The sequence below is a fragment of the Centruroides sculpturatus genome, unplaced genomic scaffold (genome assembly GCF_000671375.1).
Source record: "Centruroides sculpturatus isolate CEXI.00-Female unplaced genomic scaffold, Cexi_2.0 scaffold1273, whole genome shotgun sequence".
NCBI classification, from domain to species: domain Eukaryota; kingdom Metazoa; phylum Arthropoda; class Arachnida; order Scorpiones; family Buthidae; genus Centruroides; species Centruroides sculpturatus.
Window position 1 is genome coordinate 46,515 of NW_019385646.1, and position 72,089 is coordinate 118,603.

Below are 72,089 nucleotides of genomic sequence, written 5' to 3' on the forward strand. Positions count from 1 at the left end.
GTACGCCTCGAATAACGGACGCTGCGAATAACGGACTTTCCGTTCGGCAGTTACGTGAGGCGAACAACGGACTTTCTGCGAACAAGTGCGAATGATGTTTCCATTCTTTTGCCGTTGCCAATAACAATCTGCTATTTTTATAATATATTAATACAATATTATTAGAATATATTATTAGTAGGTATCTGAAATACAGAGCTCCCGTTGGGATTCGGCTTGCTCCCTTGTTTATTACGTACAGTAGATTACCTCAGTGCAGAGTATTTACATTTATTCAAATGTGCAAATCACGGCTTCTTAAAAAACAGAAAAGTGATTTCAATTGATACAAAACAAGAAATCATCAGAAGGAATGAAAGTTGACAAAAACTTCCTTGTCAAATGGGGAGAGGTTCAGGAGTTTACCAACACTCATTATCCAGAGCTGAAGCCAACAGGATCAATGATCACTACAATGGCACCCTTGCCCGTCATTTCCGACAGGTGTTGAAGAAGAGAGAAAAACAGACCACCTTGGACATGTTTTTCAAGAAGCCAGCTGCCGAAAAAACAAAGGATGGAACAAGAGGAGATGACCCTGCAAGCTCTGGTAGCCTCTCGTGAATCTAACTCCGATTAAAAAACAATAAAACAAGACCTGCTGCAATGTGTAAAAAGTCTGTATCTGTATAAATGTGTAAAGGAAGTGTTCCTTCACTTCCTCCTCACAACATATGACTACCCGGCATAATTGGTGATTGCTCCATTTTCATTTTTTTTAATAGTACAGTACGGTTATTTTATGCTGCGGAACGAATTATATGTTTTAACATGTATTTCTATGGAAAAATGCGTTTCGCATAACGGACTTTTCACTTAACGAACGTGCACCTGGAACGGATTAAGTACGTTATACGAGGCACCACTGTAATTTGATTAATTACGCGTATAACGTACAAAACAGTGACAAACAGTACAGTTTGCTACGAAACTTCAGAAGTAAAAATTAGTGTTGCAACGAATAATATATTCGGCCTCAGGCCGAATACCGAACATTCGGCCAGGAGCGTGGCCGAATATTCGGCTATTCGGCCAAACTATTCGGCTTGATTAACTCACGTACGAAAATTGGCGCGCTAACCGCATTATGGCAAGGACCCTGCTTTCTATTGGCCCAATGTCACTACGCTTCGCCAATCGCGTTAATTCTTGACAGTTCAGACAAGAGCGTCATGGCAGTATGTGATAAGTGATGATATCAAATCTGGATAACAATGAAATGACCTACACGTGCAAATAACGGAAGAAAAACAGAGAAGGACCGCAAAGTGAAAATGTGAAAATAAATATGAAATTGAGTTGATAACATAATCGAACAATTCAATTATGTTATCAACTCAATAAGCTGCCTCGAACAAGTCGAGGCAGCTTATTGGCGCGAAATTCGCGGCCGCGCATGCCAAACAATTCTTGTCATAGACTTCGAAAAGCTAAATGCTTGTAATGAAAGTCACTTAGCGTGCACGGGCGAAAGCCTGGGACCGTTCGGGCTACCAAGCTGTTTCGAATCTGTGAAATCATAACTGTGATTTATACCGACGTCCTATCTGTCTCTTTTATCCAATATCACCAGGCTATGAGTCACGTAATTGTAAAATGGGAAATCTACGACGGAAAAGTGACGAATCGAAAGTATCGTCAGGGTGTATTATGATGTATGCATAGGCATACATGGATTAGAGCGATAGAGGTAAGAGAAAGGGAAGAGCAAAGACGAGCGCTTAAAAAGAAGGATAGGCAGGGTCAGACCCTCAGATGTGCGACGATTCTCGAACGAATAGGCGTGTACGTGTGCTGATCTTTGTAATTATAAATTGTGAATACAAGTGACTAATATTATGTTCTTTTTTATTTTGTGCATGTTATAAGTTATAAATAAATATAAACAAACAACACTAATCCGATAACATTAAATCTAAATACCAAAATGATTAATTTACTGTGTTTTTGTTATATCTTACTCCTGTTTTTAGGTATTCGGTATTCGGCCAATAGCGAAAAATAGGCCGAATACCGAATAGTAACCGAATATTCGTTACATTACTAGTAAAAATGAATAATTCTGTCAAAGGTTAAGACTGTAGCATTAGGTACCCACGTTTTCGTAAAATCTCCCATTCCTTCGCATCGTAACGATTATCCGCTTACCCACCCGCTCATAACTGCGTTACTTAATTTATGAACAACCCCTTAATAAAATTTAACTACGTAAATGAATGTAAATTTAATTGAATGTCATTTATTACAGATTCATAATCCAAATACATAAAATTTTAACTGAAAAAATTCTTTTTACAATAAGGAAATAAATTTTTAAATAAATTCAAGAAACTTATTATTATAACGGTAACGGAGTTTTAGTAACTATCCAGTTACTAAAAATCTGTTATAAAATTTTTTAAATGATTATAAAAGCCATTACATAAATACTTTATTTGTCTGGTTAATTCAAACAGATCTTTGATATTTAACAAATTTTTTCTTAATGGCTCATAACGAAGTTAAGTGGAAAATATTTCAATTTAAAAATCCCGCAACCAGTTGCATAATTTTTCCGGTGAAAAATATTTTGTTTAAGAAACATTAAGATACATTAACACAAAGTTAAAATTTTGTATGGCGCCATCTTTTAGAAAATAACTTTTATTTTATTATTATATGAAAAAAGGCTTAATTTTGAGGCCATAGTTTAAAAAAAAAATCAATGCCAATAATGAGTAAAATTTTCATTAATTAAGTCCGACCACACTCGAGATATAACACAAGTTCCTCTTCATACACTCGACATTTAACAACGAGAATTTAATAGCATTAATGCTCCTTATATACAAGTTACCATGCCAAATTTTATTCCTTAATCTTTATATCATCCTGAGATATTAAACGAAATAGACGCCGAGATATAGACACACGGATTTCACCCTTTTTTCCTTTTACTCTTTTGGTTCAAATTTCAAAATGTGGAGATTTGCAAAAAGCCCGGAAGGTCAAATTTGACACTATTATAATACTTTCCCGTGTTATATACATAGCAGCAGAGAAAGTAATATCCGTCCTAGTTTTTTCAAAAGGATTACATAGAAATATTCTAATTTTTCATTTATGTAGAAATTTATGTATTATTCATTAAATGATAAATAAATAAGTTATATGTACAGATGTACGGGTAACTCATTAGTTCAATACACCTATAGTTTGTTTAACAGATAAAGAGAAGAGAAAATATATAAGTTTACTATTAAGCCTACAATATTTCTACAGAATAAAATTAATCTCAGTGATAACTAATATAAAAGAATTACTATTACTTATATCACAATAACGTTTCTCATGTTTGTGATTGTTTAAAAACAAATTAATAAATAATTTATAAAAATAATTTTATCAGACATTTTGACTAAAAATATTACCAACAATTAGATAAATAAATAATTATTATTTATTTCTTATTGTTTTATTAAATAAGAAAGTCATTTAAATAAAAAAGCGATAAATGAATAAAAATTTGAAAGATTAATTACTTATATTTCTGTCTCTAATATTGATAAAAATAATTGAAATGTTAAAAACTTCATAATACCAACAAAAATATAAAGTTTAAGTACAAATTATCATAAAAATCATTTAAGTAAATGTTGTAACCAATTCTCCTCTCCTCTGCTACAGAAATTATACTGTTAGACATTAGAAACAACGATGATGATTGTAAATGTCATCTTCAAGATAAAATATATCGAACATTTATTCAAAAATATATTTCAATTTAATTTAATTTCAAGTTAATTAACTCTTTAAGTGAGTACATAAATAAAAACACGGAAGACCTTGCAAACTTTCATTCCAAAAGCTACTACAGAAAGTTGGAAGCCGTTAAACAGGACTTTTCAATTGTAAAAATCAATCAAAAACAGTTTATATTGGAAATTTATCTTTCAATCCTCATTACTACTTTAAAAATATATATATATTAATGAGGGCTGAAAGATAAATTTCCAATATAAAATGCTTCTGATTGGTTAATAATAATGATGATGATGACGATGTCTACAATTGTATTTTAAACAAGTATGATCATTAAAATTCAAACGTTTTTAATTTTTTTTAACTTTTTAATTGTCAAAAACACCGACGAATTTTACGTGTTTTATTCAAATAATTCATTTTAAAAACTAATAGTTATAAGTTATTTAAATATATAAATTTGTCCTCCAACACTTAAAAAGATTAATTTAATTAGTTTCGTAAAACAGTAATAATAATTATAACGACGAAACTTTCTCTCATTATTATTTATTTATTAATACTGTATAATAATAAAAATATTCAAAATGTTTACAGTCGATTTTATATTTTCAGTCTGGTGATGGCGAATGGATTGAACGAATTCGATCGAAAGAACGGTTTGTATGATTTTTTTTTCTTGGTATAAAATCAATAATCCTAACTATAATTTTAGTTGAAATAATTGCTATCGAAAAGAACTATTACGAAAATCTTTAAAAATAATAAAACCTATTTGCATTTAAGTAGATAAATTGAAATTCTAGTTGAAACGAGGTAGCTGATTTAACAATTCGTCCATTCAAATTGGTTTTCAATAATTCGAGAAAAATTCTATCAATCAACAATTATTTTAAGACTTACAGCGAAAATAAAATCATTGTAAGTACTTTTAAACAAGAACAAAAGCAAATTATTAAATTTTAAAATTGAAAGAAATAAATTATACTAATCTTTATAAAATACTAGCGTATTTTTTTTAATAAATAGAAGTGGATATTTTCCTTAATATGAAATCAGTTTTTCGTAGGATAAAATTAAACTTTTCGAAATTCAATTTACTGATGTTTTTCTATTAACAGAAATTGTCAATAGTAATAATAATAATAATAAAACGTATCCTACAATTATAAATATCAAAGGCTTTCGATGTTTTTCAGATTAAAGATAAGCTTTTCAAAATTTTAATTTGCTGAAAAGCAAAATGCCAACTTTGATTTCAAATCAAGAAAAATTATTGTTATTATTTGTATAATTTATTAAAATAAAAATAATAAAGCTTTAATCTTCATAAGAAACAAAATGAAGTAAGGCAACACAACACAAAGGTGAGCCCTCCTGGGAAAATTTTCTATGAGAAACTGGCTTCTATTCAGGTGTTAGACACGTGAAGAAAACCCGGAAAACTCCACGTGGGAAGCCCACTGGTCAGGCATGCAACTATTAGTGTTCAGTGGTTTTATTTATTCGGTCACTTGTGGGCCAAACCACATCTTCATTTAAGAATTGCAATAATGAAATAATGGAACCCAATCAAATAATTTAATTAAATAAAAAAAAACTTCATGATTAGAAAGTAATAAAATCTATAATCTAGTAAGGAAATGAATCTTGAAAGCACAATACATGCCCACAGTATTTTAAATTTGATTCAAAATGAAAAATTGTCGAATAATATATATTAAAAAGTTATAAACTTTTATTATTAGCTAAAAACATAAAATAAAGATAAGAAATTTAAGACAGGAAATAATTAAAATAATTTTCTTCGATTACAATTTAAAATATTTTATACTCAATGATGGTAAGTTTTTAAAAGAATGTAGCTTAAAATTACAATTACAGAACAGAAATGCTGTGGCATTTGATAGAAATTTAAACAAAATCATCGGTCAGACCGCAGATACTAAGATTACACAGATTAGAACTCATGAACAAGAATTAAATTTTAATTTTTCATTACAAGAATATATTATGTGGAAATTGCTTATTTTATTTATTTTGTATTTTAAAAAAAGATATGTTTTAAACTGAAAAACTGAATTAATGCTGAATAATTTTAAATTATTACTAAAAATTATTTTAATTTTTTAAGTTATAAAGATTATTTTCTAAAATATTAATTGAATCCAGGTATATAATTGGCTAGATAACAAGGCTTTTTAAAAATATATTTAAAACTGCCTACGATTCTGCTATTTTCGATTACAATCTGCTAAATTGGAGATTTCTTTTAGAGGATTTTCGATCGAAATCGATGTACATTTCAATAATGTTGAAAGAATTTAATGCTTGAAACAAAATCTTAAATATTTTTATAAGCATTATTTCTTTCAACACTAAATTTCTGTAGAGTATTTTAAAGCAAGTCTTAAAAATATTTACGAATAATAAAATTAAAAATTAATTTTTATTGCTTGCTAATTATTTTCGAAATTTAGATTAGATTCTAAATTTCGAATTTAAAACCCCTAAAAAATTTAAAAACCCTATGTTAGGGTTTATAAAACGTAATCAGAAATTTAAATGTAAAAAATAATAATAATAAAGTTTAATTATCTTACACTAATCCATTATTTTACACTTTATTTTTCTTTTTTGATATTTTAATTTACGCTTACATATTTGTTATATAGGTTAGATTGAGTCAGATGGCGGAGGAAGTTATGGCCAAGGTCGGATCTACATAGGGACTAATAAAGCTTAAGCCCTGGGCCCCCCAAAATTGAATTATCATCATAAATTTTTTATATTTTTTCATTAACAATGAGCGCTTATCGTATACTAAAAATTGTTAATATTAATAATTTAATAATAATGATAATGTATTATTTGTTTTATTGTAATCAATGTAACGTAATTGGTCAGTAATTAATCAATGTAAATATTTCTTTATTTCTTATGTTTTCTTTTATATCAGATATAAAGTTTGTCATTCAACACCATTTCATAAATAAATATATTTCAACTCTGATTTTGATGTTATTAAAAATGAATTTTAAACCCCAATTTAAAGGTTCTTAATCTAACAAAAAATGGGGCCCCATTAGACTTCAATATGCCCTATGCCCCGTAAAACATAGATCTGTCCCTGGTTATGGCGTCAGCTTATCGCTCCAGGAATCCGGACTCTACTCTGGGCAAATTGAAAAACTCTAGAATTTTTCGGGGGTCTGTCCTGGATATGTCAGACCATGTCCTTCACCACCCGGTAGCCCCACTGTGGGCTTGCTGAACCAGTGTTGTAGAGTCGGATGGTTTTTGGGTGGAGTAGGTGAAATTCTTTCGACTCTGGCCTCAAAGTTTACCATTAGTAAAATATGAAGTAAGAAAAATACTTTTTAATTAATCTAAAGAAGTCCTTTGGAAAACGGACACGTCGATAAATTTAAATATCAAAATAATATTAACCCATAAAGACCATTTCATAGCAAAATGTTATGCGTATCTCACGCGCCATGTTTTATACTTTCAGAAAATAGCTTTCATTAGTTTGACGCACTCCAGGCCGGGTGGATAAAATCACTGAACATTTGTGGGATCGCACCTAGAGAGGCTTATGGTATCGATTCAAAGCGCCAAGCTTATCTTTACAAAAGCTCCCAAGAAAAAATTTGACTTTCATTTCGGGTGCCATAATTTTTACTTAGCATAATGTTTTTTACATCTCAGATATTTTTCTTTGAATATCAATTGTTTTTTTTTTACTAATTTGACTAATTAATTTTTTCATCGCCCTTCTATTGGTTTCTTTCTTCTTCTTCGATGGTGTTTATATAGAGATTTTAGCTCAATGTAGGCTCTTTCTCCGAGTAGATTTGTGTATGATCGCTAGGCGACCGATTAGCCGGCTGTATCGAACAGCCATACGTACGCGCGGGAAATAAATGCCTTCCGGGAGGACTTTTATGGGGAACTGGCCTCCTATCGAACAGCCATACGTACGCGCGGGAAATAAATGCCTTCCGGGAGGACTTTTATGGGGAACTGGCCTCCTATTCAGTCGTTATAGGCAAGGAGAAAACCCGGAAAACTCCAAGCAGCCAGCCTGTCCGACCGTGGCGCGAACCCACGACGAACCTCCCAGTCTTTAGGGTCTGGTCACCACTACGATGAGCGGCAACGGAGACCACTCGCCCACTGGTGGGGGCNGCATTTATTGTATTTGATTTTTTTCTTGAAAATAATTAAATATAAATCGACTTTTCATAACTAATAAAGGTGAAATTCTTTTGACTATTAAGATGTAGTGCGTTTCTTTATGTACTCGAAAGTTTTTCCAATGTAAATCAACTGTTAGCCCTTAAATCAAGCCCCTTAAGGGCACTGAGTCAAAAAATTTTGAGAATGTTTTAGGTCTATCGTGGGTTCAACACAGTGTGATGAAGTCGGTAAGCAAAAAGTCCAACTCCAGCAAATTTGCAATGTGCGACTCCGACTCCGATCTTAATTTTCTTAAACTGTCACGATTCCTTTTATAAGAAAGACGCCACTGGGTACTCGAATATTTTTTATCTAAAATTTCTCTATAAAAAGGCGATAATCAATAAATGGATATATCGTTATATCCATTTATTGATTTTCGCCTTTTTATAGAGAAATTTTAGATAAAAAATATTCGAGTACCCAGTGGCGTCTTTCTTATAAAAGGAATCGTGACAGTTTAAGAAAATTAAGATCGGAGTCGGAGTCGCACATTGCAAATTTGCTGGAGTTGGACTTTTTGCTTACCGACTTCATCACACTGTGTTGAACCCACGATAGACCTAAAACATTCCCAAAATTTTTTGACTCAGTGCCCTTAAGGGGAGAGAATCAAAAGTAAAATATGTTACATTTGCATTACATTGAACATAAACTAAATTAATATTTTGGCTTAAAAATTTCATGCATTTATTTTTAACACAGATTAAACCATCTTTTTTTAGAATCTAACTGAAATATCATTTTCGTTAAATTGTTAATATATAAGATGTATCAAATTTTACTTAAAGTATCATTTTCGGATGAATTAATTTAAAATATTGATTTATTTAATTGTTGTAATTTAATTTATTTTTACAGTAGAATCTCATTGTAAAATTTCTGCTATGACTTCCGATAATTATTTAGTTTTTAGGAAATGCGTCGAAATTTCTTAATTTTACAAAGTTTGTTTCATAAAAATAAGAAAAACTCAAACAAAACCTAATGTTTAACATATTTAATTATCCCTATTTCATAAAATTATTTACTTATATATTATTTCGAAAAATTAAACAAAATTTAGTTCGAATTTCTGTTATCATCAATAATTGTTCTTCATTTTTATACAGTGGCTTAAAAAGAAATGTGAAAAGTGTGATTAGCATGTTAGGCAAGAAAAAGTATTTCCTATATTTCATATTTTGAGGGAAGCTGGTAACTGTTTTGAACTTCATATAAAGACATTAATTCTTATTTATCCAGCTGCATATAGTTCTACTAAAATAAAATACTTTTTGGATAGGATACTTTAAATAAAGTACAAATACATTTCTGGCACAGGCATATTTTTATTCAATCCTCACCTCTTTAGTGTATAAAAACATTTAGTCATCATTTATTACGGGATAACTCTTCTTCCACTATAATCGTTTAGTATTTCTTCCTTTTTTTATATCACATAAAAATTTATATATACAGTAGACCTATATAATAAAATCCATCTTAAACTCTCCCTTTCATCCCGCCCTAAAGCATTTTCAATGATCACATAACAGTATAAGATTCCTATGCCCAAAATGCATTTGTACAGTACATTACATGAAGTGTCCAGGAATAAAGTGGTTCTATATGTACTACTTGGATAAATAAAAATTATGTGTTTATATTAATTTCAGAATTATTTCCATCAATCAGCCTAGACAAAATAGGGTTGCAGATGAAAAATTCCGGATTAAATGCTTACTATAATGGATCAAAGTCGAAAGCCTCTTTAAATTTTAATTAAGGTACATTAAATTGTTGTAAATCTTAATTAATACATGATAATAACTCAAAAATACTATCATTAATAATGAAAAAGCTAATTAACTCAAAATTATAAACATTCCATAAAAAAACTTCAAATTTCTTTTTGTTTTTAGTTTTTCACATCTACTTAAACCAAAGAGAAAAATAATTTAGAAATAAAAGACAAATAAATAAATTTATCATCATCCATTCATTAAAAATATCGTAAAAGAATTATTAAATTAAATAATTTATATAACTGATTGATTGATTAACCAACACAAAGTTATTATATAATATGGGCTATTATTAGCCACACAATTATGCCTATAATAGTCAAAGTCAACAGTAACACTCAAAAAGTAATTTATTTTAATCTCACTTCAAACTGTGAAAACATTGTTTTTTATAAAGATAACAGGATACTAACATAAAATCTGGCATTTGAAACAGTAGTATTGTAAAAAAACAAAAATTTCAATTAAATCAGATTTATTGTTGTAAATTTTATTACTAATAGTTGTAAAACATCTTCATATAATTTCTTTTAATTTTTCTTTTATACTATTACAAATATTTTGCATCTCTTATCTAACTATGCAAATAGAATGAAAAAGATAATGAAGCCCAAAATGTTTTGAAAATAGCAAAAAAAAATAATCAAATTGTCATTGTCAAAAAATCATTAAAATATTTTTACTAAATTCTTGACAACCACATAATTAAATTACAAAAGAATAAACATTTATTTATAATATCTGAAAAACGGATATTAATTATATACTGTTTCTAAATGCATTGGAATAGATCAGTGTTTTTCAACCTGTGGGTCGCGACCCCCAAGGGGGTCGCGAAGCCTTACACGGGGGGTCGCGGGTAAAAGAAAAAGACAAGTGTTTGTAGGTCCTACACTACATTAAAAAATTCAGCGAGAATTACGGCCCACCCCAGAAAATGATAGCGGAAAAAGTGTTGAGCTGATCTGCAAAAAGAAATAAAAAGTAGAAACGTAGAAGCTGAAAATTCTGATCCTAAACAAAAAAAAAGGTCAACATCTTCCTGTACCGAATGTTATAATTAAAGGAAGTTTCATACTTTATGTGTGTTAAGTTATTGTCGATTCTTCTGAAATTTTCACTTTAATCAACAATAATTTGTCTCAACAGAGAGAAAATTAAATACATAGATTTTAAAATCACTGATATAGTTTTAATATGGCCCTAGGGGGGTCGCCAGAATTTTTTAACTTGTAAAGGGGTCGCGTATTCAAGAAGGTTGAAAAACACTGGAATAGATAAATAGAAAAGTTAAAGAAACAATAAACAAAAGGTAACAATAATAATTTATAAGAACATTTTCTTCCAATTTTATGATATAAAAATACAGTAAGGCTCTGCTTAACGCTGCTTCGATTAATGTGGTATGCTTGAAGCCTAAAAAACATTCAAAATTTACACTGATTCAAATTATCATGGCATTTCATTAAATATTCCCAAACACGAACCAATGAGGTTACAGCTGAAGGTATCCAAGAATTCTCAACAAGAAGAGCCTAATCAATACAGCAAGACTAGAAGATGTAGACGAGCAGGACATTAAGAAGTTACCGCAGGTTTTTGGTGAAAGACTTACCAATGACAACCTTCAAGAACTGGCAGAATAAGGAATTCATGTAAAACTGGAAAATAGTGATTATGAAAACGAAGAACCCAATGAACTTGCTAAAGATTTCCTTAGTAAAAGTTTGGTAACGATAATCAAAATTGTTGATCAAATTGTAACGAATGATCCAGATTTTGAAAGGAGGGCAAAAGCAAAACGAGGCATTTTGGATGCCATTTCCTGCTGGTACATTTGCTTCAGGAAAGAAAAAAAAGCTACAAATGAAACTATGCGACTTATGGTAAAAAACAAAAATTTCAGAAGAGCCAGGACCTTCATCACAAAAAATGAACTTTTACATTTCTGTGTGCATATGTTTGTGTTATTTAACATATATTATTATGCAAATTAATATAAAAGTAACTTAAAATTCAAGTAAAATCTGATTATTTATGGTTGCGTGTTCCCCTTTCCCTATTCATACTGTTAAAATGACCTCATTTATTGCTGTTTTGTTTAGCGCTTTGTTGTCTAGGAACGCATCCTCTGCATTAAGCAGGGTCTTACTATATTTTCAATATTTGTTGATTTTAAATAATAGTCAATTTAATATATATTACTTTATATATATATTACTTATTACTTTAATTTGTTAATGTGTTAATTACTTACTCATCTAACTACTGAAAATATTCATATGTCAGTTTAAGCTAATAAATTTAAATTCTTGTAAAAAAATCAATCTAAATATACAGTTAATATAAAAAAACCTCAATGTTTATACTTCAAAAAGTTTATTAGTTTTCAAAAAATAAAAGATTATGACTGGATTAAACAGTCATATTTATAAGCTTAAACTTGTGTAATGAGAATAGATTATTAGTAGGCAAATTTTCTTGATAATTTTTTAAAAAATACTTCCTATTATTATTTATATTACAGAGAAATAAAATCATATCTTAACAATACAAATAGCGAAGGAAAAAATTTTTATTTTCTTAAAAGTATCACCTAGCAAATTTAATTAATAAATTAGTTTTTAATATAATTTTACATGTACAATTATTTACAAATACATAGAAATATATCAATACAAAAGATTTATTACAAAACAATGAATTGAATATAACATTAAAGCTGAAATTCAGAAAGTGCTATGATTTCTTAAGTTTTCAATGATTAACTTCAGCTAAAAAATAAAATATGTGCTTAATTTCAAGTTATTTATTCTTAATTTTACATGTATTTTAAATAAATGTTTTATTAAAAATAGAGAAAAATTAATCTCACCTTCTTACTTTTAATTTTTACAGGGCTTTCATCTTTGGAATTAGCAGAAGTTTCCAATTTATCCATAAATACTTTGTTNCTGATTTAAACAAAACAAAATATAATGTTATTAGAATATTAAATTAACTAATCAAAATTTTTTACAGTTTAAAGAACCTATTAATTTCAACATCTGAGTTAATTTAAAATTTTAATTTGAGTGAAATAAGTGATGTCCAGATAATATTGAGTAAGAAACTCAAACAGAAGTTAATTTAATTTTGGAAAACAGCAAAGTATTTTTTAACAGTTTTGCATTTATCAAAGTCTTAGGTGTTATAACAGATTTATTTCATATAAATTATTTTTTAAAAACTATTCATTTTTAATTTAAAACTATATATGTTATCACTATATTTAAAAGTCAAACATTTGAATGATTTTTGCAAATTTTTCACAGATATCATTAAATATCTCTTTATAGAATATTGAAAACCCATAAAGTTGAATGTATTAGCATCAAAAATGATTATTTTTATGAGAATAAAAATATGTTTCATTAATGTATAAAAAAATAATTCAATTCTTCAAACAAAACATTAAGTATTTTTTGTTATTTTAAGATGATTTAGAAAAAAAATGAATTTACATGTGAAATGAAAATAAGTAAAGTAATAAGTTGATTCTGTTTTCTAGTTCAGGTCTTGCCCATGTTTAAAACGCTCACCATAAACATCTTGTGTTGATGCTGAGCATTTTAAACAAACATGGTATTTTAGGAAATTGCAATGAGTAAATGTTTCTATTGCTTTCTTCCAGTCTGTGAAACTTTTCTTCTCCATAATACCTGTGAATTGACACCAGCTCTGCTTCCAGCAAATAATATGCAACATTTGCAATAGACACTATTTCTTTTGCTGAATATACTATCCAGGAAAAATACTTCAGCCAATGATGTTGAAAATGAAGCATGGAAGTTTTTTCTTTTCACTACTTTGGGCATCCTGTATGTACTCTGTATCAGGAAATATAAAATCTTCAGATAAATCCTTATATTATCTAGAATTTCCCATATTTCAGCATTAATTCTCTGAGACCAGTTTTGATTTACAACAAGTTATCATTAAGTTTCGATTTGTCGTCGGCAATTGTAAAGCTACTGGTATTAAAGAATTTATGGACTCTGCAGACTTTTCAAAAGCACTAGCAATTTGTTCTTCAACGTTTGGTTTATTTTTGCATTTTTTTTTTTAATAAAAAAATCAACATTATAGTTGTCATTGGTCTCTCAGCCATTTTCTGATTGAACACAGTTTTAAATACCAATTAATCATAATTCATTATTTGTGTACACTTTGATTTTACTTGTTGCTTGTGTTTATTGATCAGATCGCTATCTACTTTATGAATATGCTTCCTAATACTACAGATAGAAAGTCCAGAAATTATTTGTAAAGCATTTTAACTTAAAATGACTTATAATACCATTAGAACATATTTTTATTTATTTTTCAACATAGTCACCATGGACCTCTATGCATTTGATGAACCTGGAAAAGAGTTTCTTAATGCCGACATCATAGTAATCTGCTCTTGTAACCACATCATCACTGCATCTTGAGCCTCATCATTGTTATAAAACTTCTTTCCACAGAGATGTTTGTTCAACTTCAAAAGCAAGTGATAATTGCTTGGTATGAGATCTTGGCTGTGTGATGCATGTTCCAAAACTTCTCACTTGAATGTCTGTGATAACTCATCTAATGTAAACAGTGCATGGACAGGCATTATTGTGCAACAGGACACCATTTTGCCATGTTTTGCCTGTTCAAACATCTTCACCATAAATGAAACCAAGTTGCCAATGAATTTCAGCAGCAGTTTCTCCTTTCACATAAAGGAATTGAATATCACTGAATGAACCACACACTTAAGGGGATTACAAATTGACACAGCCATTTTATGCATACATTGCAAGCATAACAATAATGCAACTAAAGTTAAGTGACTCAGACCCTAACAGACACAGCAGTGTTTGCTAGTGTCTTAGCAGTCAAAATAATCTTTATTGTCTGGCACTGTTGAGCACAACCAGAGTGTCTTAGCAGTGCAACAAACTGTGAAAAAATAATTTCTGTCGAATTTCTACTGGCCTTATATCTTTACTTTCCTAATATGCCTCGTAGACTGACTCGCCAACAAGTGAGCATCCTTTATATACCTGCCAGATAAATGTTCTAGAATGTCCCCAATACATCTAAAAGGAAACTTCAAATAAGAACAAACTCAATACCCAAAGCTATGACCTTTCTTACAGAACAATCCATAAAATTGATAACAAAGCATTCATTTTATTATTATAAGAAATAAAATAATTGATTAATATTGAATTATTTATTAATAGATTTACATCTGTTATTTAAGACAAATTTTTTTTTATTGTTTAAATTTTATTTCTAAAGCCTCTGGGAATCCAACACCCACATCAACCTCATAAGTATGCTATAGCTCTCTAAAAATAAAAACAAAACTGCATCCTATTACAAATTTTTTGCAATCAATATTTTATGTAAAAAGAAAAACTGTAAAAATTATTTATTTATTTATTTACATTTGGTTAAACAGGCCTGATTTAAACAAAACAAAATATAATGTTATTAGAATATTAAATTAACTAATCAAAATTTTTTACAGTTTAAAGAACCTATTAATTTCAACATCTGAGTTAATTTAAAATTTTAATTTGAGTGAAATAAGTGATGTCCAGATAATATTGAGTAAGAAACTCAAACAGAAGTTAATTTAATTTTGGAAAACAGCAAAGTATTTTTTAACAGTTTTGCATTTATCAAAGTCTTAGGTGTTATAACAGATTTATTTCATATAAATTATTTTTTAAAAACTATTCATTTTTAATTTAAAACTGTTATAAATATTGATACATGCTTAAGAACTTTACCTAATACCTAATTTCAAAACTAGAAATTCATGATGTTATTAACTTTTTGTCATTAATTTCTTACTTATCAAATTAGAAATTTTTCAATGTCCTTATAAACAGTATTTTCAAGGACATCCAAAAACTTTTCAGCATTCAAATTTTAGATTTAGATAACAAAAAAGTTGTGGTAACAAATATATAAAAATTTTATTTATACATTATAATAAGAAAAAAAGATATTTATATACATCATAAATATTTATTTATGTATTATTGCCAAACTAAAAAACTGACTATGTGCCAAGTTTTTTTTAAAAATTAATGTTTATATAAAAACAAGCAAATATTTATTGTGACATCATTGCAATGCTGGGCTGCAATTTTTAATCATATTTTTAATTTATTTAATTTAACTATATGCTCTCCACTCAAATTAGTAGTGTCTTGCCCCTGCACATCATACTTTTCTTTTAACAATAGAGTCCTGCAAGTTATCTATTAACTGCCTTCAGGGAAGTTTTGAATTGAAATAACATGACTTCCGATTTGCATCATAAGTTCATATATGGCTAATTGGAGCCTCCTCCCTAAGGTTTCCATATCTGGTCTCATCTTTCATCTATCTAACTCTGTTATCAAGATTAGGAAAGACAGACAGACAGTGGAAATTTATAGGTCTACAATTTTTTCAAATTGCAGCCCAATTACATATACAAATCATAAATAAAATTCAAACTTTTTTAAAATATTAATGTTAAATATGAAAATAAAAATTAATTGATAATATTAAATTAGTGTTCATGTCTTTAAGTATAATATAAAAAAGTAAATATAATGGATTTTTTTCTTATTTATACAATCATGATAAATAAATAAATAAATATTTATTCATCTATAAAGCAAAATTTTTATCTTTTAATTCATGAAGATGTTATTTAGGGTTAGTGAGCATAGAAATGTACTGTACAGTACATATCAAGATGATAACTGCATTCTTGACTATTAATATGAGAGAAAAAGATAAAATGACTAACAGAACAGCCTAATTTTTCAGCCTAGTTTAACAGTATTTGGTTTTTAGAATCAAATCAAAATACTCATTGGAATGAAAAGTGAATTTCAGATTTGAGTGAAATAACCATTTAAAAAAATCCAATACCTACTGATGTGTGAATCCATGCTATCTTATGAAATGATCAGAAATCATAAGCATCAGAAACTAATGGCAGATCCAAGGGAAAAGCTACAGGGACTTCAAAATATTAAAATTTATTTGTTTGAGCTTCAAAACATTGTTTTTACAAACATTTATGATGCAAGTGTGGTTTATCAGACTATATGCAACACAATCATCAATATCATCAATAAATATGTTAATGAAAGGTATTTTATTTAAATATTTTTAATTTTTGAGTTTTCTCCTTTTGGATACTTATGGATCTACAGATTTCTGTCAAAGTAGCAGCTAAGGCTCTTAACTGCTATACTGTCAGCCCTTGTTCAATACCTACTGACATTTTTACACATTTTTTTCAATGGACAACAAATATTTTTATTATTATTATAATTATGAATAATAATAATAATAATAATAATACAATTTCAAGTATGAAATAATAATCATTACACAATACTTGAAGTATTTTTAAAAAATGTGATGCCAATGATTAAATTGGTACACTTTCAAAATACAAGGCTGTATGAAATTAAAATCTTAAAAGTGCTATACATTTTGTATTGTAACAATTAAGAAAAAATCATACATATCATTTTTCAACAGAGTCTCCATGACGTTGAATGCATGTATTCCATCATTTCAAAAGTGCATGAATACCATGTTTAAAGAAATCCTTTGGTCATGACTGTAGCCACTTGTGCACCACTGTTTTCATCTCTTCATCACTTCTGAAATACTTGCCACCCATCACTTCTTTAAGCAGCCTGAACACATGAAAGTCACTAGGAGCGAAGTCTGGTGAATAAGGTGGGTGTATGAAACATTCAAATTTGACATCTTGGATAGTCTGAACTGTCGAATGTGGAACCCATCTTGCAGACACTTTATTGAATTGCAGCACATTATGAACAATATTCTGTACTGAACCAAAACTAATCTCTAAAATTGTGGCTATTTCATTCAAACTCATACGCCTTTAAAAGCTCTTCCACTAACACAATGTTTTTGTCTGTGGTGAGCTTGCCCCAGACAACAGATATCCTACACAGAAGTTACACCACTTTGAAACTTTCTGCACCACTCGTACAATTGCTGCAGGGACAAACAGGAATCACTGTACTGTGCTGTCATCCTGCAATGAATTTCAATAGGTTTGACATCTTTGCTACTCAAAAAATACATCAAAGATTGCTGCTCTACAGCGATGCATGCTGATAGAGGACAGCAGCACCATCTTGTTACTGATGGTGCTGCCGTCCTCTGTGTTGTAGCTTCATTCTGCAACCTGTTCGTCATTTTGTGAACCTCAAGGAACAATTCTGCCCCTTACCAAATAAAAATAATACTACTTATTATTTGGTAAGGGGCCTACTTAATAAAGCAAATTGCTATATTTAGTATTATTTAATAAATGGATAAATATAAAAACGTCTAAAAGTATATTTCTATAATGTTATTACATAGAACATATATACTCTTTCTGAAAGAATTTCAATCAATCAGACTTATTCATCATCATCATCATTGTTGTTGTTGTTGTTGTTGTTCCACTGTACACACAGAGGAACAATGACAATGAATTGATGACAAATTCATCACAGACAAATTCTTGTGTGATAATTGTCATAAAAACATTTACAGAAAAAACATATTACATTTTTAGTATATTTTATAAACAAAATCTTCTTACAGGTGCACTTTTTTTTTTACAATTGTTATTGGAAAACAGGTGTTATTGACATTTGAAAGTAATAATTCTTTCTTTTAGTAGTTTGCAGCATACCAGGCATGCTTAATTAGTGGAAAACTATGAAGTGGATTTTTATAGTATCTCCACAAGAAATACCTCAGTTTTTTTTATATTAAAACTGGGACATTTTGCCACCATTTTATAAAAATCTTCACCAGGCAGTAAAAGTAAACATTGAAGGTTAACATATGCATCACATTTGTTTAAAATATTTCAAGTAGTGTGACGAATGTTATTTGCTATTTGAGATTATCAATGTTATATTATATATTCAGTGTATATACAGTAAAACCTCGTTTAGTGCTTAGGATGCATTCCTAGATGACAAAGTGCTAAATGAAACAGCATTAAATGAGGTCATTTTAGCACACAGTAAATAGGAAAGGGGAAACATGCAACCAAAACTAAACAAATTTTACTTTAATTTTAAGTTATTTTTATATTAATTTGCATGATAATATATGTTAAATAACACATAAACATATGCACACAGAAATGTAAAGTTCATTTTTGTGATGAAGATCCTGGCTTTTCTGAAATTCTTGATTTTTTTGCANAACAGATTTTACTTTAATTTTAAGTTATTTTTATATTAATTTGCATGATAATATATGTTAAATAACACATAAACATATGCACACAGAAATGTAAAGTTCATTTTTGTGATGAAGATCCTGGCTTTTCTGAAATTCTTGATTTTTTTGCAATGAAGTCATCTAGTGTTATTTGTTGTTTTTTTTTTCTTTCATTAAGCAAATGTTGGTAACAGGAGATCGCATTCAAAATGCCTCATCTTGTTTTTTCACTCCTTTCAAAATCTGGATCATTCACTTTAATTTGATCAACAACTTTATCATTATCAAACTTTTACTAAGGAAATCTGTAGCAAGTTCTTTGGGTTCTTCATTTTCAGAATCACTATTGCCAATCTGCCAGTTCTTGAAGATTGTCATTGGTAAGGTTCTCATCAGAAACCTGCATTAACTCCTCAATATCCTGCTCATCTACATCTCCTAGTCCTAATATATCAATTAGGTTGACAATTTGGTCAATGATAGGCTCTTCTTGTTGAGAATCCTTGGACACCTTCAGCCATATCTTCTTCCACACTCCGTTCATGCAGTGGCGTACCGTGGGTGCCAGCCGCCCAGGGCGGAGGAAAATTTTGCCCCCCCCTTATTTAGGTATTTCAATTTAAAAAACCAAAATTCAGTTTTGTCACAGAACAAGCAATGAAAAATTCAGTGGTAGTGCAGCGACCTGTTTAAAATAGTTCTATTGGATATTAGTGGTGTATATGAACGCAAATGAATTGTACAAGAAAAAAAAAAGGTCAACAAGTTTCGCAGGAATTCCTCGGACGAAAAAGTTACTAGTTCACCCAATAAGCCGCTTCCCGGACTGTCCGGACGATAGCACTATCGTAGGCACGATGCAAGTATAGATTAGGATGTTTCAAATTTTTACAAGATATTATTATTATTTATTGTGAAATTTTGCCGCTCCCCTAAAAAGTGCCATCCGGGGTGGGCCACCCCTGCCGCCCCCACTACAGTACGCCACTGCGTTCATGCATTCATCAGTTAATTCCTGCCATGCAAAGTCGATATTGCCTATGGCATTCATGATGTTATTTTTTCCACAATTGTACCAAACATAGATTTAGGGGAAGTAGCACACTACAATGAATTACACTTTTTGCTGGTTAGTTCATGTTTGTGAATAATCGTATTATATACAAACCAACAAAATGCCACAATAATTTGAATCAGTGTAAATTTTCAGCCTATTTTTAGGCTTTGAGCAGACTGCATTATATCAAATCAGTGTTAGTTGAGAGATCATTTATATATATATATACTGAATGATCACTGCATTAGAAACATCTATCAGGTCAGCACTATCTCGGAAGTGGTAAAGTGATATCTTGTAATTGTCACATCACAATTTGCTGCAACTGTGATGTGTTGATCTGTTATTTACATAGTAGAAGGCAATAGTTGCCAATCATGGGCAAATGGGGCACAGACAGATCATCAAGGCCTCAGGGTAGGTACTAGTACTTCTGAAACAGCTGCATTAGTTCATTGTTCTCATGTCCAGAGTGTACCATGAGTGGATAGATCATGCACAAACATCCACCAGATCACACAGTGACCAGCCACATGTGGTTGATCCCAAAGGTGTGTCACATGTCCAGACTGGCATCTGAATAAAGATGTGTCACAGTGGAACACCTTACCCACCAATACAACAGCAGACAAGACAAATTTCAATAATGACCATGTGACATACTTTAAAATAAACAAACACCTTTCTCTATTCTCTATGGAATAGAGAAAAATGTTTGTTTATTTTATTTAATTAATTCCAGTGACATACCTTACTTTAGCTGTGGTTTAATAGCTATTGACCTACACAGGTGCCTTTGTTGACGATGCAAAATTGCAAACATCATCTTGCATGGACAATGAAAAGCTGTCATTGAATTTTGGATATGTAGAAGAAGGTTATTTAGAGTAAAGAGTCTCGATTCATGTGAACCATATTGATGGCAGAATCCAAATCTGGCTTAAACAGCATGAAGCTATATCCATTGATTGCAAAATTGGGGTTCCACAAGCATCTGATGGTGATATCATGGTCTGAAGAGCATTCTCTTGGCAAGGCACAGGGCCATTGCTTGACATCCTACAATTCTTGAATGATGAACAATACAGGAATCTTAGGTGATCATCTACATCCATATCTCCAGATTATGTTTCCTGACAAACAGGCCATATTTCAACATAATGCACATGTTATCAGGCAAGGCTAATTTGCATATGGTTGGAGAAACACAGCAATTAATTCCATACACTGCTTTGGCTGCCAAACTCACCATACTGCAACCCTATTACACATGATTGTGATATGCTGAAATGTGTGTGAGGTTGTCACTCACTCTTCCATGAAATATGCACCAACTGACAAAATTGCTCGAGCAGGCACGGATCGAGTTAAGAATTGAGAATGTTCAGGACCTTGTACAGTCCATCTCTGGTGTTTGGAAGCTGTGATCACCCAGAAAGATGGACCAACCCATTATTAAGCAGGTTTTACTAATGTAATAATCATTCAGTGTATATATACACATAACAATCAAAAATATGAAGGATTCAGGTGAAAAAGATGATAAGAGACATTTCCATTAGTATGTTATGCTGCTTACTAACAGCAAAACAACAATATATTTCAATTTAAATCTTATATGCAATTTTAACTATAGAATGTACTTTATTATGATTAAAGCAAACAAAGCAGAAAACTTAAGATTTTTAATTTTTCCACTGTCTCTAAATTTTCATTACAATGTTTATCAACATCTAAACATAAACCATCATTTAATATATATTAATTTAATTATAAAAATTTATTAATGAGATAATGTAAGATATTAGATATAAAGACTTTTACAAATTAGTAGTATCTTAACTATTAAGAAATAAATATGAATATAACTTTACCATTTTAACATCAATTTCTGGTAATTGAAATTTTTGTGCAAGTAAATCAATTATCTTGTCACAATTCAAATATGAACAACTGTAAAAAAAGATATAAAATTAACGGCATATAAATTATTTAGAAAATATGAGATAAATGAACAAAACCAACTGTTTTCTAGCTTCAACAATTTCAGAAAATGTTGGAGGAAAGCATGCAGATGAATGTGTAAATTGATCCACAACTTTCTGTTCTTCAGTACAGTCTGCTTGAGACAATGGTTCAGTTCTGATATTCCAATAGAAGAATTATAAATATAATCAATTTAACATATCTAATATCTGAAAACAAACTAAATTAATACAATAATTTTTCAATCTAATTATAGTAATACTAATCAGTTCATATTCTCTGTTTAATATCAAAACTTCAAATCAAATCTCTTATTTGTTACATACGTATAACCTTGGGTTATCTGTGTTTAAAAAACAATTTGAAAGGGAATATGGATTATGTGATAGAGTAAGTTATCCACTTATTTTAAATTGCAATTACAAACTCACTCTTATGGAGCAATGGCTGCTCCATAAGTGCAGGGTAAATGGTACAGCAGAAAATGCAAAGATTTTATTTTCAATCTAACAATTTTTTGCAAGTTATATGCCATTGCAGGTTAAACACATCAAAGTATTGACAAAAATATTATCAGATCATATTTATCATTCATAATACAATTCTAGTAATAAAGAATATTAAAATTACAAATAGTTACTATGTATAAAATATTTAAAAAATATAAAATTAATGATATTAGACACTAAATTTACTTCAAAATTTTTTAAGTTATAAACATATATATTAATACATTTATATTCAGAGTTTCCACTTTATTAATAGGATATCACACAATTTTGTCCCATTGTGATAGAGTTGAGACAGAGCCTGAAATAAAGAAGCTATCCCTGCACTTGTTAGGCACAAAAGAAGCAATCCTTGTACAGTACCTGCAGGCTACAGGAGTCATGATCCTTGCACTGGTCAGGTACAGAGAGATATAATTCTTGCACTTGCTAACATGAAGAGGCAATCAAAGAACAAAGCAATCCTCATCAATTGCTTTTTTCTTGTGTTTTGTTCATTTTCACACCTATTTTCCATTAGGCACATACAATGCTGTTTCTATTTTTTATTCCTAGGTCTAAATTCCATTAGATATGCTCAGTTGCATCAGAAAGCACAGACATTGTCAGTTTAAGTCCTCTGTACATTGAAAACCCCTCAATCCCTATTTTTTAATATTTAAATGGACTGTCATTATATTTTTGAATTCCTCACCTCAAATAATGGAAAATGGCAAAGATTCATCAAAATCAGCTCATTAAATTTTGAGAATGAATTTAATTCTATAGCAAAGCCCCTAGAAGACATGTTAGCAACTGTAAAACGTTGCATGACAAAGTCACACAATTTATGCAATGTTGCTTTGTCATGCACACTTGTGAAACAATCTTGTATCTTAAAAACAAAGTCATGGATCCCCATTTTTTATTGCATTTTTGGATTCCTTGACAGATGGAAAATAGCAAAGTTTAATAAAAATCAATTGAACAGATTTTGAGAATGAACACCATTCTGTAAAGCTTCAAAGAAGAGGCTTTGCTAATGCTCCACCTCAAATATCATAAATTAATATTTCAAAATTTGTATATATTGAAATGCTAATTAATGCTAAGTTTGAAATGAAATGAGTGATTAGTATATAATAAAACTATCAAATAAATTTTAATGCTTTTTATAATGCTTCTAAAAAGAAAAACTTGAAGAATAATGCATATAAATATCATTGAACTTTAAAAATTCCCTTGCATGAGACTAATCATTTGTTTGATAGTAATTGTGTTAATATATATGCATTTTATAATTTAAATAACTTTTAACTTTTTAAATTGTTTTAAAGTGCAAATTGTTTCGTGTGTATATGAGGTATATTAATATACAGAATAGTAACAAAAGTCTTTCGTTAGATGATTATTTTGAAAATGAATAGTATAACCACTGCAGACCTCTGTCAAAGTATAAAAAATAAAACACATTTATAATAATGATGCTATCCTTCTCTCCCTTAGATCATTGGAAATAGAAGCCATATCTTCTCCTAATAGTCAAATTACATGCCATGACAATTTATAATTGACATTGGCATGTAATTTGTAGCATGTATGAAGACAAGAAAGTGAGGTATCTCTAGCTTTTTCTCTCCATTTGCAAGAAACAGTTTCCTCCAGAACCTGTAGTAATAGGGTGTAATACATGAATTGCAGCAGTTAGTTACCATGCCAATCACTGCAATTTATAGCAATGTAGAAATGAAATAGAAAACTATTCTTGAAACAACAATGTTGAAAGAATTACAAGAGATGCTTGATAGCAAGTTCTTTTCAGAAGATTTGAAATTTATTGCTGAACATACTTCTCCAAGCTGCAGTCACTCACAACCTGATTTGAATCTTGCTAGGTGACAATTCACCAAGCATATGAAAAAATTAAGTGTGATGTACTGGATTGATTCCAAGGCTAAAGAAAAATATTTCCATTCTCCAGAAAGAAACAACTTTTTACAGGAAGTATTTTTGCAATCATTGGCAAAGTTCATTATATATTATCCTGATGCCAATTATTCAAGCCAAGATATAGCTACTGTTTCAAGATAATGCTCAAATTTCATTCAGCCAGGTATGCAGTTGCTGAAGTTTTCCCTTATCTTTTGTCCTAACAAAATATCCATGCTAAAAGAAGTTTTTCCAATTTCAGCAGTTTCCTTTACAGGTAATCTTTCCATCTCTTCACTGCAAGCTGAAATTTCTCACTTGAAACATACATGAATTCATTTCATTTGTAAAGGTTTGGAAAATGCCAACTATTGCTGAAAAATTTTCTGTTCTTTCCAATTTGGCACATAAATATTTAGGTGTCCTTACAAATTCTGTTGAAGTGGAGAAATTTCCTGATATAACCAAGTGTTCACCTCTCAAAGATAAGGAATGCCAGAAAAAGCAATGCAGCTTTTATGACATTTTTCAGTAAAAAATATCTGTACAGACTAGGTCTAGAGTTCTGTAAGTTATGGTTGTGTGTGTTAGATTGAATTATAAGAATTTATGATTTAAAATCAAATTTTTTGTAAAACACCAGGTTCATATGCAGTGGCGTGCCGTCATTGGAAGCGGTGGATGCGCAGCATCCTTTGTATTTTCTAAAAAATAAATACATATTAACTTTAATTATATGAAAATAATCACACAATATTTTATTATAACCACATTATGTATCTTATTACAAATTTCTATACTTCATGTGGAAAAAAAATAAGATTGATATTGTATATTCGAATATTAGTGACGGAGTGGAAGTGCTGTATCGTCAGCATCCAAAAATCCAGATTCAAGCACACGCTTTACAGAGCACCAACCTCACTCGGTTTAGCCGGTGGAAGCCTAGGACCTCGGGTGAATGCTACATGTATACCGCATCCAATTCTATCCAGGACCGGTTCTGGGCTGTTAGCTGCCTGCCTGCTAGATATTTGGCCGCCCTCGCCCCATTATGTGAATCGCGAGTAGATTTATAACTTAACCCAACCAATAAGAATTTACTGGTATGTTTTTATGATAGTTCTGTATAGTTGACAGGAGTTTAAAAAATTCATTAAAATATTTGATATTTTCATTCCGCTCTCCGACTTTATATTACTCACGGATTTCAATGTTAAACCAGTGATATTATGATTTTGTATATCCCATCTTTAAGAGGATGTAGAAAGAAACATGTACAATTCTTGTACAATGTTAAATTTGTCTTTCCACTTTTTTCCTGAGACTACAAATATTCGAGTACAAAGTAACTGATTTCAACTTACTTCTACTTAAAAAGTAGTTAAATAATTAAGCAATTAGGGAATTGGGACATAAACAAAACCCTGATGAAAGAGCCAAAATTTTACTTAAGCAAAAGCTTAACCAAACCATCTCTAGCCGAGTACAGTGGAGACTGATTTCTTCTTATTATTAATTAATTAATTAATGTAATAAAGACAGAAATTTTTCCAGTTTAATGAGAGTAATCGAAAAGTTGTAAATTTTGGAAATTTCTGAGGACACTTGGTCCTAAAACGAATTAGTTAGAAAACAAATGACTATTAAGTTTAACATATTTAGATTTTTACAGCTATGGTGAGAAACGTTTAAAATCTACAACAGCCCTGTCACCTCCTTTAAGACATACTAGTGATGCGACAAAAGAGGCATTTGACATTGACCGGTATCGGCACCCTGGGGATTTGACAGTCCGCATGTATGCACGCTTTGCAACCGTCTCCGATTCTATCCATTCGTATGGAGCTATTTGACTAAGTGGATTGTTTTAAGATTTAAAAAAGTAAAGAATATTTTATATTTTTATGTACATTTCTTTACAAAGCTATATTTAATTATAATTTTCTTTAAAAGTATAATTCATACAATTGAAGAATGTTTTGTACCAGGAGTGATTTTTATCATTTTATTTTCAATTGTAGCCCTTATATCGTGGCTAGCAATTCGGAATGTAATTATATTAAAAATACATGTAGAAAAGTCTACAGTTTGTACTGGCTTATCGAATAAATGATACGAATGGACCCTAGACCATCACTGACAAGCAACTAACTGATTGCCCCTGGATGTTGGCTTCTTACAGAAACACAGCTTCCCTATCATCAAATGTCACGGCATGCCACTGTTCATATGTACATCAGCTTCTCTCTTATTCTGGTTAGGGATAGAACAGCTTTTCTGCAGCACTTGATTGGCATCACCATAAGTAAATCAAACAAAAAATAATGCACTTAAACTGATTATACAATTCCAGTTTAAGTGCATTATTCATATGTATTTTATGTCTTACAAGTTTTTTTTTTGCCCATCATCAGCTATGCCTCGTCTGTCTGGGTAGAAGACATTAATAAGGTGCACATCAGATGGTGACTGATAACCACCCAAAGGAAGGGCTTGCTCACTATCTCCAGAGCCTACAGGACGACTGCAAACACAGCCCTACAGATAATTACAGGCAAGCAGCCAATCTACCTGTCCATCAAGACTATTGCCTGGATGCAACTCGCTTCAAGTGACAATATCACAACGCTACCATCAACCACCTGCTAGGAGACAACACAATAGAGGAAAACGTCAGCATAGATCTTCCACCTACCTACATGTTGCCTATTTTGTGTGATGTTCTATTCAGTGACAGTGACATTTGTGTTTATACTAATAGATCTAAGCTAAATGACAAGGTGGGGTGTGCATTTATGGTGTACAAAAGTGGTGAGGAAATTTTTCACAAACAGTGCCATCTAAACAACAATTGCACTGTCTTGCAGGCAGAGATATGTGCTATCCATCAGGCCCTGGCCTGGTGCAATGACAATTTTAACCATCAAGCTATCAATACATATACTGACTCAGCCTTCTCTACTCACATCATCCAGATATCAAATGTATTCTAAGTACTGTCAGCAAAATTAATCATTTGGCATTGGAGAGTAACAACAACTATGCCCTTTCCTGGGTTAGAGGGCACCAGGGTCTGCTTAGGAATGACAGAGCAGATGCTCTGGCCAGGCAGGCTGCTGAGGACAGTAAAGGTGTTTATGCTCCCCATGCAATAACAGAATAGTGCTAGAGCTATTTTTAGGAGAGAGTGTAACTGCACTTGGGAACACAACTGGAACAATGAAAACACAGGCAGGCGCAACTACTCATCTTTTTTTCCCAAGTATCTTTGACAACATAGGCCAAAATAGATACTTCTTCACCCATGAGGAAGTTCAGTTTCTGACTGGGCATGGGTCATTTGCCAGCTACCTGCGAAGATTCAAAATTCAAGAAGAAGGTAACTGCACCATTTGCAATATGGAGGATGGGCCACTGCACTACATCTACTAGTGCCCAGTGACTGAAAGCAATAGGCTGAAGCTCCAACTTCTTACTGCTGCAGCTGGCATACACTGGCCTTGCCCCCCACGAGTTTATAAAGAATGGCACTATTTCAGGAATTCAAAAGCCTCATCAAAGACTATTTTAAGTGTATGGGCAATAATAAAAGGCCTCTATAAAGGTGCTGTGTTTTCTAGCCTCATCCCATTGTCAAAAGTATATATGTAATCTGTATGTTTTGTTAGTAGCACTATAGTGCTGCCTTTGTCTATATGTGTATATATTTAGTCTGTCTTATTGATAGCCATGTGTGTTATCTTTTGTCCTAATGTCACTCCACTAACTAATTCGAAAGATTATTATTGTACTTCTACGTTTCATCTTTTACTCCTATGTGCTATATGTGTATTATGTGCCTTGTCATGCACCTGTTAATTCTTATGTTTTATTTTACAATTCACCACGTTTTAGTAAATCTATTTTGGTAAATCTACCTCTCCTGTGTAAGTATATTTTATTTTGCTAGTGGTATTGTATTGTATCAGTTGTGTATATAGTGTGCTGTGATTACTCCTGTATATATCTTCTATTTTTATAACTGTATGTATGTATATATCAGTAATTATGTAACCCTTTTGCCTTATTATCTCATTTATAGTTGTATTTTAACCTCTGCAGTGCTCTGCGAGGCAGAGGTCTTTGTAAATAAAGTATTATTATGATGATGATGATGATGTCTTACAATTGCATAAAATTCATCAAAAAAACTATGTTTGTAATCTGAAATTTCTGCAAAATTTTATAATTTAGAGTGTGAGAAAAGTAAGCCCTTAATTATTACCTATCTAATGAATCTTTAGATGTGTTGCTTTCTGCAATTATGTCCTTACTATCTTGATTCTCTTTATAATCATCATCATCCCAACCGCCTCCAGCCTTTCCTGGCATATGTTCTAAAAATGAAAATTTTTAATAAACAAATAATATTCAGTGAATTAAAAATTAGAATTACATAAGCATACTTCTCTGAATCTTTGGCTTTGTTAATGTATTTTGTTGTTCTTTTTTAAGTTCTGAACTAACACTTTCAACAGAATTTTCATATCCCTGATGTTCTATTGTTACTGGCTGATATTGTAAAAACCTTTCAGTCAAAAATTCATTTTGAAGTTTTGGATTTTTGTCTTCTACAAGAAGTTTATCCATTACAGAAGAAATTCCCTTTGCCATTTTTTCTCTTACATTTTCTGGATTTTAATATATATATATATATATATATATATATATATAATTAAATTTAAATATAAAATATATCACATATCAGAGAATAACAAGATAAAATACTATGCATTTTTGAAACTCACCAGATGTTTGAAAAGTATTACCAAATCCATGCATTTTTCCTATTGATGCACTACTACCATAACCACTGAGAACCATCTTATCTAATTAAAAAAAATAAATAGAATAATATTTATGTTATTCTTGTAGTAAAATACAAAATAACAAAATAGACTTAGTGATGCTAACATAATTTTTGACTAATTTATAATTTTCTCTGAATGAAACTAATTACAGAGTAAATTCAACCAATATATAAAAACATTGCAGTTAGTTCCAATGTATGACCATCTGTACTTATAATGGCTGAAACTAGTGTGTTAAAAATTATTTTGATTTAAAATAATTGGATACACTCACTAATTACACAGTGTTAAAAACAATACTCTAATTGGCAATAAAATATGCAACACTTTTCCTCTATGTTAATAGAAGTGATTACTATCTTAGTATGTAATGGCAACAGTGTCAATTGCAAGATTGTGAAAGATGATAAAATAAATAACTTTTGCTCTCAATGCATTTCAAAAGAATTGGAAAACAAAAAAAAAAAAAAAAAATGAATTATATAGTGAGAAAAGACATCAAAAATATATGGAAAACACTAGAAGTTATTTATACTTACATATTCACTTTACAGACTCAAAACAACTATCTTTAGCAACAATTCACACACTATCTGTGCAATCACAAAACTGCATATGAAACTGCATATGAAACTGCATATGCATAGAAACAGCCATGATGAAGACTCAAGAGAGTCTTCATCATGGCTGTCTTGAAAACGAGAGAAAATTGCTGTACAAAGATGTTGAAGATGCTCTGGTATGTTGGCTAAAGCAAACTTGTTCATCAAATCTTCCTGTTTCAAGTCCAATACTGAAACAAAAAGCAATGGAAATCACTGAGGTACTTGNACTCAAAACAACTATCTTTAGCAACAATTCACACACTATCTGTGCAATCACAAAACTGCATAGCTAAAAATATTTCATTACTTATAATACAAGTAATCAGATATGCTTTTGCACATAACATACATTTAATAATTGATTTCATACATTTTGGATTTTCCAAAGAAAAAATTTACTAGGTAAAGACTTGGGGATATACGTACAACTCAATTGAGCCATTTGAACTTATCCAGTGCTATAATCCAGTGCTATTATCAAACCAAAATACCAGATTATTCATTGGACTGTAACAAGGTTAATTTAATGATTACATATAAAACAATTTGACTATAGGCAAGTGGTTAGACTGCAATCTAATGATAAATTTAATTTTAATGTAGATTTAGTATATTTTGGAAGAAAAGATCATTTTCATGTCCACAAATTAAAAAACCTTTCAAAATGTGATTGTTCTTGTGATAATGGCACCATGTCATCCTTCTTCTTTCAACCAGAAACAACAGCAAAAAACATTTGACTGGTTCCTATAATGGACAGGACCAACAGATTCATTAGCAGACAGCCAAGAAGCTGGAGAAAAAGGAGATAGGTCTATCAGTCAATTAGTTGGTGTAAACTGATGCCACAAGCTAGAAAAAACCATCAATTGGGAACTTTCTGTGGTTCTGATCATCTTCCTAGGATCTTTTCCACTCAAATTTTCAGCCTTCTCTGGACCAGTGGCAAAAAACTTTCTCCACTGAACTTAATTTTGTGTCAGACTATTTACTCTATCTATTTATAATGCAAGTAAGATCTAACATGTAACACATGTGAGGTCCTAGACAAAATCCGAATCCCTTATTAAACAAAAAACTTGCCTCAGTTAAAGAAAATATTTTGTGAATAAAAAAAATATGTAAAATAGATCTTTCAAGAAGATATGAAATAAACAATATGATTGATCTTGCCTTTTATATGTTTGGCATTAGACAAACATAAAAGGCAGATTTTTTTTTAATTATTGAAGAATTATTAAGATTAAACTGTTAGTTCTAAACTGTTATATACTGTTAACTAGTTAACTTGAGAGTATTTAATTGTTTGCTCTCTTTAGATTAAAATATTTAACTCCATTTAAATTCTTTACACAAGTAATGAAAAAAAAACCCACTTTTTGTTTACAATTGAAAAAGTTCAAATTTATTTGAAAGAATAATTTAAAGATTATTTATATACAGTAGGTGATTGGTTAATGAACAGTTTGGACTGTGAACAAATTGAACAACAAACACTTTCACCAAAGATTTTTATGTTCAAACAACAAACACATGTTCAGATAATGAACAGTTCACAGAACAAACAAGAAGAAGCGATGCTGCGTTTAACATTTATAAAACTATATTTTAATGACATCTATGAATGGTTTATGGAATGAGACTTTCACAGTTGTATACATAACTTTTTTTGCACTAGTTAATTTCTGTTCTCTGAATGTTTGTAAGTGCTTTTCTGAACTTTTTATTTAAGAAAACTGATAATATTATGGGGCCTAAAAAGAGTAGTGTGTCAAAAACTGTATTCACTATAAAAACTAAGCAAGAGATAATAGCCAAGGTAGAGGGTGAAAAGATGTCTGATGTCATCAAGCAGTATGGCTTCAACAGGTCTACAGTAAGCACTATCTTAGCTAAGAAAGATATAATCAAAAAGACTCAAGATATGATTTTTCCTAAGATAAAGGAAAAATAATATCTAAGAAACAAAGATGTGCCATTCATGAAAAAAATGGAGAGATTGCTTTTAGTTTGTTATTATGTGTAAATAAACATAGTAAGAAAGTATATAACTTTTTTATTTTTTGGGGGTCTCCAGAACAAATTAATCAAATACCATAAAAATCTGTGGTAAATCGAAAATTGATTAATGAACAATTCGAGTAGCGAACATGGTCTTGGAATGGGACTATGTTCATTAACCAATCACCCACTGTATATTGTTATATTTAAAGTATATCAATCTTAATTTTTGGACTTACTACTAAGGAACATATATACTTAATTGTTTGAAAATACAGTCGAGTCTGCATAAGTTGTCATAGGTATAACAAGACACCATCAGTTAAGTAGTCAGTTTTCTGTAGTCCCAGCCAACTTACATAGGCATTAATGTTAGAAAAACTCTGGTTTACTCAATACCATTTAACTCATCACCACAGGATAAATCATCATACTTTTTCTGTCCCACACTTGTTGAGACATCTGATAAGTTGAATCCCTTCCTGAGAAAAATGAGTTCATACCACACAGCTTAACATCACAGCAGAATCCAATTTTACATTTTCTCATCTTTCATTCATTTGTTATTTGCAGCAAGTGTTTCACATTTCTGTTAGAAATGAGTATCCAAAACCTAATAATGCTTATGCTAAAGGAAAAATACGAACTTGTATCTGAATTTGAATATAATAAAACTTCACAACAATTTGCAAAACAAAAAACCTTCCAAGAACAGCATTGGTGGGAATTCTGAAGAAAAAAGAGGATATTAAGAAACTTTTTCTTGAGTCTTCATCATGGCTGTCTTGAAAACGAGAGAAAATTGCTGTACAAAGATGTTGAAGATGCTCTGGTATGTTGGCTAAAGCAAACTTGTTCATCAAATCTTCCTGTTTCAAGTCCAATACTGAAACAAAAAGCAATGGAAATCACTGAGGTACTTGAAATAGAAACCAACTTTAGTGCCAATGATGGATAGTCAGAGAGATACATTGAATGTACTGTATAAAGCACTACTGTATTTTCTTAATTGTAGTTTTGTGGTTTTTCCAACTTTGTTTTAGTCGTCATATCAGATAACTCGACACATTTCCACTTCGTTGGGGTGTGAACTTATGCAAACTTGACTGAAATTAGTTTAAAACATTAATGAATTGTATATATAATATCTCCCTAATAAAACTGCAAAAGTGCAATTTATAATTAAATAATAAACTTAGCTGTTTGTATTTAATTGTGATAACATTGCTAGACAAATAAATTTATAATATGAATGAAAGATATTTTTGATTCTATAGTTCATATCTTATATAAATATTTAATAAATCTGTAATTTTTATTAAATAAACTCACTTTCTTTGGATTCCAAAGATTCATTTGAAAATGTGGTTTCACTATACAATTCATCCAAAACTTCCTAAACAAAGATTATTATTTCATCATAAATTTCACTTGATATAAATAAAATGAAATTAATATTAAGGAAAAAATTACTTTGGCTGTATTTCTAATCAACAAATATGGCTCATTTCCATAAATAATATCTGGTGGTCCATGAGCACCTGAAATTTTAAATGTATGAAATGAAATTATAAAATTATATCATCTTTTTTCTATTAATGAATTGTAAAAATAACTTTTTAGATACATTTATAAAAGAAAGGAAGTCAATTATCAGTTGACTTCCTTTCTTTTATTTTTTTGAAGAAAAACACTTTTAAGCGTTTCAAAAAATTCTCATATTTAACAAACAGAATAGATAAAAATAAAATTTACTTATCTTAAGCCATAGGTGTCCAACCTTTTGGCTTTCTAAAACCACATTTGTAGAAAAAAAATTGTCTCAGGCCCCACACAAACTATAAAACTACATGTAAAGGTGACATGAGTAGATATGCTGTTCTAGGCCAAAACAAATGACAAAATACTTTATGTAGCCAAAAATGTAGCCAATGCAACAAATAACTTTTTGTGAGCCAAACTAAAAAAATTGGTAGCCCATTTTGGCACAAATTAGCCAAATCTTTTCATTTGAGGTACAGTATGTGCATAATATGCATATAATTTATGATAACAGCCATCTTAACTTCTGTCTTCAGCACTTGTAAACCTCACTGCACTAGCTCTACAATGGCTAACTTAAAGCAGAAATAGCTTAACTGCCTTTTAACAAAGCAGTTTTAAGTGGCTTTACTAGGAAACACACCCATATACATTTTAAAAGACTCTTTATAAGTGTATACTAATGGCATCTTGTGAAAATTTTTTTAATAAAAAATATTATAATGCCAAGCAAATTTCAAAAAATTAAGAAATATGTACATAAAGCTCTCAATGCTTTAAGGAAGTTTATTTTATGTTGGGGTGCATACATTACAGCATTGGGCTGCAGGCATTGGCATAGCCAGAGTTTTGTTATGGGGGGGCCTAGTAGAGGCTAACCTGACACAAAATTGAATTATTTCAAATTATTGTTTATTAGAATGAAGTTTCCATAAGAATAGACAATAACTTAACACACATAAAATATGAAACTTCCTTTAATCATACGTTCTCATAACATTAATATCAAACTCTAGCAATGCCTTAAACAAAAATTAACCAATCAATTATTTTTTTTTACCACTCTTTAATATAGTTCACCATCTTTAATCTAGATATAGACCAGGGGTGGCCAACAGTTTTTCCTCTGGGCCAAATTGGAAAGAAAACTTTTTTCACTGTCTAAACCAGAGGTGGCCCTAGCAAGATTTTCAGGTGATGCGAGATCTTATTGTGGCGTCACTCCGTAGAGACTAAACTGTACATAGAGATTACAGATACACTTTTCACATTGGGCACAGAAAGCCGTTGACCTTTTTTTATGTTTTTTTTTTAGGATCAGAATTTCTCAACTTTCCTATAACTTCACATTGTCAGGTTGCAGAGAATTATCGCGGATCCATTCAAGCAATTATTTGAAGTTCAGTCCAATATTCAGAGATTAATTGTGGGCCGCGGTACACTACACCCAATTAAATTAGCTTCAACTTTTTATTTCTTTTTACAAATTAGCTCAACACTTTTTCGGCTGTAATTTTCTGGAGGGCACCAGATTAACTGGGTGGGCACAGCCCCCATTTGTTTAATGTTGTCCAATCTTAAACAAAAGATTACAGAGTCTCAGTTGACAGTAGTGTTGCCACCAGGCCGGTTTTCAACCGGACACCAGCCAGTTTTCAGATTCATGGTCCGGATTAATTATTAATTTGTCCAGTTTTTGAAGAAATTGTGAAATTATGATAAAACAAAATAAATTTATAAAAATTTTTATGAGTATTTTATTTTAACAGTTAAAGACTTTAACTTTATACCCCCACTCAAACTTTCTTATCTCCATCTTATCCCTAGGCTAAGAGTGACAGAAAATGTACTTTTAAAATTCTAACTTGCAAATATCTCTGGCAAATATCAGGTTTGTTCCAACACAAGTCCCTAACTGGTTTAAAACTGGCATGCATATTGTTCAGTTCTTGACTGTAAAATGACAGTGCACATGCCTTGTACAGTTTCAAATTTAAACCAGTTAGAGACTTGTTTGGAACAAACCTATTGTAAAGTGAATGTGACAGTTTCAGTTTACAAGTTTATAATTTCTATTTTAATTATTTAATTATTTAATATGATAACTCAAGAAACTGAAAACCCCCCAAAAAAAGGGAAGTGAACTTGTAAATTTAATAAAGATTGGCTGACACAAAACAAATTTCAAAAATGGTTACAACAACCTGTTTGAGACAGTGTTGCCATCTATTTAAAATTATTTATAGGATTGTAAATAGATAACTGTACATGGCAATATTATTAAAATATACTGTATATAGTTAATTAAAATCCTGTTCTAGCAAAAAGTTGTAATAATATTAATACTAAATGAATTAAATATCATTTTAATTAAGATTTAATTTCAGATTTTAGATACTAAATAATACACACAATAATTATTATTTTTACAAAAATAAATATACTCTGTCTAAATGCAATTTAACTATCAGTTACTGTGGAATCTTGCTTAATGTGCACCTCTCATAACAAGTAATTTGTACAATGAGCAAAACAAATTGTAAAAAAATGACTCGCTTAACAAGCGACATTTCACATAACGAGTGACAAGAAGAGAGGAACTCCTAGATTGTGCACATGTTACATCAATCTGTGTTTAGCACTTGTCCCTTTAGCATCTTAAGTGTCATTTGTGATCACACGTTTTTCCAAACTTGTGTTCAGACATATTACATATAAACAACAACAACCATAGCCTGTTATATAATAAACATGCCAAACGATATGCCAAATTCTTGAGCTATGTAAAAGCTATAACTAAATATTAGCAATTCAATAATTTGACTAGAGGTAGGCAGTTATGCTGCCATCTTGTATTAAATTTAATGACCAATTCCAAATTAAATTTCAATTTTTTTTTTGTTTTCTGCAAATCGAATTTGCATTCCAGGTTGGTTCATTCTGCACTAGAAGAAATGATGATTCACATTCCTTAACAATGTATATTGTATAATTTTCTTTGAATAAATGTTATACATATTAATAAAATATTTGAGTATTTTTTTCAGCATTGAACCCATTATCATATTCTACATGAATTTATATGGGAAAAATTGTTTCACTTAACGAGTGTTTTGCATTACAAGTACGATTCTGGAATGAATTATGCTCGTTAAGTGAGGTTCCACTGTATAAATTATCAACAATTATTCAAAATAAATATCAAAATGAATTTATAATATATTTATATTAAATTTGATAAAAATAATTATACACTGCTGGCCATTAAAATTGCAACACCAAGAAGGAAAGCAAATAAAAAAAAGATATTTATTGTACATAAACAGTATGGCATAAAGACAAAATGATTAAATTTGCAAGCAGTTTGGCGAAATTAGTAGATACAGTTGCCACCTCCGGCAGCTAAAACGGCCCTTATCCGTTTAAGCATGGAGTCGAACTGGGCTTGGATGACAGAAACGGGCAATTCATTCCATGCTGCTTTAAGTCCATGCCATACTTCATCAACTATATTAGCAGGAGAGGGGTGGCAGGCCAGTCTCTCAGCAACCCATGACCAGATGTTTTCAATTGGTGAGAGATCTGGAGACCATGCAGGCCAGGGCAACAATTGAATATCCTCTGTATTGAGGAAGGTCAGAACACAATGTGGAACATGAGGTCTTACATTATCTTGTTGGAAGATTGCGTTTTGCAGGCCTCGAAGATAGGGCACAAACACTGGATGTAAGATGTCAGAAATATACCGATCTGCGTTCAAATTACCATCGATCCGAACTAGAGATGTGCATGTCGTGTACCCAATGGCTGCCCATATCATCACACCAGGTGCAGAGCCCCTAAGCCAATATCAAATGAAGGCAGGTGACGAGCGGTCTGCTCGAAGCCTTCAGACACGTATACGGCCATCAGAATGCTGCACACAGAACTGGGATTCATCTGAAAAGATGACATTGTGCCACTCCTGTATCCAGCTTTGTCGTTGAGCACACCAGAGTCGCCATCTCTCTCTATGCTGCATTGTCAAGGAAAGCCGAAGTAATGGTCGCCGTGTTGACAGTATCTGCTCTACAGTGCAAATGTCATTGCACTGTACGAGCAGATACTGGGCGTACTGCAAACAAGCTCATTTCCTGACTAATGGTCCGTGATGTGGTTGTATGGTTTTGCACGGCCGACCTCACAATATGTCTGTCCTCTCGGGCATTAGTCATGGGAGGGTGTTGATATCCTGCATGCTGTTCAGTAAGACCCTCAGCAACCCATCGATTCCATATTCGCATAACAGTGGTTGGATTTCGACCCGTGCGAGTGGCAATATCACAGAACAATAATCCACACTCTCGACAGGCAATGATCCTGCCATATATAACCAAAACGTACTGGAAGTAGAATAAGTTGAAAATAAATTACACCGATATAAATCCAGCAAAATTTAATAAAATAAAAACGTTTTCAATCGTTTTTCAACGATCATCATCAGTTACAAAAATAGAACAGTAAATATAGAACATAAAATGCGTTCGAAATACTGAGCTCTTGCCTTGCACAATTTAAGTGCTAGTTTCCTATAGATTTTGGCTGGCATAGACTTTGGCATCATAAAATATATAACCAAAACGTATTTTGAACGCATTTTATGTTCTATATTTACTGTTCTATTTTTGTAACTGATGATGATCATTGAAAAATGATTGAAAACGTTTTTATTTTATTAAATTTTGCTGAATTTATATCGGTGTAATTTATTTTCGATGATCCTGCCTCTATCAAATTCTAACACTTGCTGGTAAGCATTTCTTCTTCTTATTCGAGGCATAACACAATATTCTGATGAAACCCCGACCTTACAAAGCGATTTCCGAATGAGAAATCCACTGCACAACTTTTCTTTTATGCAGTGCTTCAGATGTCATTTGTCCCTCCTGCATTGTCTAAATGCACTGAAATACTAATCATTTGCATATCCCAACCTCTTCTTCCTTTCATATGATTTTGACGTTCATACGATCATTCCTTCCTGGTGTTGCAATTTTAATGGCCAGCAGTGTATTATACTTAAGTGAAATTATATTTACAACAAGCTTCTTTAATAGCATAATCTTTTCTTCTAAGCTCTTTTTTGAAATGATGATGGCCATTCTTTACAAGATATAACAACAACTTCAAAACCTATTGAAAATAAAAAGTTCAAATATATATAACTTTTTGATCTTCCATCATATGTTAATCATTCTATTCAAACAAAAATTAAGAAACTAAGTACTTCTAATAAAATATTTAACAAGAGCAATAGCAGATCATTAAAACTAACTGGTAGACAGATATAAGCTTAACATGATGATAATGCTTTGATTATATAAATCCTTTATAATCAAAAGCATAATCATAGATATGAATTTTACTCAAAAATTACATTTATAAAGGAAATTAATGTTAATAATAATTTTTTATTTTAAATTTGATAATTATTAGATTTTAATATTTTTAATAGTTTTACACTCTATTTAGAAACTTATAAAATTAATTATTATTTTATATTATTGTTTTTTAATATTTGTTTGTCCATTATCCAAGCACTTATTTTCCATCTCCATGTTTGTGAATTTTTATGAACTATTACTGCTGTATTAAAACAACGAATAAGAAATGGAAGCAAACAAAGTTTTTCTTTGTACATATGTAAAATTTTTATATTTATTAACTATAAATACCATCGGCCATATTTTAACATTTTTTTTCTTTTCATTTTTGTCTCTTTCCATTTTTCCATCCTGTAGGCACATAGTGGACCTGCTGAATTTACAATGGGTACTTTATGAATTCAGCCAGGTCCACAATAAGGGTGGTTGGGTAATGAGGGACAAGACCAACATATATGGAAAAGACAATTCATAAAAAAAATTCCTAATTGCCTGTCCAGATTCAATCCCATATCTTCTGGTATAGTAGGCCAACAAATTAACTCTCTGCCATCTAGTTGCCAATTCTGTAAGGTCGCCGATTAGGAGGGTTTCTAATTCCCTTTTGTTGGGATGATCTAAGATCTTCGCGTATGTGGGTGGTGGTTTTCAGAGACAGAAAAAGACAAGTGTTTCACAAAGAAACCGTTTACTTTTTGATGTTCATGCTTGCATATGATTGGCAAGGTCCTTAAAGTCACAGTCCAGTTCGTAGGATGTCTTCCAGTGTTTTCTTTCATCCAGCGATGGCGGAGCCCCGGGGTGGCAGTGAGTTAAAGTTTGGCATAGAAAGGAAACACAAGATAGCAGCAAGCGGAAGCATGGAGAGAAGAAGGCAATGATCACAAAGGGTATATTCTAGAGGAAAAATTCCTTTGTCCTTGACGGTGGAGGTTTTATAAGTTCTTCAGAATCGATTCATTTCTAATTGGTCGGGCTTCCCCTTCCCCACTCCCCCATTGGTCTCTTACCTGTCTCTAGAGAAAACTGAGACCAGTTTAGGTTGCAAGAAAGGTCTGCCAGGGATGGTTTATTTGACACCATCCTCTCGACCCTGATTGCGCTTTATTGATGATCAAAACACCCACGCCCATTCTTTTACATTCTTGTTTCGTTTTACTTCATTGCGTCTTAAGTTTTAAATATTTCCTCTTCGAATTTTCTTTTATTCTAAAATATTGTTTTCCCAACTATTCTTTTTGAGCAATGATATCAAAGTCTGGTGTCGCTGACTCAACACTTATGTTACTTGTTTTCTCGATGGTTTAACTTAATAAATTTTACATTCCCTTTTTTTCTTGGACAATTTCCGAGGCTTCACAATTCTAGTTACAAGTTAAATCAGTGATAATCCATACCATCAAATAACCTGCATTTGCTTTCAAATTTACTTCTAAAACACAGATAATCTGTGGGTTATTTGCAGAATATTACGGTACATTTTACGGCAATGTGAAACATCAAAAATATTCAAACTTACATTAAGAAAAATAAATAAATTCATATTAACTTAAAATTTAAAAAAAAAAAAAAAAAGAGAGATGCATGTTTGAATGTTTTATATAGTCAATGATATTTATATTAAATTGATAAATGAAATATTATGAAATTATAATTTAAGTGTAAAAAAAATAAATAGATTTTTTAAAATTGTATTTAATATGATTGTTTTTTTAATCAAGAATTGGAGGTTAATATTGGATTTTTCTGTATTTTAAGTAAGCATATTTAATTTAAGAATTTAGTTATTAATCAAGTAAACTAATTGATTAATTATTAATTATAATTACTTTCTAATACTATTACTTTCATATAATTTTTATATAAATATATTATATTATTGGTTATTGAATTAAATATACAGTAGAGCCTCGATTATCCGACCCCTGATTAACCAACACTTCGGTTAACCGACTGTCCTAGTTGGCAAATTTCAAATGTCCACTAGTGATGTGGTGCTACAATATTTGGCTATGTCTTGGATACTTTATTATTATTTTTATGTGTTTTAGCTGGCAACATTCATTCAATCATGAAAGGGAGCCAGTATTTAAACGAGGCTTAATTTTCTAATTTTTAACGATACAATAGCAACAATTATTATTTTAAAAAAAAATTTGATAGGCTTAACATGGAGGAAAATTCAATGTGAAGTAGGTTAATAGTGATATACTAATATACTAATTACATGGGATATAATAATATACTACACTAATAGATTTTTTCATACTTTTTGGTTATCCGACTTTTCAATTATCCGACCAACCTCAGTCCCCAATTGAGTCGGATAATTGAGACTCTACTGTACAATATAAACATTTAATTCAAAAACCAATTTTTACACTACAATTCATTACAACAGGAAATATACCTTTAATTTAACATTATTAGAACCTTTTTGAAGTTTATTTAAAAGAAAATCAAGAAGCTGTTCACAAAAAAGACCATCATGTTCAAATGTTATTCCTATATGAAACACAAAAAAAAAAAAAAAAAAAAAAAATTGAGAAAAAGAATTGAGAAAAAACAAATTTTAAAATTTTATATAAATCTCAGATTTTTATATTTTAAAAATGAAGTAACTATTACCTGTAATTTCATTATATAAGTAACCAGAAATAGAAGTTTCATTTTCAGATGTGGCTTTATTTAATACTGGATACTAAAAATGTAAATATCAAAATTATATTATTATTGTATAACATTTTACTTTATATATACCATGATCAAAATGTATCAGAAATGATTCGATAAAATACAAAATTTGAATTTATTCATCAAAATTTATTTTGTCTCCTTTAAATTAATCCCTCCCACTGCAATGCACTTATGCCAATATTTTTTTCAATTCTTGAAACATACTTTAAAGTCATTTTTGTGAAATCCCTTCAGGACTTGCAGCAAATTTTGTTTTATAGCATCAATTGACTCAAAACAGTGACCATAAATCAAAATTTTAGTTGAGGAAACAGGAAAATGTCACACAGTGCCATATTGGAAAAATACAGAGCTTGTGGAACCATATTTGGCCAAAAATTCATAAACAACAAAAGCATTGTGAACAGGTACATTATCTTTGTGCAAAATCCATGAGTTTTCTTGCCACAAATCAGGTCATTTTCTTTGAACTGCTTCATGTAAAAAACACAAAATGTTCAATAATATTATTTGTTAACAGTTTGACCAGTTGGAAGGAATTCATGATGCATAACACCAAGAAAATCAAGAGAACAATCAACAAGACATTAATATTCGACTGACTTAGGCATGATCTTTTCAGTCTTGTTTCACCATTAGAGTGCCATTCACTCAATTGTTGAGCTGTTTTGGTATCAAAAGCATAGATCCATGTTGTTTCATCACCCATAATGATGCATTTTAAGAATGAGCCACCTTAAGAAAGTATTTCCTTAGCGACTCTGACATGTTTTTGGAAAAAATTGAAATGTTTTTGGGATGACTCAACAAACAACATACTGCAAGTCCAAATAATCTTTTAAAATTGCTTGACACAATCTAAATGATATTTAAGGTAACCAACTTTTTTACAATGAAAAGGAGGACACAAATAAATTGAAGGAAAAAATATCGTAAATAAAAGAAACATTTTTATTTTATTTTATTCATTGCAACAATAATACACTATAATAATCTCTACTGCATGCGTATGTGCCGTGTCATATTTCGATAAGAAGTAAACAAAGCCACTTGTGCGCAGCACACTCTCTCAAGGTCTTCCATGCAGAGTACATGCATCTCATAATCACATCTTGCTGCACTGTACTCATCCTTGATGAATCGTCATGCCAAATACAAACACGTCATATTCATCACAAGCAATGGATTGACTCGGCATCGATCAAACACAGAGATTTACAGATTATTCTTCAAATATCGAAAAAGAGGACATATAGGAGGACAGAACTTACAAAAGAAGATAAACTTACAAAGATGTACTCATAGATGATAGCTACAGTATTGCACCAGTATTACAGTATTGTTGACTCTCTATAATGACCCAAAGACTCTTGAAGAAGAAGAAGAACACTTTAACAGAGTGTTTATGAAGGAGTGTGTTTAGGGCAGGTGAAATGCAGGTGTCCTATTTTGGCCTCCTACGTAATGAGTTGTGCTGGANATAGAAAGGAAACACAAGATAGCAGCAAGCGGAAGCATGGAGAGAAGAAGGCAATGATCACAAAGGGTATATTCTAGAGGAAAAATTCCTTTGTCCTTGACGGTGGAGGTTTTATAAGTTCTTCAGAATCGATTCATTTCTAATTGGTCGGGCTTCCCCTTCCCCACTCCCCCATTGGTCTCTTACCTGTCTCTAGAGAAAACTGAGACCAGTTTAGGTTGCAAGAAAGGTCTGCCAGGGATGGTTTATTTGACACCATCCTCTCGACCCTGATTGCGCTTTATTGATGATCAAAACACCCACGCCCATTCTTTTACATTCTTGTTTCGTTTTACTTCATTGCGTCTTAAGTTTTAAATATTTCCTCTTCGAATTTTCTTTTATTCTAAAATATTGTTTTCCCAACTATTCTTTTTGAGCAATGATATCAAAGTCTGGTGTCGCTGACTCAACACTTATGTTACTTGTTTTCTCGATGGTTTAACTTAATAAATTTTACATTCCCTTTTTTTCTTGGACAATTTCCGAGGCTTCACAATTCTAGTTACAAGTTAAATCAGTGATAATCCATACCATCAAATAACCTGCATTTGCTTTCAAATTTACTTCTAAAACACAGATAATCTGTGGGTTATTTGCAGAATATTACGGTACATTTTACGGCAATGTGAAACATCAAAAATATTCAAACTTACATTAAGAAAAATAAATAAATTCATATTAACTTAAAATTTAAAAAAAAAAAAAAAAAGAGAGATGCATGTTTGAATGTTTTATATAGTCAATGATATTTATATTAAATTGATAAATGAAATATTATGAAATTATAATTTAAGTGTAAAAAAAATAAATAGATTTTTTAAAATTGTATTTAATATGATTGTTTTTTTAATCAAGAATTGGAGGTTAATATTGGATTTTTCTGTATTTTAAGTAAGCATATTTAATTTAAGAATTTAGTTATTAATCAAGTAAACTAATTGATTAATTATTAATTATAATTAATAATAAACTCTAATACTATTACTTTCATATAATTTTTATATAAATATATTATATTATTGGTTATTGAATTAAATATACAGTAGAGCCTCGATTATCCGACCCCTGATTAACCAACACTTCGGTTAACCGACTGTCCTAGTTGGCAAATTTCAAATGTCCACTAGTGATGTGGCGCTACAATATTTGGCTATGTCTTGGATACTTTATTATTATTTTTATGTGTTTTAGCTGGCAACATTCATTCAATCATGAAAGGGAGCCAGTATTTAAACGAGGCTTAATTTTCTAATTTTTAACGATACAATAGCAACAATTATTATTTTAAAAAAAAATTTGATAGGCTTAACATGGAGGAAAATTCAATGTGAAGTAGGTTAATAGTGATATACTAATATACTAATTACATGGGATATAATAATATACTACAATAATGGATTTTTTCATACTTTTTGGTTATCCGACTTTTCAATTATCCGACCAACCTCAGTCCCCAATTGAGTCGGATAATTGAGACTCTACTGTACAATATAAACATTTAATTCAAAAACCAATTTTTACACTACAATTCATTACAACAGGAAATATACCTTTAATTTAACATTATTAGAACCTTTTTGAAGTTTATTTAAAAGAAAATCAAGAAGCTGTTCACAAAAAAGACCATCATGTTCAAATGTTATTCCTATATGAAACACAAAAAAAAAAAAAAAAAAAAATTAAAAAAAAAAATTGAGAAAAAACAAATTTTAAAATTTTATATAAATCTCAGATTTTTATATTTTAAAAATGAAGTAACTATTACCTGTAATTTCATTATATAAGTAACCAGAAATAGAAGTTTCATTTTCAGATGTGGCTTTATTTAATACTGGATACTAAAAATGTAAATATCAAAATTATATTATTATTGTATAACATTTTACTTTATATATACCATGATCAAAATGTATCAGAAATGATTCGATAAAATACAAAATTTGAATTTATTCATCAAAATTTATTTTGTCTCCTTTAAATTAATCCCTCCCACTGCAATGCACTTATGCCAATATTTTTTTCAATTCTTGAAACATACTTTAAAGTCATTTTTGTGAAATCCCTTCAGGACTTGCAGCAAATTTTGTTTTATAGCATCAATTGACTCAAAACAGTGACCATAAATCAAAATTTTAGTTGAGGAAACAGGAAAATGTCACACAGTGCCATATTGGAAAAATACAGAGCTTGTGGAACCATATTTGGCCAAAAATTCATAAACAACAAAAGCATTGTGAACAGGTACATTATCTTTGTGCAAAATCCATGAGTTTTCTTGCCACAAATCAGGTCATTTTCTTTGAACTGCTTCATGTAAAAAACACAAAATGTTCAATAATATTATTTGTTAACAGTTTGACCAGTTGGAAGGAATTCATGATGCATAACACCAAGAAAATCAAGAGAACAATCAACAAGACATTAATATTCGACTGACTTAGGCATGATCTTTTCAGTCTTGTTTCACCATTAGAGTGCCATTCACTCAATTGTTGAGCTGTTTTGGTATCAAAAGCATAGATCCATGTTGTTTCATCACCCATAATGATGCATTTTAAGAATGAGCCACCTTAAGAAAGTATTTCCTTAGCGACTCTGACATGTTTTTGGAAAAAATTGAAATGTTTTTGGGATGACTCAACAAACAACATACTGCAAGTCCAAATAATCTTTTAAAATTGCTTGACACAATCTAAATGATATTTAAGGTAACCAACTTTTTTACAATGAAAAGGAGGACACAAATAAATTGAAGGAAAAAATATCGTAAATAAAAGAAACATTTTTATTTTATTTTATTCATTGCAACAATAATACACTATAATAATCTCTACTGCATGCGTATGTGCCATGTCATATTTCGATAAGAAGTAAACAAAGCCACTTGTGCGCAGCACACTCTCTCAAGGTCTTCCATGCAGAGTACATGCATCTCATAATCACATCTTGCTGCACTGTACTCATCCTTGATGAATCGTCATGCCAAATACAAACACGTCATATTCATCACAAGCAATGGATTGACTCGGCATCGATCAAACACAGAGATTTACAAATTATTCTTCAAATATCGAAAAAGAGGACATATAGGAGGACAGAACTTACAAAAGAAGATAAACTTACAAAGATGTACTCATAGATGATAGCTACAGTATTGCACCAGTATTACAGTATTGTTGACTCTCTATAATGACCCAAAGACTCTTGAAGAAGAAGAAGAACACTTTAACAGAGTGTTTATGAAGGAGTGTGTTTAGGGCAGGTGAAATGCAGGTGTCCTATTTTGGCCTCCTACGTAATGAGTTGTGCTGGATCAAGTACCTTCTTTAATCATTTGTTGTTTTGTTCTCCACAATATATCAAAATACCTAAATGATGACTGCTTGGGATTCTATGAAATATTGCAGGATCGCAATGATTTAGATGATGATCCATGCGAGGAAAGAGAGGTTCAAATTCATAAACAAGGAAAAGACATGAGGAAAACCATTGGTGACATTTTGTTTGCTAATCAATAAACTCTGTGATTTTCTTTTTTTGGCTTTTATAGCAAGATTAAAAGACCAAAAATGTAAATAGATTAAACTAAGTAAATTTTGTAAGATAATCATTTTGAAAATAAAAGAACTATATATAACCTCAAAAGGTCCACCAGTGGACAAATTTATAAAACCACTGAATATTGGTAGTTAGTTGTATGTTCATGTCTGGCCAACAAGCTGACTGTAGAGTTTTCTGGGTTTTCTTCATGTTAGTAACATCTTAATAAGGGCCAGTTTCTCATAAAAGACCTCCCATGAGATATTCCCCCTCAGAAGAGCATCCATATGTCACATTACTGTAAATGAATATAACCAAACCAAACTGTAAATTCAAAAAAATGTAATTGAAAAACTTAAACTTTATTATTTTGTCAGGCAGAATTATTTTACTTATTTTTCATACAAACGTTTTTAACTGATTTACAAAGTTTCTGAATGTTCTGATGATTCAGAACTCAATGGCAGTAAAAATATGGTCAGTGAGGGCAGTTCATTGAGTTGCCCCTTCTTCTTCATTATGAATTCCAGTTGTTCATGAAGCAACAATTGTAACTCACTGTTTGATAAGAATTTGGTTTCCTCTGAAAGAATACATTTTCTTTTCTTTTCTTTTTAAAAATACAAGTTATGAAAAGAAAGCAAAAAAGTTCATAAAAATTTTGTATTTTTAAAAATTAAACACCATCTGCAAAGTTTTTTAATATTTACTTCATTTAATTCTTTTCTTTTCATTTCCATAAGATGGTGGAGGTATGGAAGATATAAAAGACTTTTCTTCAGCCTTTCATCCCTCTCATTGTCAAATTCACTTAGGTTTTAACTGCTGGGGCCTGGCAATATGCCTAGACTGTGCACCAATAATTAACAAAAATTATTTGCTAGTCGAAAGTAACACAGCTAAAATGCTTTCATTGACCAATGACTCATTCTGCTAAATCAGGATAAATTCATAACTTTGCTTTGTTGTTTACTTAACTGCAATATAATTTACAGTCAGGTTCATCTCTCCATCCAGCAAATCAAAAATCACTTTTTTCCATTCTTTTAGCACAATTGGTTTATTCCCAGTCTGTTTCAGATCCGTCTTCTTTTTAGTCAGTTTTCACATTGTTCAGTTTCTTCAAGAGTAGTTTCTTATTCATCTCAATTGCATGATTTATCTTCAGTCCTTCAATTATTTGTTGCAGGGCAATTTCTTTTCTTCTTTTAATAGCAGGAACCTATGATTTATTTAAAAATATACTATATTTTTTTTAAACATTTTCAAAGATGAGTTGGCTTCCTTCTTCACATAGCACTGCCATTTTGATAGTGTTGACAGTATTTATTTAAAAGTGCAAGCATTTACTAATATGTAAAAGTAAACTTTTATTCACACTTAAAAAAGTAAGTATTTTTACTTCAAAGCTTTTACTTACAATAAGTACTTTTACTTTTACTAATAACTTTCAAGCATTTACTACTTTTTATTCAACCGGCCCAATGCAACTATCTAAAGAAATATCTGATTAAACAGAAATAAGTATGGATTGAATCTAATATAAATTCCCAATTCATTATCCATATCTTTAGGTATTTTTTTCATAGTTCAAATTTACTGAAGGAGTCATCCACACAACGAATCACAGGTTAACCATACAACAAAATTGCACTTACGTGTTGTGGTGTTACCAATGGTGAATTTGAAGTATAAATGAGTTCACAAGCATTTTCGATAGAATAAAGCTTTATGCTATCGAAAATGCTTGTGAACTCATTTATACTTCAATTTCACTGTTGGTAACGCCATAACACGTAAGTGCAATTATGTTATACAGTAAAGGATAGGCATGAAGCATACATTACTTTTATTAGGGTATATATATTTAACATTTTTTGAAAAACTTCATTTTATATGATTTATATTGCAGTTATTTATATGCAGTTGTTATATTCATTTATATATGCAGTTATTTATTATATTGTAGTTTGTATGCCTTATTTTTTGATGACATGATAAAAAACAAGGCATACAAAATGCAACATTAATAAATTACTTTAATTTCTATTAATTTAATTAATTAAATCAAAGAATTTTTAAAACAAATTATTTATTTCCCATTCGTTCATGATCCAGAAATATTATACTGTATTTTTTAAAGATTTAGTAAACATGTTCCACGTGGTAGAATGGCATTGTTATGAAAACAAATACTGTAAACTAACTAACTAGTTCATTATTTATTCTCTAGATGGCGTTACTTCTTGCACAAAAAACAATTACCAAACAATTAATCAAAAATTTAAAAAAAGCATTAAAAATCACAAGACCAATAAAGTCAATTCGATTCAAAATACGTCATAATAGTCAACAAACAACAGAGAAGAAAGCTGCTAAAAAATTTCAATGTACGAATATAAACAGTAGCCTACCTTAGATAAAAAAGAGAACTCTTCTCTTATTATTTCTTTGGCAGCACTAAACATTATGTCACTTGCCTTACTTTTCTCGAGACCATATGTTTTAAGCTGACATCTTGCTAGTTATCAAGAAATGATTAAAATGAAAATAATAAACAAACCACAGATTAGGATCCATTATAATTATGTATACAACGCCATCTGTCGAAAAATAATTGAAGACAATGGTATTAATACTTCTGTAAGATTAATAAGTACTGTACAGTATACAGTGCCTGAATTCATAGAAAATATTACGTTACTTTTTCTTTGTAAGCCTAAATTTGTAGTCGTATGAAGTTTCTATAGGACTTAACTTAGAAATTTTTCAGGAAAATTTCACCGTCTACAAAATTTTGAAATAATATTTCATAACTCAATAATTCATTTGAAAAATATTTTTAATGTAATTGTTTAATACTATGATTCTTATCAAATAGAAACGTAATTTCAGCATTATAGCCCTAAAAACAATGANAGTTCTGCTCTGGTGTCTTCCGTTTCTAGTGTTTGTATTCTGAAAATCGCAAGATTACAAAACGGAGAATTTTTAAATGCAAAATAATTTTTGTTATCTTTTAATTAAAATCTAGTGAATGCAACAGCTAGTCATCATAAAGTAAACATCTCAAAGCGTTATAACTCTATTAATAAAAAAATTTATCATCTATTTTTGTCACGAATAAATTTAAATTTCGCCATTTATTTTTGCTTATACATACTAAATATATTTGTTATTAGAATATTAAAAATATTTTAAATGACGAAAAATATGTAATATGTAGAACATGAAATAACTACAAGTTTACATTAAACCTAAAGAAACCCATACATTAAATCTAATAAATCGTATAAAATATAGGCCCTACATGATTAATCTTTTATTAGAGACAAAATATAGATTAACTGAAATTCTGCTTGTGTATAATTATAGAAAGATATAAATTCTAAAGATTTAAACATAACTCTAATTAACGATAATTGCTTATTTATAAAAGCCTAGTTATTATGCAAGACATAACAATTAGCCTAGTTGTATTTAAAGTTATTATGCTGTAAAAGATTATTATGAACTACGTAAAATTTATAGAAGTGTATTTTCAAAAATCATTAATCAAGATTAAAATTCCATTGAATTTATCAGTTTTATTATAATTAATAATTTGAATATATGTTACCGCNACACGCAACAGAGAAAAATTTCAACATGGGATAAATTAATATATTTTTTCGTACATGATTCGTTATCCGAAAAATAAGTTATCCGAACCATCCCAGTCCCCAATTGATTCGGAAAATCGACGCTCTACTGTATATGAAAGTAAAGATATTATTTTTACCACATTTGTAATTATAGTATAGAAAAAACTTGTAGAATACAATCATTGTCTTTATAACTTCGATAGTACCGTCGCCGTAAAAACTTCGCTAGCCAGACCTCCACGCAATCCAGACGCAAACGCAAATAGGTTACGGCGAAAGTTTTTACGCCCGTTTTTACGCTAGTGAAGTCTTTGCCTTCTCCATTCGCTTTTACGCTGGTTTTACGACCTGTTCGGGCGTAAAATATCATGGTCACGTGAATAAAGCTTTTACGGCGAGGGTTTAACGCCCATTTTTACGCTAGTGGAGTCTTGGCCTTAGGGTATTTTTCCATTGTGGACCTTTTTCCATCCTCAGGGCGAGAATAGAAATTAATAAAAGAAAAATTTCCTGATTATTATAAATTAATATATGAATATATATTCAGGTGTATATATATAATTTCTATCTCTATAATTTAACCAAATTATTTTTAAGGTAAGATGGAACTTAAAATTCTGTATATCTATATGTTATCTATGTAAAATAGTATTTAGGAGTAGTATAGTTTATTTTTATAATGTAACTTTTATTAACACATTTTTACACCATAAACATTTTTTAAAAACTTAACATTTACATCCAAACTAAAAATATAAGATAAATAAATAAAATTTACCGACGTTACAAAATTGTCTTCGTGTTTCGTCGTTATAAACACCAGTGACATTCAAAAACAATTTTCAGTTACGGAGATTAATGTGACTGGAGAGTCGGCACCTCCTCGATGCCTTGTCAGGATAGACACCACCGGATCTTGCTTGACCCGGAAGCCGTGGCGATTTTGAAATAGGTCACGCGAGCGGCCGAGTTTTACTGAGCGATCTGATTCGGGATGGAGTGAGAGAAAGACAGCGCACCGGAAGTGATTCCTTCAGAGACTAGATAGCTATCATAACAACTGTTTAATTAATGGGTAACGATGGGAAATACAATATGTCGATAGTTTCGATAGTAAAGTTTAAATGAGCGTTCTCGAGAGAGAGAGTTTACAATAGTTCGCGTGGCGATAAATACCTGGTGGAGTTTGATTGATTCTTAAATGGATCTTAAGGTTCTCGACTTAATCTAAGTTCTGGTTCTGGCAACGACGTTAGTCAAAGTTATAGTTAATCCGACGTTAAATTAGGCATTTAATAAGTCCATTTGGCGATGCAGATAATTCACATAGGAGGCACGTAATAAGTCCATTTGAAGTTAATCCAAATAGGAAGCATAACACGAACGTGATGCGTGGGAGCTGACGACTGTAACCATCGGAGGAACGGCTGCGACTGCCCCGAAAATCGGTCTGTTGCTATATTCACTTGACAAACTTGCAACAATAGGTCGGAAGGTTATGTGAAAGCATCCTTTAGCCACTGAGAACTTGCTAAGTGATTAACTCCCAGGTGTGAAATTTGATATTTAATTCAACGATAAAATGGTATCGTTAAAGATTTAGGTCAGGCTGTAGTTAAGTAAACAATGCTGAGTCTCACACTATCTTTTTTTGAGGCTACTCCTCCGCAATAAAATGCAAAATGGATAAACTTCTGGCGATTATGCCAATACAATACTATAATTTACAATAAAGTTCATTCAAATTAAAGACAACTTTGTNTAAGATTTTATTAAACATTTTTTTCTAAATTATTGTTTTCTTTAGTCTCCGGCCCCAATTAAAAATTATTTGTATGTATTTATATGCAAAATTATACCCCGACTTACGCGGTTACCGCTCGGTCCCACCTATCGCGTAAGTTCGGGGGTATTACTGTAATTACTTTATTGAATAACTAGAAAATTAAAATCGATCATCAGTTAAGAGAAATTATAGAGGATCTTCGAACATTTTTGGAATTTTTCGTAAGGTACGTTCTGTAATAATTATGAAAAAGTTTTTATGTAAGAATTTTATGTTATGATTTCACTTATATATGTAAAGGGATTTTTGTGTAAAAAATTTTTATATATTTTTATGTTGTAATTCGTATGTATTATATAATTTTAGTTGGCTGAGGAGGGGCCTACAGAAGCCCGAAACATGTACAAAAAACAGATACATGTATCAACTAAAAATTGAATAAATTTACAATGAAGATTGTCTTGTGTTGTGTGTATGAAGTATATAGTGTTCAAAAACGACAAATAATCACCGACACGGTTCAAGAAAGTAGAGGCTATTTGAACTTAAAGATGAGGTATATGTATTTTTAAATGACAATGATAAAGATAAAAAATTTATACAATTTATTTTAACTGATGAAGAATGGCTATGTAGGTTAGCTTACTTGAGTGATATTTTTCTCAAATTGAACGAGTTGAATTTAAGTCTTCAAGATGAACAATTAAATATATTTATGGACAATGATAAAATCAAAGCCTTTACAAAGAAAATAGACTTGTGGTGCTCATACTGCAAGGAGATTAATTTTGCAGCATTTCCTACTTTAGAAAGTTTTGTTATAGAAAACAAAGTAAAAGTTAATCAATCGGTTATTAAAGATATAACAAGTCACTTGACAGATCTTAAATATCAATTTAATACTTATTTTCCGGAAGATTTTTCTGACTCTGAATGGATCCGGAATCCCTTTCAGTATGTATTACCCAAAAACTTATCATTAAATTTAAGCGAAAAACTGAGTTATCATCTGATGGAAAATTAAAATTTGCTTTCAAAGAGCTTAAATTGAGTCATTTTTGGCTAAAAGTTCAAAATGAATATCCAGAATTGTCTGATGCAGCTCTAAAGGTATTATTACCATTTGCAACATCTTATATGTGTGAGATTGGATTGTCCCAATTTCTCTACTTAAAATCTAAATATCGAAACAAATTAGCAATAGAGCCACCTTTAGGACTCAAATTGAGCAAAATAGAGCCAGAAATACCACTACTTGTAAACAAGAAACAGACTCATAGGTCTCATTAAATATTTTTCTTTTGTATTTTTTTAAACTGAATTTCTTTTAAGTTCCTACGTGTTATACGTCATATTTTAATTTTAAAAGTTATAAATGAATAATGCTGATCAATTTTTCAATCTAATATTTGGTAACTACAGAGTTGTTTTCAGTTTATTGTAATTGTTTTGACACTAATGTTTGTTTTGTATGAAATAAAAAAAAACAAATTAGAATCTTCCTGAATTTTAATATTACCTAGTCCTAGTTTTTGAGCAATTAGAACTAGATTATTGATTACAGGTATTTTAATTTTAGGTCAGCATGTTACCTCAATGACCCATGCGGGATCCTACTGTGAAAATGTTTGAATACCGTTGATTTAAGATATTAAAAAAAATTTAACGCTTTTATTAGTCACGTTTTTCGAGGATGGAGTAGATGATGATGGGCGTAAGTCACCCCTAAAACATCATTAAAATGCATTGTCTTAGATATGTCCTCATAGTTTCAGCCTCTATCTTGATTAGAAATGGATGAAATATAAGTGATTACATGATTTGAAGACGATACGAAGCAAGTTAAATAAAATAATTATGAGTAATGGTGATAGCACTATCGATAGGAAAACTATCGATAATTTTAAAGCTTTCGATAGAATTTGATGGGAGGTAATACTATCGATAGTATCGCATTATTTTGCTCGATTTATAATTAATATTTTTTAATTTGCTTGATTTAACACTTTCCGTTCTAGTTTTAGCTGAGGGAAGGGGCCCGACATATCTGGACGGACCACCCCCTTATAAATTTCTAAAGTTTTTTGACCTGTCCGGATTCGATCCTGGATCCCCTTAGGGTAGGCCACCTAAACCTCTCGGCCATCCAGTTAATGAGTTCAAATATTCGATGCGAAACCAAATCGGAACACAAAAACAATCCATAATCTTATTTATCACACAGAGTTTCAACTAGATATTTTTATCTAACAATATGGATCGACCTTTGCTCGTCGATTAATTCTTCAATCTACTTTAGTCTAAATAATAGCAACTTTTTACTGGGGTGACGTCATCAAAATTTAGAATAAAAAATAAAACGAATGATCGTGCGAAAAAATTAACGGTAATCGTATATAGAAAAATAATAAAAAATTGCATTAGAGGTCTGAAGGAATTAAGATTTTATCATCTATTGTCTTCATCAATATATAGAGTATATTAGGTAGTGCTTTATCGTATCATTTCTTTTATAAACATTCCACAAATAGGTGAAAAGATGCCGATCAAAAGTGACAAGATCATTCGTATGTATTTTTCTATTTTTTCTCTATAAATGAATTTATTATAATAAATAAATGAATAAGTAAATTTGTAGATTAAAACGACGTCAAATTTTTAGAAGAAAAGAATTATTTAAATAATTACATTATAGAATTGTTTGTATAGTATTAGAGTACAGTAATACCCCGAACTTACGCGATAGGTGGGACCGAGCGGTAACCGCGTAAGTCGAATTCGCGTAAGTCGGGATAGACTTGTGGTGCTCATACTGCAAGGAGATTAATTTTGCAGCATTTCCTACTTTAGAAAGTTTTGTTATAGAAAACAAAGTAAAAGTTAATCAATCGGTTATTAAAGATATAACAAGTCACTTGACAGATCTTAAATATCAATTTAATACTTATTTTCCGGAAGATTTTTCTGACTCTGAATGGATCCGGAATCCCTTTCAGTATGTATTACCCAAAAACTTATCATTAAATTTAAGCGAAAAACTGAGTTATCATCTGATGGAAAATTAAAATTTGCTTTCAAAGAGCTTAAATTGAGTCATTTTTGGCTAAAAGTTCAAAATGAATATCCAGAATTGTCTGATGCAGCTCTAAAGGTATTATTACCATTTGCAACATCTTATATGTGTGAGATTGGATTGTCCCAATTTCTCTACTTAAAATCTAAATATCGAAACAAATTAGCAATAGAGCCACCTTTAGGACTCAAATTGAGCAAAATAGAGCCAGAAATACCACTACTTGTAAACAAGAAACAGACTCATAGGTCTCATTAAATATTTTTCTTTTGTATTTTTTTAAACTGAATTTCTTTTAAGTTCCTACGTGTTATACGTCATATTTTAATTTTAAAAGTTATAAATGAATAATGCTGATCAATTTTTCAATCTAATATTTGGTAACTACAGAGTTGTTTTCAGTTTATTGTAATTGTTTTGACACTAATGTTTGTTTTGTATGAAATAAAAAAAAACAAATTAGAATCTTCCTGAATTTTAATATTACCTAGTCCTAGTTTTTGAGCAATTAGAACTAGATTATTGATTACAGGTATTTTAATTTTAGGTCAGCATGTTACCTCAATGACCCATGCGGGATCCTACTGTGAAAATGTTTGAATACCGTTGATTTAAGATATTAAAAAAAATTTAACGCTTTTATTAGTCACGTTTTTCGAGGATGGAGTAGATGATGATGGGCGTAAGTCACCCCTAAAACATCATTAAAATGCATTGTCTTAGATATGTCCTCATAGTTTCAGCCTCTATCTTGATTAGAAATGGATGAAATATAAGTGATTACATGATTTGAAGACGATACGAAGCAAGTTAAATAAAATAATTATGAGTAATGGTGATAGCACTATCGATAGGAAAACTATCGATAATTTTAAAGCTTTCGATAGAATTTGATGGGAGGTAATACTATCGATAGTATCGCATTATTTTGCTCGATTTATAATTAATATTTTTTAATTTGCTTGATTTAACACTTTCCGTTCTAGTTTTAGCTGAGGGAAGGGGCCCGACATATCTGGACGGACCACCCCCTTATAAATTTCTAAAGTTTTTTGACCTGTCCGGATTCGATCCTGGATCCCCTTAGGGTAGGCCACCTAAACCTCTCGGCCATCCAGTTAATGAGTTCAAATATTCGATGCGAAACCAAATCGGAACACAAAAACAATCCATAATCTTATTTATCACACAGAGTTTCAACTAGATATTTTTATCTAACAATATGGATCGACCTTTGCTCGTCGATTAATTCTTCAATCTACTTTAGTCTAAATAATAGCAACTTTTTACTGGGGTGACGTCATCAAAATTTAGAATAAAAAATAAAACGAATGATCGTGCGAAAAAATTAACGGTAATCGTATATAGAAAAATAATAAAAAATTGCATTAGAGGTCTGAAGGAATTAAGATTTTATCATCTATTGTCTTCATCAATATATAGAGTATATTAGGTAGTGCTTTATCGTATCATTTCTTTTATAAACATTCCACAAATAGGTGAAAAGATGCCGATCAAAAGTGACAAGATCATTCGTATGTATTTTTCTATTTTTTCTCTATAAATGAATTTATTATAATAAATAAATGAATAAGTAAATTTGTAGATTAAAACGACGTCAAATTTTTAGAAGAAAAGAATTATTTAAATAATTACATTATAGAATTGTTTGTATAGTATTAGAGTACAGTAATACCCCGAACTTACGCGATAGGTGGGACCGAGCGGTAACCGCGTAAGTCGAATTCGCGTAAGTCGGGGTATAATTTCGTATATAAATACATACAAATATTTTTAATTGGGGCCGGAGACTAAAGAAAACAATAATTTAGAAAAAAATGTTTAATAAAATCTTAGATAATACATATGTATAACAAATTATAACAAACAAACCTATATTATTTTACAATTTTTCACATTTACTTGATTATTACGCCATAATTTTAACATTGTTTCCATCTCAGCGATAATACTGTGACGTTTACGAATGATGCTTGAATTTAAAGATTGAGCATTTTTCACAGCTTCAAGAATTTTTTCTTTGCTTTTTATAATTGTTCTGGCCGACAATTCCGGTAGATCAAACTTCTTTGCCAATTCACAAATTTTCATTTTTGTATCGAAGTCTTTAATAATGGGTACGTTCGTANTCTGATGATTCAGAACTCAATGGCAGTAAAAATATGGTCAGTGAGGGCAGTTCATTGAGTTGCCCCTTCTTCTTCATTATGAATTCCAGTTGTTCATGAAGCAACAATTGTAACTCACTGTTTGATAAGAATTTGGTTTCCTCTGAAAGAATACATTTTCTTTTCTTTTCTTTTTAAAAATACAAGTTATGAAAAGAAAGCAAAAAAGTTCATAAAAATTTTGTATTTTTAAAAATTAAACACCATCTGCAAAGTTTTTTAATATTTACTTCATTTAATTCTTTTCTTTTCATTTCCATAAGATGGTGGAGGTATGGAAGATATAAAAGACTTTTCTTCAGCCTTTCATCCCTCTCATTGTCAAATTCACTTAGGTTTTAACTGCTGGGGCCTGGCAATATGCCTAGACTGTGCACCAATAATTAACAAAAATTATTTGCTAGTCGAAAGTAACACAGCTAAAATGCTTTCATTGACCAATGACTCATTCTGCTAAATCAGGATAAATTCATAACTTTGCTTTGTTGTTTACTTAACTGCAATATAATTTACAGTCAGGTTCATCTCTCCATCCAGCAAATCAAAAATCACTTTTTTCCATTCTTTTAGCACAATTGGTTTATTCCCAGTCTGTTTCAGATCCGTCTTCTTTTTAGTCAGTTTTCACATTGTTCAGTTTCTTCAAGAGTAGTTTCTTATTCATCTCAATTGCATGATTTATCTTCAGTCCTTCAATTATTTGTTGCAGGGCAATTTCTTTTCTTCTTTTAATAGCAGGAACCTATGATTTATTTAAAAATATACTATATTTTTTTTAAACATTTTCAAAGATGAGTTGGCTTCCTTCTTCACATAGCACTGCCATTTTGATAGTGTTGACAGTATTTATTTAAAAGTGCAAGCATTTACTAATATGTAAAAGTAAACTTTTATTCACACTTAAAAAAGTAAGTATTTTTACTTCAAAGCTTTTACTTACAATAAGTACTTTTACTTTTACTAATAACTTTCAAGCATTTACTACTTTTTATTCAACCGGCCCAATGCAACTATCTAAAGAAATATCTGATTAAACAGAAATAAGTATGGATTGAATCTAATATAAATTCCCAATTCATTATCCATATCTTTAGGTATTTTTTTCATAGTTCAAATTTACTGAAGGAGTCATCCACACAACGAATCACAGGTTAACCATACAACAAAATTGCACTTACGTGTTGTGGTGTTACCAATGGTGAATTTGAAGTATAAATGAGTTCACAAGCATTTTCGATAGAATAAAGCTTTATGCTATCGAAAATGCTTGTGAACTCATTTATACTTCAATTTCACTGTTGGTAACGCCATAACACGTAAGTGCAATTATGTTATACAGTAAAGGATAGGCATGAAGCATACATTACTTTTATTAGGGTATATATATTTAACATTTTTTGAAAAACTTCATTTTATATGATTTATATTGCAGTTATTTATATGCAGTTGTTATATTCATTTATATATGCAGTTATTTATTATATTGTAGTTTGTATGCCTTATTTTTTGATGACATGATAAAAAACAAGGCATACAAAATGCAACATTAATAAATTACTTTAATTTCTATTAATTTAATTAATTAAATCAAAGAATTTTTAAAACAAATTATTTATTTCCCATTCGTTCATGATCCAGAAATATTATACTGTATTTTTTAAAGATTTAGTAAACATGTTCCACGTGGTAGAATGGCATTGTTATGAAAACAAATACTGTAAACTAACTAACTAGTTCATTATTTATTCTCTAGATGGCGTTACTTCTTGCACAAAAAACAATTACCAAACAATTAATCAAAAATTTAAAAAAAGCATTAAAAATCACAAGACCAATAAAGTCAATTCGATTCAAAATACGTCATAATAGTCAACAAACAACAGAGAAGAAAGCTGCTAAAAAATTTCAATGTACGAATATAAACAGTAGCCTACCTTAGATAAAAAAGAGAACTCTTCTCTTATTATTTCTTTGGCAGCACTAAACATTATGTCACTTGCCTTACTTTTCTCGAGACCATATGTTTTAAGCTGACATCTTGCTAGTTATCAAGAAATGATTAAAATGAAAATAATAAACAAACCACAGATTAGGATCCATTATAATTATGTATACAACGCCATCTGTCGAAAAATAATTGAAGACAATGGTATTAATACTTCTGTAAGTAAGATTAATAAGTACAGTATACAGTGCCTCAATTCATAGAAAATATTACGTTACTTTTTCTTTGTAAGCCTAAATTTGTAGTCGTATGAAGTTTCTATAGGACTTAACTTAGAAATTTTTCAGGAAAATTTCACCGTCTACAAAATTTTGAAATAATATTTCATAACTCAATAATTCATTTGAAAAATATTTTTAATGTAATTGTTTAATACTATGATTCTTATCAAATAGAAACGTAATTTCAGCATTATAGCCCTAAAAACAATGAAATTTTATTAAATTTAAATGTAATATTGAAATCTTTCATTATTAAATTCAAGCATCATTCTTAAACGTCACAGTATTATCACTGAGATGGAAACAATGTTAAAATTATGGCGTAATAATCAAGTAAATATGAAAAATTGTAAATGAAAAATTGTAAAATGAAAAATTTTAATAAAATCTTAGATAATACATCATATGTATTATCTAAGATTTTATTAAACATTTTTTTCTAAATTATTGTTTTCTTTAGTCTCCGGCCCCAATTAAAAATTATTTGTATGTATTTATATGCAAAATTATACCCCGACTTACGCGGTTACCGCTCGGTCCCACCTATCGCGTAAGTTCGGGGGTATTACTGTAATTACTTTATTGAATAACTAGAAAATTAAAATCGATCATCAGTTAAGAGAAATTATAGAGGATCTTCGAACATTTTTGGAATTTTTCGTAAGGTACGTTCTGTAATAATTATGAAAAAGTTTTTATGTAAGAATTTTATGTTATGATTTCACTTATATATGTAAAGGGATTTTTGTGTAAAAAATTTTTATATATTTTTATGTTGTAATTCGTATGTATTATATAATTTTAGTTGGCTGAGGAGGGGCCTACAGAAGCCCGAAACATGTACAAAAAACAGATACATGTATCAACTAAAAATTGAATAAATTTACAATGAAGATTGTCTTGTGTTGTGTGTATGAAGTATATAGTGTTCAAAAACGACAAATAATCACCGACACGGTTCAAGAAAGTAGAGGCTATTTGAACTTAAAGATGAGGTATATGTATTTTTAAATGACAATGATAAAGATAAAAAATTTATACAATTTATTTTAACTGATGAAGAATGGCTATGTAGGTTAGCTTACTTGAGTGATATTTTTCTCAAATTGAACGAGTTGAATTTAAGTCTTCAAGATGAACAATTAAATATATTTATGGACAATGATAAAATCAAAGCCTTTACAAAGAAAATAGACTTGTGGTGCTCATACTGCAAGGAGATTAATTTTGCAGCATTTCCTACTTTAGAAAGTTTTGTTATAGAAAACAAAGTAAAAGTTAATCAATCGGTTATTAAAGATATAACAAGTCACTTGACAGATCTTAAATATCAATTTAATACTTATTTTCCGGAAGATTTTTCTGACTCTGAATGGATCCGGAATCCCTTTCAGTATGTATTACCCAAAAACTTATCATTAAATTTAAGCGAAAAACTGAGTTATCATCTGATGGAAAATTAAAATTTGCTTTCAAAGAGCTTAAATTGAGTCATTTTTGGCTAAAAGTTCAAAATGAATATCCAGAATTGTCTGATGCAGCTCTAAAGGTATTATTACCATTTGCAACATCTTATATGTGTGAGATTGGATTGTCCCAATTTCTCTACTTAAAATCTAAATATCGAAACAAATTAGCAATAGAGCCACCTTTAGGACTCAAATTGAGCAAAATAGAGCCAGAAATACCACTACTTGTAAACAAGAAACAGACTCATAGGTCTCATTAAATATTTTTCTTTTGTATTTTTTTAAACTGAATTTCTTTTAAGTTCCTACGTGTTATACGTCATATTTTAATTTTAAAAGTTATAAATGAATAATGCTGATCAATTTTTCAATCTAATATTTGGTAACTACAGAGTTGTTTTCAGTTTATTGTAATTGTTTTGACACTAATGTTTGTTTTGTATGAAATAAAAAAAAACAAATTAGAATCTTCCTGAATTTTAATATTACCTAGTCCTAGTTTTTGAGCAATTAGAACTAGATTATTGATTACAGGTATTTTAATTTTAGGTCAGCATGTTACCTCAATGACCCATGCGGGATCCTACTGTGAAAATGTTTGAATACCGTTGATTTAAGATATTAAAAAAAATTTAACGCTTTTATTAGTCACGTTTTTCGAGGATGGAGTAGATGATGATGGGCGTAAGTCACCCCTAAAACATCATTAAAATGCATTGTCTTAGATATGTCCTCATAGTTTCAGCCTCTATCTTGATTAGAAATGGATGAAATATAAGTGATTACATGATTTGAAGACGATACGAAGCAAGTTAAATAAAATAATTATGAGTAATGGTGATAGCACTATCGATAGGAAAACTATCGATAATTTTAAAGCTTTCGATAGAATTTGATGGGAGGTAATACTATCGATAGTATCGCATTATTTTGCTCGATTTATAATTAATATTTTTTAATTTGCTTGATTTAACACTTTCCGTTCTAGTTTTAGCTGAGGGAAGGGGCCCGACATATCTGGACGGACCACCCCCTTATAAATTTCTAAAGTTTTTTGACCTGTCCGGATTCGATCCTGGATCCCCTTAGGGTAGGCCACCTAAACCTCTCGGCCATCCAGTTAATGAGTTCAAATATTCGATGCGAAACCAAATCGGAACACAAAAACAATCCATAATCTTATTTATCACACAGAGTTTCAACTAGATATTTTTATCTAACAATATGGATCGACCTTTGCTCGTCGATTAATTCTTCAATCTACTTTAGTCTAAATAATAGCAACTTTTTACTGGGGTGACGTCATCAAAATTTAGAATAAAAAATAAAACGAATGATCGTGCGAAAAAATTAACGGTAATCGTATATAGAAAAATAATAAAAAATTGCATTAGAGGTCTGAAGGAATTAAGATTTTATCATCTATTGTCTTCATCAATATATAGAGTATATTAGGTAGTGCTTTATCGTATCATTTCTTTTATAAACATTCCACAAATAGGTGAAAAGATGCCGATCAAAAGTGACAAGATCATTCGTATGTATTTTTCTATTTTTTCTCTATAAATGAATTTATTATAATAAATAAATAAATATAATTAAAATATAGAAGATTCTTCTCCAGTTGAGTTGTATATTACAAAGAAAGTGATTCTGTACTGTACAAAGGGATAGATATATGAGAGGATAGATTATTATGCTGTTATTATTATCTTATAATTGAGATGGGTTGATAATGATAATAATAATAATAAGCACAGAGCCCAAACGATTAAGAGTTGAAATTTGAAATTTGGTACACAGTAAGCACGTCATGAAAATGTACACTAAGAAGGGATTTTCTAAAATTTTTTCTCCGCAGGGGAGAGAGAGAGGGGTATTAAGTATTACCCTAAATTCGAATTTTACTGTACTATTTTAGATACGGATTTTGCGGGAAATCGAACATACTTTTATACCCATCTAAAAATTTTGTAATTAGTCTCGAAAGATGGTGAACCTAATTCTTGCACCTGGTGAAAATAGGAAAGATCGGCCTATAATCTAATAATCTTAATTTTATGTATCGTTACTTTTTGCCGAGCAACGCCGAGTTCATTTGCTAGTTGGAATATAACAGAGAGAAAAATAATTTATTTATATCTCTCAAATATATAAATATTCAAAAGTAATATCAAAATAAGTTTTGAATAATTCTCGATTATTCAAAAATAACTTCAATCTAATATTCGAAACGGAGTGTGAAAAGTAGTACTACAAGTCAAACACAAAGCCGAAGCGAAGGTGCTAATGCGCAAACGACTCAGTATTGTCGGAAATGCTGCAACACGCCACATTGAAAACTTACCCGCTTCCAAACATCAACGAAACAATTTCTTAATTTCCTGTTATCCGTAAACAAGTAGTAAGTACTACACTTTTCGTTATTAACGTTCGGTTAAAATCAATCTAAGAATCACTTGCTGCTAAAATTGTGTACAGATGATGTTTGCTTTCTGTGTAATGATATAATTATAGAATACGTCTACTGTTATTCTGTTTGTGTTATTGCAAGTAGCTTTATCCCTTCGATATTTTTAAATGTTATGTCATAAATGTCTCGTAAAATTTTTAGCATTCAAAGTTATCTATAAATAACTGATAGACATAAAACCTGTTTCGATTTAAGTTACTTTCATAATTAGTTTTATGAATTTACACAAGCAAAAAAAATATTTAAATTAGATATAATCTACAATGTTAAAATGATCATAATAAATTCTGTAGATAATCAAATGTTTTATTTAACTATATTAACTTATATATTTTATATAGTTAACATAATAAATAAATTTTTAATTTCGGAATTTTCGCATAACGTTTTAATATTTTATTTATTTTTCTTATTATTTTTAAGTGCAAGAAAGTTAATTTACATGTATTTCAGGCGCCATTACTTGAGCGTCTCTCCCTTGAACTGGTAGAGGTACTAAAATTGACTCAGGCATGAATTGAAAAAGATTACATTACAGTAAACGAATGACTTTTACTTTTGTAATTTTTTAAAATCCGTTTTACTAATTATTTAGAATATATAAGACAATTTTTTTTAACGTTTAAACAGATAAAATGGAACTTGAGCTATTTATAAATATAGAAATAGAAAGTAAATTTCGAAATCATTCAATGTTATTAGAAAGGCTAATTTTATTTCAAGCGTAACTGAATGATATGATGTTTGAAATTTTATTCTGAATTGAGGTTAACGGTTACTAGGTGATTACACATTGATAAATATTTGTTCTATAAATTTTCTTTACAATTTTTCTTTCATTTTATATAGACTCAGACTCTTAGCTATGGAAGATATGAGGTGGCTAAGCCCTCGGCTTAATAGTGACCATATGCAGTATATATAATATTGCTTTCACTTTCATCACATAAACTTAGGCTACCGTTACTTATTTTTACATTTGAACTGTAGTTATAGGCCTAGTGCTGACTGAAACAAAGCAAAATACCAATTATAATTTTCTCAGTTTGCCTCTTTAGCCCTCAATGACTTATTCCTGGCTACTAGACTGTATAGCATTCTCAATCTTATGTTGTCAATAACGGTTCCTAAAGTTATCTTCTACTTGTAATAAATTTAATAATTTTAAGCTTTCCCAAGTCCAGTAATGGAATTAGAAAATAAATGAAAAGTTAAAACTATTTTTATGATAGCTTATTATTTTACTAATTATAAATGTCTGTGATTGTTTTTAAATGTAAACATTTAGCAACGTGATTATATTTATAATGTTAAATGTAAAAATTTTTTTAAATAAAATTTATTTGAATTTATGAATTGTATTCATAAAAGTAGTAATGAATCCAAATAAAAGTTTATAGACATTTATATACTTCTATATCGTAGTGTTAATGACCTACTTATTAGATGTCATTGCTTCTCAACTGGCAAGAATACGCTTCGTATTTACTATAGTTCAGAAAATAGTTTAAATTACTTTGAAACGTTGATCATTATTCAGATTGTAATAAGTTAGTGTTCTAAGCAAATTAACTGTTGTGAAAATTAAAAGTACTTATACTAAATAAGCGTTTTAATTTAATTAATCGGTTCTGTTTTATACAGATACTGTTTAAAATGAATGGCCTAATTTCCTAGAAATAACCCATAAATTGGATAATTTCCTAGTAGGCCTATTCTGAAATTTACTGCTTAAAACAAGGAATAATAATAATAATTGGAGAAAAATAATCAATAAAAAATGTTCATTAATTGATTAGTGATCCTGCAGAAATAATTAGGACCTGTGTGCGCTTTTTGGTGGATAAAACTGATTTTCACAAAATTACAGTAAGCCGCAATTTTTGAATGATTATGTATATATCAATATTTTAACCTTCAAAATTAATATTTAACTTTGGATGATCTTAGAAGGAATATCTAAATATGTAATTTGAATGTATTCAAATATTAGATCCATTAAATGGTATTTAAATCTTAATCTGTAGTCTTAGAAATTTTATTTTATCGCAAATTATTCAGCTTTCATCTATTACATTCCATTAATAGATAATAATTATGCACCTCACAGTTTAATTTTAAAATCGCTTTTGTCTCGTCAAATTCGTAACTTGTTTTAATGCTTATTATATAAATAATTTTAAATGCCAATATAGATAACTGTCTTGATAATTGATATAATACTTATATTTTTCTAGTTAAAAAGTTCAATCATGTCTCCTATTTAATGTCATTATTGCATATACACTACGAGTACAGTTTCAATATATGTTTTTAAAATTTGTTTTAATTTATATTTATTATTAGTTTATTATTAACATCAGCCCACAAAAATATTTAATTTTTTTCAATATATTTATTATTTTAACTTATGCCTTCATTATGAAAATAAACAAATCAAATTTTTATTGTGACGAAAACTATTTTTGGTAATTTGAAAATAGGTTATCAAATTGTCTAGTATTTAAGTTTGATAATTAGGAGATTTTATTTTTAATTAGTTTATATACGGTAACGCGACACATGGGTGATCTGCCGAGGAGAATGCCACTCGGTATGATCTCTTAAGAACCAGTAACTACACTCTAAATAGTTTGTGACACTAAATAGGAGCCAGTTTCGGCTCCTATTTAGATGTCACAAACGTGAAGAAAACCCGAAGAACTCCATCTGGCCATTCCGTTGACGAGGTGTGAACCCACGACCAACTAACTACCAGTGTTTAGTGGTTTTATCCAGCCTTAGTTTTATTTTAAACTAACTTGTAAATTAGTTTTTAGGAATAATTTTTTTAAACTTATCATTATCATTAAACAGTTAAAATATATGAAATGATCTACTTATACGACTTAAAAATAATTATTATTTTGTAATATTTGCTTGCTAAATTTTAATTTTTTAAATAATTTTTATATTTTGATTTCTAAGAAAATTATTTTTAAAAAAACCACATAAATTCATTCACACGAAGGCGTCATACTAAGAATAATTTGGAAAATTTGAAATATTACGTCAGGTTGCCATCTGTACAATAATTATCGTATTTGTACGACTCTTTCAGGCGCCGTACGATAATGCCTATACGATAATTCCAAAAATACGCCTTACTACCAAATTAACCGTTAAATATTGAAAAAATCCAAATTGCGATCACCATGTTTTACGTATCGCTCATTGATGTTTTGTGTGTTTTTTCTCCGCTATAAATCTTAAATTTTCGAAAGTTTTTATTTAGATTGTCTACTGCTGTATATTCTCGATTATAAGGAGCACCTTTTTCGTATTTTTTGAGACTGCTAACTGCTATACTTTTAGACCGACCGATATAATACGCAAATTGATGTGCAAAGAAAATTTGTACAAATTAACGTTCTGTAGAAATGTCATTGTGCTTCTATTTGCACAAAATATCGGTTATACATTAATACATTTATTACAGAGTAGTTTCTATCTATCTATCTATCTAGAACTGTCTAGCTGTCTAGAACTGATCCTTTTTTGACATGGGGAAGCGTCACTCAAGGGGTAGACTAAAACTTTTAGACGGTCACAAAAATTTGGAAAAACTAAATTTTATGCGTATGAAATAAGTGTATAAAAAGAATGTGTTACATATTTGTTAATGCTTAATATGTTGAAATTGTATTTAAAAAAAACGTAAATTTTAGATTTTATCCATTTAGAGGTTTGTTTTGTATCATATATTATAAGGTATAGTCGTAAAAATGTCATTGTAAAGTGAAGTCTAAATTTTTTTTTTGTTGTAAGAAGTGCTCGCAGATAAAAAGTTTAAGAGATTCTGACATGGGAAACTCAGTTTATATTTCTACGGACAGAAGATGTAAGTGTAACGGATCGAGATGGGTGAACGATAATTTTAAGTGAAATACGATAATTTCAAGGGGCAGATACGATAATTTTCTCCTGTAAGATTGGCAACTTTGCATTAGATAAGTAAACAGAACCAAGTACTGTATATCATTTTATCTTTAAAGATATACACAATTAATATCGTATGCAATGTATTTGTGTGGCTTGCTCTTCAATGGCAAATCTTAAGAATATGTAATTATAAATTCAGGAATTTGAAAGTTGAAAGTGTTGAAAGGTCAACATTTTTCATCAGATGCCAAAATTCAAGTTGCTTAAATATTATTTCATAGTGTATTCCTTGATCCATTCTCGGATCAAGAAAAAGCCAAAAAAACTTTTTTAATGTATAAAATGTAAAAATAGATTAAACATTTGGAAAAATATCGCTCCGAATGACGATTGTTGAAAAAAAAAATACATATTAAAATGAATAATTTTTGTTATTTTTAAAACTGATTGCATTATTCTATCTCTTCCCAAAATTATTTCATAAAATTATATACTGTATATATATTATTATACACCTTGTTTATCATCAACCTTCATATTTTTTAAAATATATAGGCCTACTCTCCACCTCCAATTACTAGTAGTGACTGTCACTTGTACGTAATACTTTTCCTTCAACAATAGAGTCGTGCTGTCATCTATTAACTGCTTTGAAGGGAAAATTTTGTATTGAAATAACATGACTTTCAGTTTGCCTCGGAAGCACTGTACATATATTGTTAATCGGGACCGACTGCTCCTAAGGTTTCTATATCTGATCTCGTCTTTCATCTGTCTAACTCCTTTGTTGAGACTAAGGAAAGACAGACGGACAACGAACGATAGTGGAAATTTTTCTACATTTTTTTCAAATTGCAGCCCAATAACAGAAAAAGTTCTGCTCTGGTGTCTTCCGTTTCTAGTGTTTGTATTCTGAAAATCGCAAGATTACAAAACAGAGAATTTTTAAATGCAAAATAATTTTTATCTTTTAATTAAAATCTAGTGAATGCAACAGCTAGTCATCATAAAGTAAACATCTCAAAGCGTTATAACTCTATTAATAAAAAAATTTATCATCTATTTTTGTCACGAATAAATTTAAATTTCGCCATTTATTTTTGCTTATACATACTAAATATATTTGTTATTAGAATATTAAAAATATTTTAAATGACGAAAAATATGTAATATGTAGAACATGAAATAACTACAAGTTTACATTAAACCTAAAGAAACCCATACATTAAATCTAATAAATCGTATAAAATATAGGCCCTACATGATTAATCTTTTATTAGAGACAAAATATAGATTAACTGAAATTCTGCTTGTGTATAATTATAGAAAGATATAAATTCTAAAGATTTAAACATAACTCTAATTAACGATAATTGCTTATTTATAAAAGCCTAGTTATTATGCAAGACATAACAATTAGCCTAGTTGTATTTAAAGTTATTATGCTGTAAAAGATTATTATGAACTACGTAAAATTTATAGAAGTGTATTTTCAAAAATCATTAATCAAGATTAAAATTCCATTGAATTTATCAGTTTTATTATAATTAATAATTTGAATATATGTTACCGCTAAAGCTCGAAATCAGTCAATGTGTACATTACCTAGCTAATCTGCAGATTAACTAGGGTGATCCGTTAAAGCTGCGAAAATTGTTCAATTTCTCAAATTACCTAGGTAATTTGCAGAGTATCTAGGTAATCTGCACATTAACGGCTTCCGTATCGTTAAAGTTCAAAAGTTTGTTTCTTTCACTTCCTTTCCCCACTCCTTCTTTTTACGTAGATAAATTTAAATCCTAGAATGCAAGCAAGCACCGAATTGGTGAGTAAAATCAAGAAAAGATTCTTCGCAAACCTCTTTAGCGAAGATTTAAAATATAATACGTAGTGTTTTAATAACAAACCAAAGTATGATTCCATAATTGAAGATGTAAAGCAAATAAAAGTTTCCAAGAAGAAAGAATCATCTCGAGATTATCAAATAATTCAAAGGTGTGATGTGTTGACTGTACGAGGCTGTGAAAAACTCATTGAGCCGTTGTCAGATGCGCGAGAAAGGTTTGAAAAAGTTTGTCCATGCCGGAGAATTGTTTGACATTCGATAAAAACTGAAGAAGACCTTGAAAAATTAGAAGATTCACAAGAGACTGTGATTATGAGATCACAGTCAAATCTTACTCAAGAGGACATTCCGTTATCCCCCGCTTCTACAGAATCACCTATAGAAATACAAGAATTTACCGATAGTAATCTTAAACTGCCTTCTATACCGTTGATTGATGATGCAGTCACGAAGAATATTCAGTTACCCTGCACCTCCAAGGAATCGCCTCTGCAAGTTGAAGAAGTCATCACTGAGTTACTCTCAACTTCAGCAGAATCGCCATCACAGTTTCGTACGGAGCCTGTAAAGAGCACTATACAAGACATAGTCTGTATTGTTTGCTCAAAAGCAGCATCAAGTGCTCACAAGTGTAAATCGTGTAATATGTTTGTTCACGCAGTTTGTGGTGAAGTAGATCCTAAAGAGGAAGGGTATGGTAAGAATGTATTGTGCATCATCTGTAAAAAGAATATGGATCAGAAAATACAGCGTGATGAAGCCAAGAAATGTTTAGAAAAGCAAGCAAAGAAAATGTTAGCAGTTTCTAATGCAAAGCACCCAAACGTCGATGAAGGTTTCGCTGTGAGAATTAAAGTACCCGAAGAAGACAGAGCAAAAACTGATGCACGTTCAATTTTAGCTGTGGTTCTTAGTAAAACAGAGGATGGCTTTTATAAACTTGATACTAAAACAGGTATTTTAAAACAATTGTATGCAAAATCTGAATTCAGTGTTTGCAAAGAGAGATTTTTAACGAAAGAAGATGGATGTCCCTGCTGTAGAAATATCTTTACGTCAAACAGCAATAAAACAATCCCTTGGTACTGGGCAGGGTTTCAGAAAATGTGACTGCAAATCTAAATGTACCACAAATAGGCGTGCTTGTCGCAAAAACCAATTGCTACGTAATTCAAAGTGTCACCAATCTTTAGATTGCACTAATAAGTAAGTACAATTTTATCATATGTTTTGCAAATTCATTTCCCTAATTGTAGTAATATTTTAAACCGTTTGATTTTTGTATTAAAGTTTTTTTAATTGATTGATGATTGATTCAATCAACTAATTTGTTGATTGTATTAACTTGATTCTTTAGATATTGAAAATTAAATAAATAACATTATGTTAATTTAAGCGTACAGAAACGTTGCTGTTGTTCCAGCAAAAATCTTATTTTCACTTTACCGAGTGCCTAGTAGGTAATTTGCAGATTACCTAGATAATCTGAACATTACCTAGGTAATTTGAGAAATGGAATAATTTTCGCAGCTTTAACGGATCACCCTAGTTAATCTGCAGATTAGCTAGGTAATGCGCACATTAACGGATTTCGAGCTTTAGCGGTAACATATACTAATAATATAGGCTATAAAATTATTATTTTTCTATTATTTCTATGTTTGCTAAACTAGTGGGGCCTATATTAAGTATTGATCAGCTGTTGCAGTTTATTAATGGAAAAGTTGATTACGAAATCCATTTATAGTTTAGAGATTTGCTGTATAAAATATTTCAAATGAAATATGAAAAAATTACATTTCAGAACTGTTTTAAAATGATGAAATGAAATTTTAAATGCATTAAATATTGTTATTGATTCGCTAAAACGGACGTGGATATTCAATTTTGTTGTGTAATCTGGACAATAGAATATTGTCCTTGAATTTTCGCTCGAATGCCTTCATTCGACTTTTACTTTATCTGGTGAAGAATTAAAAGCTTACTTGTTACAGCCACGTAATAAAAAATTTTTATCAGTTTTCCTATTTTAAAGAAACGGTAGGCTTTTATTTCAGTTTACTAGTTTTGCTATCATATTAGTTATAATCAATTTATGAATAAGTTATAAAACAAATTTTATAAATCTAATCTTAATATCCAGTTTTAATAGATGTAGAGTTGAGAATATTAAAAATTGCAATATGTACTAAATAAATATATAGTTTGATAAACAATTTAAAATATAAAAGTTATTTCCAATATTCAAACATTAAATGAATAATATATTCTGAGAATCATATTTTTATAAGCAGTATTTCTTAACTACTGATCTGCGGATAATTTCTAAATCTGGAAAAATTACAATGTAAAGAAAACACCAGAAATTACAATACAGTAAGAGAACTTGTTTATCTAAAATGTTTAACGATTTTTATTGCTGATGTTGAGAAACTTTAATTAATTAATTAATTAGACTTAAGCAATGTTCGGTATGCCAAACAATGGTGCATGTAATTACATTTATAATAATGTATTATGTACATATTTTATCTAATTATTAGTTTAAAAAATCAAGAATAGAAAACTTAAACATATTACTTTATTTTGCTATATTTTAAAGATTCTACAGCTTGTTTCACAAATATTGTTCGGACTGTAAAAATGAGCAGTAGTAGGGCCAGTTTATTAATGAAGGGAACAGATTGTCTTTTTGTTAATTCACAAGGTAACT

The 72,089-nt window shown here is 30.2% G+C and overlaps 3 protein-coding genes across 3 annotated transcripts; 2 read left to right on the plus strand and 1 right to left on the minus strand.

Annotated features, from left to right (window-relative positions):
* Nucleotides 1-22,151: 22,151 nt before the first annotated feature.
* LOC111640858 lies at nucleotides 22,152-49,217 on the minus strand. The gene is made up of 9 exons (XM_023386933.1): nucleotides 49,164-49,217; nucleotides 47,858-47,971; nucleotides 44,975-45,047; nucleotides 33,499-33,566; nucleotides 33,358-33,421; nucleotides 29,357-29,437; nucleotides 29,015-29,239; nucleotides 28,834-28,945; nucleotides 22,152-22,305 (listed from the first exon to the last, which is right to left on the minus strand). The coding sequence occupies exons 1-9, from the start codon at nucleotides 49,215-49,217 to the stop codon at nucleotides 22,152-22,154; spliced, it is 945 nt and encodes a 314-aa protein (XP_023242701.1).
* A 3,411-nt stretch (nucleotides 49,218-52,628) lies between these two features.
* On the plus strand, nucleotides 52,629-55,510 carry LOC111640859 (zinc finger BED domain-containing protein 5-like). The gene is made up of 4 exons (XM_023386934.1): nucleotides 52,629-52,735; nucleotides 52,816-53,011; nucleotides 53,170-53,289; nucleotides 55,211-55,510. The coding sequence occupies exons 1-4, from the start codon at nucleotides 52,629-52,631 to the stop codon at nucleotides 55,508-55,510; spliced, it is 723 nt and encodes a 240-aa protein (XP_023242702.1).
* A 5,045-nt stretch (nucleotides 55,511-60,555) lies between these two features.
* Nucleotides 60,556-61,396, plus strand: LOC111640860 (zinc finger BED domain-containing protein 5-like). Its single transcript, XM_023386935.1, has 3 exons — nucleotides 60,556-60,662; nucleotides 60,743-60,938; nucleotides 61,097-61,396. Exons 1-3 carry the CDS (start codon nucleotides 60,556-60,558, stop codon nucleotides 61,394-61,396), a joined length of 603 nt encoding a protein of 200 aa, XP_023242703.1.
* Nucleotides 61,397-72,089: the final 10,693 nt, after the last annotated feature.

Excerpts from the sequence above, each read along its gene's own strand:
- LOC111640859 (XM_023386934.1), top strand. The coding sequence starts at position 52,629 with ATGAAGATTGTCTTGTGTTGTGTGTATGAAGTATATAGTGTTCAAAAA. Across the intron at positions 52,736-52,815 it reads TATTTGAACTTAAAGATGAG|GTTAGCTTACTTGAGTGATA; the intron begins GTATATGTATTT and ends ATGGCTATGTAG. Across the intron at positions 53,290-55,210 it reads TGTCTGATGCAGCTCTAAAG|CGAAAAACTGAGTTATCATC; the intron begins GTATTATTACCA and ends ATTAAATTTAAG.
- LOC111640858 (XM_023386933.1), bottom strand. The coding sequence starts at position 49,217 with ATGTTTAGTGCTGCCAAAGAAATAATAAGAGAAGAGTTCTCTTTTTTA. Across the intron at positions 29,438-33,357 it reads ATCTTTGGAATCCAAAGAAA|ATAAGATGGTTCTCAGTGGT; the intron begins GTGAGTTTATTT and ends TTTTTTAATTAG. Across the intron at positions 22,306-28,833 it reads TCTAAAGATTCATTAGATAG|AACTGAACCATTGTCTCAAG; the intron begins GTAATAATTAAG and ends TTGGAATATCAG.
- LOC111640860 (XM_023386935.1), top strand. The coding sequence starts at position 60,556 with ATGAAGATTGTCTTGTGTTGTGTGTATGAAGTATATAGTGTTCAAAAA. Across the intron at positions 60,663-60,742 it reads TATTTGAACTTAAAGATGAG|GTTAGCTTACTTGAGTGATA; the intron begins GTATATGTATTT and ends ATGGCTATGTAG. Across the intron at positions 60,939-61,096 it reads GTTTTGTTATAGAAAACAAA|CGAAAAACTGAGTTATCATC; the intron begins GTAAAAGTTAAT and ends ATTAAATTTAAG.